The sequence below is a fragment of the Helicoverpa zea genome, chromosome 12, assembly GCF_022581195.2.
Source record: "Helicoverpa zea isolate HzStark_Cry1AcR chromosome 12, ilHelZeax1.1, whole genome shotgun sequence".
Lineage (NCBI taxonomy): Eukaryota > Metazoa > Arthropoda > Insecta > Lepidoptera > Noctuidae > Helicoverpa > Helicoverpa zea.
This window is the reverse complement of record NC_061463.1, coordinates 347269-419357: the sequence shown is the minus strand read 5'-3', so window position 1 is coordinate 419357 and position 72089 is coordinate 347269. Positions and strand designations below refer to the sequence as shown.

Below are 72089 nucleotides of genomic sequence, written 5' to 3'. Positions count from 1 at the left end.
GTCTGCAAAGTGTATCGGTATGGAAAAACTTGTGCAGCCGGGAATGCTATTTCCTATGGCCGTCCGACACCACGGTAAATACAGACACGTACTGAAATTCGTATATTTTGTGATGGTATTGTAAAATTGTGAACGGTTGCATTGACAAACTTGTAGATAGTAAAATGGTGTTTATTTTATTGTTTGTATAAACAAAGGTTTCAGAATGGATCGAAACTCAACTGTAGTGGGATGTTCAAAATAAATATAAAGAGAATTGAAAAATATGTATCACAAAGAAACCTTTGATACATACTTCCTTTTATGCCCTAGGAAGTGACCCGGAGCGGTAGATCAGAAATCAGTGTGACAAACATGACAAACTTGAGCAAACCTCACACCAATGTACGCCTATACAGTAAGCACATTAAGAAAATAATGTAACCGTAAGCATATTCAGCTTGTAGTGGCAATCTGTGATTCCATAGATGTACGTAGAAGCACAACAAGTGCACAGGAGCAACCTAGCAAGTAAATACCTTTCCTTTCACAGCTTAGTCTATCTCGCGCGCAATTGCCTGAACCAGAGTACGATACACATAAAATCCTCGTGTAACTCCGGCACGGATACAATGTCTACTTGAGCACAAGCACGTGATTTCCCTGAGAGCTGTCTGTAAGGCGGTATCGACAAACGGTACATACTATCGTTTGCTCGGTAAATAAGGCGCGATGGACTCGCGTGTATCCACTTCTTTAGTTCTTCAGTGTAGCCGATAAGGGAGACATCAAAGAGATCGGGAGAATAAGGAAATATCGAAAGCCGTTCAGTGAGAGCTAATTTTTATGTCGCACATATTGTTATAAGTATGCCGAGATCATCATTTTGTAATAAGCCTACCTGACGCTATAGCATTCTTAGACAGTTACCGTCTTACCACAAAAACTTTTTAACGTCAGTTTAAGACTTGTCTAAAAAAATGTCAAATTATGACGTTGACATAAGGTTCATTTTGGAGCCACATTTTTTTTAGACAAGTGGAAAACAGTGGTTAAAGTTTTTGTAGTAAGGCCATTATTGTTTAGCAACTTAGTTTACAAACTAGCTAACATTCAGGACATTATTTTACGGAAAGAATTGTTAAAGCTAGAGTACTCATGCTCTGTAAAACTACTTGACAAGTTTTCACTACAAAGAAGCCGGTACAAAGTGTGTCGCAGTCCAGCGCGGTAATTATAAAGAAACTCTCAGAGCACACAATAGCGTTACCGCGCGATCAGGTACACTGATTCGATTAGTCGCTCACTCCGCTCTCTCCGCTCCCGCCGCTCACAACGCTCACACCGCTCACTCTCACACTACGCTTTTTTGCGCTCAACGGAACCTTATTAATGGGGATTTTATTTATCCTTTGTTGTGGAAAGAAGAGGTTTTTGTAGCAAGTGCCCCGATACATGTACACGATATTAAATTAGCCGCTAGTGAAGTGCTTCGGCTAATTTGTTACTGTCCGCAGAGAGAACGGTAACGTACGACCAGTCACATTTTATGCAGCCCTGGTACTTCTTTATTCTGTTAACGAAGCAGTACCGAGTTCCAATGTGTATTTTAATGACACAATAATTGTCCGCAAGTACGTGCGACACAATTAAAACGATATTAACTTCATTACAATAAAATCACGGCGCATTTGAACAATTTAAAACGAATCAAGCCGACCGCCGAATTAAAATTCCTTCCCACCTGAGCTCTGCAAATAAAGCCTTCGTCCGCATAATAAGCCGCATTATATCCTGATCAAAATTTCAGCCAACTCCGACCGGAAGTCGGCGTCCGGATACGAAAGCGGCCGGCAGATGGCGCCGTTTCCTCTTATTGCTGACCGCGGGACAAAGCCTGTCGCTTTATACTCTACGCCACTACAACCTGCACTGCTGCTGAGTCATAATAAACCTTATGTCAATGACAATAGGGGCCCTCTTGACTGAAAAGAAAGCGTGGTACGCATTTTGAAATATGCAACTAGTTTACCAAGCCACTTTATCAGTACACCCAAATTATATTAAAATGAGCTTTATGCCGTTGATTTAAATATGAATGCGACTGCATGACGTGCCTGGTGGACGGTAAAATATGCAGTAGTTGTGCCTCGGGGGGGAGTAATTCGTACTTGTGGTTGATTTAATAGCGTTCTGACGTTCTGACGGCAGATAACTGAACCGTCTGAAGTTTGTCGCTTTCTCAGGGTTACGTAAATATTGATGAAGATTACCTCCTACATAATGAGTCCGTTTTGTATTACTTAATAAAAATTATATTAACTTAAAAATGTTTTTAAAATACTTCAAAGAAATAATTGTTCCAGTAGCTACTCTTATTTCATAATGCTCCCTAAAAGCATACAAAAGAACATATTTATTACACAATTTATTTTGCAATATTTTAAATGGCAAACTTAAAAGTGAATTCAGTTGATCGAGTGCTCCTTTGTAACACCCACGCACTATACCGAGGTGACTTTATTCAGAAGACTTATAAATTATGAACACCGTCTCAGATAACTTCCATTGTTCCCATTATATCACATGACCTATAAAGTTCAACATTAAAATAAGCCGCAGCCAGCGACTATTAATAACGATGTTTGGCTAATCCACCAAAATAAGTCATATTTCTTAGATACGCAGAAGGTCGAGTACAATAATGGGGAAAAATTTCGCCAATAAATAACCAAGTTGTATAAATAATGTCCAACGTTTTGTATCTGTTGGCCTGTAATTGTGACCCTAACTTCGCCGACCATTACTTTCCGTACAAAACACGTCGAATAAATTATACCAGCTATTCAAAAGAGTACTTAGTGCGTAGCGAATGGAATAAACTCGTAGACGCCGTGGCTACGCGCTACGGGCTACGCGCTACGAGCGTAGGCCGATGTCTTGGTGCTAATGGAAGTATTGTGTTAATTATTTGTGTAGATATAATTAATGGGAGAACTTGATTATTTGTTGGGCACTTAGTTTCGATAATTTTGCAGAAATTACGATCAAGCTTTCTTGGAATTAACTCAGGGCTATTCAATAATGTTACCTAAATGGTAACGTAGATTCCAAATTTACTGAGAGCTTTAATCGGCCGTAGAAATTAGGAAATATTTAAATATTTTTTGAATATTTCATCCACCTTTTCCCACGTTATAAAACATTTTGTTAATACAAAAACACTTGATCAGATTCGAATCGACGACCCATAACTTCAAAGTCACCACTCTTCACTAGGATGCTAATCGCTTTCTTCACAAAGACATCAATGAATGATTTACACGAAGTAGGTATGAGTATACATATACCTCTGAAGGGATCACAAAGACCGCCGCGGAGACTAGATGTCTAGATAAGTCACGCCTGCCCTGTGCCTGACACCGTTACACATACTACCTCTATATCGCTTATTTATCCAAAAGCTATTCTACTCACGTCCCGAGGATACTACTTTCGGCACTTGGATAAAAAGTAGCCCATGTGTTTTCTCAGAGTCCATATAATATGTAAACTGTCTGTGTTCAAAAGTTCATTTAAAGCGACTCATTATTTTTGGCATGAAAGCCAGCCAAGTAGACAAAAATACCCGACTGCACACTAAAAAAAGAGTAAAACAAGCCCCACAATAATATTTAATTTATAAATATTGATGGAAAGCATCGCAGGCGGGGACCAACAGAGGCTTATTTATAGTCATTTCGGTTGTGCACCATTTAGCAGAATTTTCGTTGGTGGCGGTCAAGGTGGTCCCCGCCTGCGATGCTTTCCATCAATATTTATAAATTAAATATTATTGTGGGGCTTGTTTTACTCTTTTTTTAGTGTGCAGTCGGGTATTTTGTTTTTTTAATAATAATTCTTTTATTTATAACTTTTTAGCTGTTTTTATTTAACGAAAATGTTGTAGATGTAGAAGACTATGTATATGTAAGTACCATTTTAAATTATTTCGACGACATTTGGCTTTAGATTACGAGTGATGTTACTCCGCAACATAAATTTACCGCCAATCTGGACTGTTGGTAGTGAAGAAGAAAAAGAATTAGGTGAGTCATTACTGCTGAAGACCGTCAACGACGTGTGCCCTTATGCGTGTGCCCGCATTCGGGCTGTATACTCGAGCATATCCCCCTCCGCACCGCGCCGCGCGCCGCATGCCAGGCCACGCCCTATCTTTTTGCTTGCTAACGCATGAGTTGCTTTGCGTTGACGCAGAATTAACATGTTCCCGTGGGAATTTTGAGAAAAAACGTATCCTATATTAATTATTACTCCCGTGATTGAAATGAATCTAATGATACCGCATACATATTTTTTTAAAGGGAAATTTAGAAAAAATATCCCGTGGGACTTTTAGGATAAAATGTATCCTATGACACTCCCGTAATCAAGACAAATCTAACGATACCTCATACATCAAAATCCATCAAGCCGTTTAGGCTACAGGAGGTCACAAAGGAACAGACATACATACATACTTACATACACTCGAAAAACATTACCCTCCTTCTTTGGCAGTCGGGTAAAAAGGGGCGATTCGTATATTCATTACAATATTAGTAAGGATATTGCAATTTTCACATTTGATGTGATTTTAATATAGTTCCTCCTTCCTCCTTGCGTCGTAATTCCTCAATGCTGAGGGTCGTGACCTCCCTGTGTCATCACCTTCGAACGTATGATAATATAGTAGCTTGCTTGTAAGTTGGGTAAATGCAATGCAGGTGGTTAACTGGTAATTTTTAGCGACTAAACAGTCTTTAACTAGTCTCTAAAGTCCCCTAAAAGTCCCCTCAAACTCACAAAACAATAACGTAGTTACCGAACAGACATACAAGATGACATTCATACACATATGTATTTATGTATATTAACATTAAAATTCATATCGCACTAATTGGATCACGTCCCGAGTTAGAGTGATTAACATACTTGTGAGACTGCGCATGCGTGATGCGGGGATATTCCACAATTATACTAAGCGGTACTTTAATGTTGGCGAAAGATATTTATGGAAAATAACAGATGCTTGTAGAAAACATTGAATATCGATGTTTTTGTATTTTATTATGCAAAAAAGCTGAATTAATGTTTAATAATCTATTACTTGAGAAATTCAAATGAAGTAATAATATGAATGCGAAAGTTTGTATTTTATGTTACGCTATAATTCGGGATGGATTTAGATGAAACTTGGTAGTAGTCTATATAGGTTATATATTAGAAAAAACATCTGGGTAATGGGCAGTCTTCATCATGTGCAGGAAGAAGATCCCTAAAGTCGCGGGTGAAACCGCGGGTAGAGGTTCAGACTAGTTTTAAATTCTTACAACCAAAAATATCAAGTTGGAAACCTTCAAATGCAGGTGAATTTCAGTGTGAAGCGAGCAGTGTAGTCCCAAGGCGACGTAGCCGCTACGCCGCCGTAGTATTGCTACGAGTATTGCACTTGCCATCCGTAGGCAGTGTAGGTGGCATAGCAGTAAGTAAACAAATATATCTTCGATAGTAATATCTTCAAAAATATTGTTGACGTAAGGTGTCGTTTTTTTTTTTTTAATTATTGGTAAGGTTAACTTAACGCTCAAACCTCAATCTTTCTCTGTGTGAAACGAAACCTATGACCAGCACTGAGACGATGAAAAGGCTGTAGATACTGATGAATGTCAACTTAAATATTAACTTTCTGCTACCAACTTTTTTTTTGTTTTGACAGCTTCTCTTATTATCTTACAGTTTTTTTTTTGTGGAAACACGTACATATTTGCAAGAGAACAACAGTGTAGGTGTCTTGGATGTGTTGTGTGCAGGTGTGACGCAGGAACGCGTCAATATCGCTGATGGAATACTTGTTACGCATACACTCGCGTACGAACTGTTTACGTAGAGGTAAATAGGAAATATTGGCCAAAATTCACTGGCTATAGGCGAATACACGTATTTTCTCATAGATTAGGTAAACCTTTTTAAGCTGCTATAAACTACATACCTGTTAAAGTATATTTTGTTAGTATGTCAATAATTCTCACAAAAAAAAATCTCGACTGTCAATTTTTTCACTTGTGTTGATTACTTTTTTAGTTCATGATACCAACAATATAAATACACACTTTTGAGTAAAACTCAATGAGATGAAGCCTTCACATCCCTGTTAATTCTAACCAACGAAAAAATAAATTCTTCTTTAAAAAAATGTCTACCACAAAAGGGCGCACTTACGTCGTCACCTGTACAAAATGTAGGCGAGCTCTTACTTTAAGTCGAGGTGTCGGGGCGCATGACACGCGGGGCCCGCTGCCGCCCATTGTACTCCCCTGTACTCGGGCCCCCGACTACTCCCAGATGGATTGTGTGCTCGCACTTAGCGATCACTTGGAGCTCTGCTTACCCCGCCAGGTGTAGGCTTTAAGTAATGTCACCTAATAAAATGGTTTAATGTACCACTTTGTTTACCTGTTTTGGGGTTATGTGGACGAGATTTGGTGAAATATTTTAGGAGTGTAAAAGCAGTAATCTGTCTAAAGAATATTACCCATTTTGGAAGCTAAACTTTTTTCTAAGAAAGTAAGAATGTGTCTAATGTTGTTGAATCGGTAACTGAATTGAATGTAATACGGTATTTTATAGATAAGATAAAAGCTGTGCCTACCTTCACATCAAAACCTATGAATCTACATAATACCCAGACAACACTTGCTCCAGATATTATTAAAGATGTTTTAAGGTGGCTAGTCTGCTCGTCTTACTACATAGAAACACGCGTGACAAACATACACATAGATCACGGCAATACTGAGAGTGTATTATGAATAGACATACTACATATATCTCCCGGGTTCCCTCGCAGCAAGTGATAAAAATGCGTGATGATGTAATGGGCTCACTATATTCTGAACTACATTCACAACTTACTGTTTGCTTAGGATAAGGGGAAACATAAAAAGATTTTATATAGCTATTTTGTCCTCTTGTAATATGCTATCCGCATTTTCAGATTCCATTTGAGAGAATACATGATTATAATAATGTCAACTTACATCTGTCACTACGACTGAAGCTTTCGTTGGCAGTTGATCATAAAAAAATACCATTGAACAGTCACGCAAAAAATCCTTTCTTCAGCTAAAATTGTATGTATTATTGTTATATGAAATATTTATTTATTTATTTTACAGAAAGCTTACAGACTAATAACACAATTAAATAATATATGTAAGCAGTACTAACTGCTAATTACCTACAAGCTTCCACATTTATGTATCTATCTATTACAAGCTGGGGTTCAACAACCCACGATCTGAAACCTTCACGTCTGAAATATAGTTCACATTACACGACGCCATTATCATAACAGAATTACATCGCACTTCTGCGGCACTGGTTACAGCTATTTAACATTTTTATGGCGCGAGAACGAGCTTCCACATAATTTTGTACTTAGATATATTCATTTACTATAGTTGGTTATAATCATATCCATTTATTATATTTAAATGAAGTTTGTAATGCTTTATGACACTTATTTTTAAAGGGTGAGAAATAAAGTTTATTCGTTGATAAACAGCACATAGCATACATAACAAAATATTACAAAATGTAAAAAATCTAAAGGTGCTAATTTGTATCCTCGTAAAGCCATTGAATTGAGTGCCCCGGTTATATCAAAACTGCTTACAAATCGCAGTCTCAAGCACTCGCCTCAAACCGCAGCTTCTTTCACCAAAAACGAAATATTATCTAAGTTTAAATATCAAGAAAATTTTAGCTAAAGTGCTTGAAGTGCTTTTCAGCACTCGACTTGGCTCCCAGCAGTCTTTTCAGCGTCCTTCAGAGACATTTCAGTTACAAAGAAATATAAGTCGTCAGTGAAACCTCAAGGAATAAAGCATAAAAATGCTCAAATTATGCAAATCGCTTGCGCTTGGTGAAAGTTGTGAACACAGGGATGTACTTGGGAAGTTTAGTTGAAATGCAGCTGATTAATTAATCTTTTTTATATAATTATAGGATGTGGAATAAAAAACCACCTTAATCAAAATGCATAATTTAACATGAAATAATAATCCTCTATAAAGAAGTTGTTTATTTAATTACATCACTCGCAGTATTTAACATTAGATAATTCTTTCTACTAATTAAACACCACTCCTCAGCTGTTTTCTGAGCCTAAGTAACTGCCTATGTTTCGTGATAGTTCATCATACAGGACATGGTATATATATATATATTTTTAGATGTCAATCCTCCTTGCGCCCATCCTGCACCGAGCAGGCTGGCAAGAAGAAGAAGAATTTTACTAGTCATCCCACAAAATATTCTCAATACGCATTCGGAAACAGACCTATACCTTAGGGATTGTTAATATTCTTGCCCGCATTCGCCCAATCATCTCTATCTAAACAGCCCGGGGCCCGGTCAGCTCGCACCCCTATCGGTCCCAATCCGACCCTGCGTGTATTATCTACAAGAATTCATAAGAACGTCCACGACGCTCTCCACCGTATTGCGAGCACTTTTTGTTTTGTAATTTTAACTGGATATATTCGCCACTTGAGTACACAACATTTTGGAGTTATTGCCCCTTTTTCTGTAGAAATGAGCTCTTCAGTTCGTCGGCGGTCTGCTGTTATTTTATCTTATTTGGTGAAGGGATTCTTAAATTGTTGGGGTTTGTCTATCTGCGTAGGATTTTTTAGGTCTTAATTTTTTTAGACAACGGTTAAAATAATACAACTAATTTCATAAAACATCCTTTGATAAATTTATTTTTATAATCTATTTCTACAATGTACACACTATACATATATACAAACTTAAACTACTTATCTTTAAACAAAACTAAAAATAAAATACTATATACAAAATATATATAAACATAAAATATAAAAGAGCATCGATCAGGCGTCGAAGTATTCCTCCGCATCACTGTCCTCCGGAAACGTGCCCAGAAGACTGGCTGCATTGCCACGTTGAATGGCAATGCTAATTCTTTGTCCGAAGAATAAGCCAGCCCTCTGGTCATAAAATAAATTGTAATAAACCCTATTACAGTGTTCCAAAAATCTATAGTAAAGGCTACGTTATCCCGACTCATCAAAGCGCCTCGTTGTCGGCGGAACTCAATTTTATTTTTAATTACTTGCCGAACTGAACTGGCTAGAAGACCAATTAAACTGATCGACGGCTCAAAGGCGAAATAAAAAGATTTCTCAAACAACGACACTCTAATTACATAACTGAGGGAGGAACGGCTGCTGTCACTCGGGGTTTGTTTACTTTGTACGGTACAGCTTGAGGTTCATAAATAGATTAATCAGTGATTTCAGGAAGGAGGAAACTATGATGCTTTTTCTTTATGTGCTCATATTACTAGAGTCTCTAGTTGTGGGTTATTTTGTTGGCTCTTTGTACTCGTTTGCCTCTCAAGCTATCCCGGAACAAAACACCTCAAGTTTAAGTTCAAACCCTGCAATACTTCTAACACTCTGATATACGTTTTATAAGACCTATTACAAAAAATTAAAGGCTACCTAAATAAAATACATCTGCATCTAAAAACGATCAAGCCCAAACCATATCAAGAATATCAACAGATAAGGCTGCACACTATCCGTTCATCTGAGGCACTAAAGCGCTTACTGAAATTGATATTCGCAGCTAATCGCAAGTTCATAGCGCAACAATGGCGACGTAATTAATTAAACAAATGGCTAAACAATACGCCGCCGCTTGATCCCACTTCACTACTGCTAATATAGTTTTACTGACTGCTAACAGTAATTAAAAGTTACTGGTTGTACCTAATCGTTGATCGAGATGGCACGATTTCTTAATCGCTTTTATTGTTTAAGCTTGCGGTGTCTTGGATAACTGCTTGTATGCCGCTAATTATAAAACAATAGAAAATCCATTGTGTATCACGTACCTATATCTGCGGTTCGACATACAACGAGTGAAGGCTTTTGTGAACTAAGGTTACGACATAATCTGGGTTTTCTATGTGATCAAGGATAATGTAGCTACATATCTGGGTAAAAATATTAGAAATCGATCAGTGACATTGTCCTTGATGTCAACAACGTGTTCGCAAGCACTCAGGGGAATACATACGTGTGACATGCCGTTCTTGACATTTTTATACTCAGTGTATGCAGGTAGGATAGGTTCAATATGAAATATTTTCTAGAATATTTACAATACAAAGTAGCAACGATCAGTGTTCATACAAAAATAGAAGCGAATAAAAGAATAAAGGAACATTTCATTCCCCAAAATGAAGGATCACACAAAATTCTGAATTAATTCACTCAATAAAGCTTTCGCTCGCTGAAATAACCTTCAGAATCCCTCCAAATCCTTCATTGTACGTAATCCTAAACATTTTTATATATTAGTGGGGGAATGAGAATTTACCGGCGACCGAGGCTGGTCGCGGCGACCGGCGACCCTGCGACCGGCGATATTTCACTCGGACGCGTCAATTTGTCGTCATTACTTGAGCGACAGTTGTGCTGTGCTTGTATAATGCACTTTTGGGGTAAACGCTACGTGCCCGCAATAAAATTTCATTTGCAAAATTATTCTAATTTTGTTACCATTTAAATAAAAGAATTGGGTCCTTCAAAGCTGCAACTGCTGTTTCCTTGCAATTTTTATGCTACTGCATCATTTTATTGCATCAAAAAATATAAAATCCAGATTTTTGTACATTCATGACTGTCTAAAAGCATTAGGAATACAATTTCAAATTTCGAAACCCATTTCAATTAAATAACCCCTCAACCGCTGACGGTGGGTCGAGTCGACCGAAACGCACTTAAAATTTTCCGAACACGTTTCACGCAATATTGTTCCCCTTCTAAATGTACCTCGTCTGTCGAGGGAAGCTGCAGTGCCGTGAGCATCCGGAGCCAATCCTCGGTGGAAATCAACGAGGCTGTCACATCGCATGAGCGATCACTGATGAGGTCACAAATTGAAGGCCTTAATTAAAGTTTAGATGGATTGATGTCGAAAACTAATCGAGTTACAGGTGGGTTGAAAAGTAGTGGTGACTAATGAATTGAAGTTAACCAATATCTGTGTCCAAATCATAAAACGACAGCGATGATGGACTTTATATCGATGGACTGATTAGTCAAAACTGATTCCTGAATTAGTTTGAAAAAAAAAAAACCTTGTAAAATTGTAAACATGCAAAACTTTCCAATTTTGTGCGGATACATTTTTTTGCAGATAACCTAATTTGTCACAGCACACTAACTATTTTCCAATATGAAAACACGAATCTGCCCCGCGGGAATTTTAACTAACGCTACTGAATCCTATTAAAAATATGAAATGATTCACTATTTTTTCCCCAATTTACTAAAATAACAAATCTACGAACTAAATTCCATTACTATCAAACGACAATTTCTCAAAGTCATCAATAAGTTCACGCCCTCTGTAACACACGCGTGCAAAGAAACGTGACGTGTTAAAACATTTGACTGGGCTCAAAAATTGCAAGTCAGTTATAATTTTAATAATTTCCGGACGCACCGCCGTCACTTTGTGTCAACAAGGGACCAGGGTATTGAGACCCCTCGCAGTTTGTACATGCGTCACTACTGAATGTATTCTTGGCTAAGGATTAGAAAGTAATGATTCTAAGAAAAATATTTTGCAAAGACTCGGTCAAACAGTTAGGGTACGGTAGTTTCTCAAAACTAAGGCATGAAATAGATAAATCTTCAAATGTATATTATGTATAGGTCTAAAAGGTCAATAAAGGGAGCTTTTATTAACTAACATACAGCTTTTTAGTCACTTTTGTACATGACGTGAGTAAATAAGTTACAAACACGAAGAATTTAGTGTTTCTTCCTCGTCATTCTGTGAAAGACCAAAACAACCACTTAATTTTAAAAGACCCATAAAGTAAGCTAAGTTAAAGAAGGTACACAATCTTTTCGCACTATCCCCATAAACCAAACGCCTTATAGTAACCAAATTAAACTGGCGTACAGGGGAGGTCAACCTTCGGTGGCTCGAGACTGACAGGGGTGTCCGTCGACGTTGTGCACGCTACGCACGTGCCCCGCGATTTTAGGCCCCTAACGAATAGGGTGACACCCCTGCCGTCACACATACAGCGATGCCTCAGATATAATACAGCGATAAAGTAAACTAAAATTTATGTTAATTGCTACGGCGAAGGAATTGTAAACTGTAATATGGGTTATTTGGATGAGGGGTGATAATACTAAATTTGTATGAAAAAAGTAATTTAGTAACTGAATAGGAGTGGTAGTTCATAAATTCTTGCTACGAGTTTTATGTCTAAATAAAAGGTTTTAATTAAATATAAAATACCTCGTATTAATCGCTTGTCAGTCAGTGTAGCGCGTACCGAATGTGCAACAAAAATGCAATTAGTAATATGTGTGACGCGCGAGATAGGAGAGCGCGTGATGTTGCAATGAATTACTACAATCGTTATCTGCCCCTGCTGACCTTACTCACACTCATAATGACCTCCGAAATAATTGGGTACAAAATACAGATTAGAATGTAAGGCTTACAGTTAGGGTTAGCATGGCTCACAGGGCACACAAGGCTCACATGTAAGCAAAAAACATAGCTAGGAGAAAGAGATGCAAAATTAAATTCAGCACGATAATCAATGGCATTTTTTATCTTGTTTTTGCTGAAAGGGAGAACAAACAACAAACCTGGACCTGGAATCGAACCCAACACTCGTACTTCAGTTGCAGGTGCTTTAGTCATTTTCCCACTGTGACTTCAACAACTATGTAATCAAGTTATCACTATTCAAATCAAATCAAATCTCTTTTTTTTCAGGCTGCATAGGCCATATACCTTAAAGACTAACATAGATATATACCTTAAAGACTAACATACATAATATATTATACAAAATTGTTAGTATATAAAAAACTTAAATCTATGTTAGTAACACTTTCCTACGCACTATGTCTATTACATTAAAACCTATTATTGTACAGATTTGTCTTTCATACGAACCAACTATGTAAACAAATACAAATGAAAGACACTATAAAACAATAGGCTTTAATTTCATTTATCATTCTCAGACTAAAATCCACGTAACGAAACTAAGGGGAAGCGCACGCTTGCGACTGCGACAAAAAGACGCAAAGAACAATCGCAGTGGGCAGGGAGCGATTCAACTTATTTTGTAACTAGTGTTGACAAAATGTGAAATTGAAGTGGAAAATGAGCTGGCAGCAGGCCAAGTGACGCGACTGTGTGCGATACCGACTGCGATTGAAGAATACAGGTAGATACGGGACTTTGTCGTTGCTTCTTATATTAGACGTACAATGAAAAATGCCATTAATATATATTTTTCAGTAGGAAAAACTCAAAGTCATTTTCCCAATTACTTTGGTTATTATTGTTCTCCTATAGCACAGGGGAACTCATCATAACGTGAAAGCACTATGGGAGTTTTGATTTGTGTATTGTGCATTATTGGCAATAACAATCATTCCTCATTACCTATTTTTCAACGAAACTGTACCTAAATGATGGAAGTAAGTTTTCATGAATAGTGTAATCAAGGGCGGATCCACCGTTGTGGGCACGATGGGCATGCCCACAACCTTAATAGACTTGTGTTGATGATAACACAAGGGAACAAAATAATACTTTTTTTTTGTTGCATTTAATTTTATGACTGTTGTTTACTAATTCGAAGTCACCATATTTTTTTTTCTAACAAAAAAAAAAACGCACTTTGCGGTGGTTTAAGTCCACTGTCGAAAACGTTAGATTAGTTTAAGTTAAAGTTGAAAGTAGAAAAGGATAGCACCCCCATAACGCCCTCTTTCAGCACTTTCCGGTTAAGAAGAAGCGATGAAGAACAAACTTCCCAGCAACACAGCTGTCTATTACAATAAAATTATTATTATTTACAATAGGCACTATTTTACATTTTTTAGTTGTTTTGGTATACCGTTTACTCAAAAAAAAACGCTTTTTTTTTACTTGTTTGGGTGATTTCGTATCCCAAAACTCCAAAATTTTGCGCTCGCTACGCTCACAGCTTCTTAATTTCACAGTACTTTTTTTATAATTTCTTTAGGTATGTTTGTGGCACAGAACTCAAAAATTTCGCGCTCGCTCCGCTCGCGCTACTTCATACGGTTTTGTCCTGCGTCTTCGCTTTTGGTTTTATAACTTGGTAGCTACAAAACAATCCAAAAAGCTTGATAAACTCGCGCAAAAAAAAAATACTCACAATCTTTCCACTTGGGGCTTTAGTAATGATTGCACCCGGTACATAAGCTAGAGACTGAACAGATAGTGAGCATAATATGCGTTTAGATATATACCTAAAAAAAAAAACGTCAAATATCTTCAAAAAAACAAAAATCTTCGCGTTTTTAGCATTATTAGATTCGTTCGTAATTTTATTTTGTCGACTTTTCTTGTGGTGCTCAATAGGTAGCCGCTCCGGGTACCACCCGATGCTACGCTGCCACTGGTTAAAGTTGGGAAGTGCACCAAATGCGTCAAACCGTCACAAAATATAAGTTACTAGCCGTTTTCCCGCGGTTTCACCCGCGTCCCGTGGTAACTACTGCCTGTACCGGGATAAAATATAGCCTATGTTACTCGTGGATAATGTAGCTTTCGAATGGTGAAAGAATTTTTAAAAACGGTCCAGAAGTTTTTTTGCCTATTCATTACAACCAAACAAACAAACAAAGTTTTCCTCTTTATAATATTAGTATAGATTGATTGAAATAGGTTTGAATCGAAACTGACTATTTTTTTTTATCGGGTCCGACTTCCTCCTAAGTTTATTTAAATTCCTAATGCCAAAGTCCGATGCTCAGAAAATATCGGAAATAATTTAATTCAATAGTTCATAAACGACTTGCATGATTGTTAATGAGCATGTTCATGCTCCGACTCGTACTTAGCCGATTTTCGTGTAGCTGTGACCACAACCTTTTTTGACGGCTGGATCCGCGCTTGAGTGTAATGTTATTGCCATATCTCTTACTTCGTACATCGAGCGGCATGCGAGACCGCTCGGCGTCGCTTTAATAAGATAATTTCCCGGAGCCTACTGACGCTGATTTCGTATTACATTTAAAGAACATTGGCAGAAGCAGTATCCATGATATCGCAAGTAGGTATAGGTATATACTTGGAAACTTTTCTTAGCAATTTAATCTAAGATTTCTTCAAGTAATTGTTACGAGCTAATTACAAGAGATGCACATGGTTGATGTTATACATATATCGTGCAAGTTTTATTGATGCCTTCAAATAACGGGGCAAGAGAAATACATTATTATCTAGTTTTTTGTAACTTTGGGTACCTATTCTTTAAAAGAAGAGTAATGTTTTTCCCCACTATTCGCATTTTCATGTCCTTCATACTCAAGTATTATCTCCCGGCAATAAAATACGAATAGATACAAAGAAACTCCAGTGTAACGAGTCGAGATAACTATCAGCTGTAAAACCATTACGCCTCTTGTTTACCCGACCGCGACTGACTCGGTTAAACTACCCGTTTTATGAGCGAAATGCTCGGAAACTCATCAAACTTTTAGTTCATTTCACTGTGAAAATATACACTGGTTCAAACTGATATTTACTTGATCGTCTAGTTAGTTTTATTTTGACAGGGTTCCAACTAATAATAGGATATCGCGTTCATAGGAATTTTATATTTTTCGTAATGAAATATTCATTCTCGTTTTTAGTTTGGCAAATATGAAGTTTTATGTAAATTGCTGTAATGGCTACATTTTATTAGTTATTTCAACTAGCCAATTAGCGAATTACTTTACGTACCTACCCGAATAATCATACACAAAGAGGATCTATATAAATACTAGAACCTCTTAGATAAAATTCACAAAAAAAAACAAAGACAGTCGACCAGCGCCTTCCAAGAATTCCCTTAACAAAATAACCCACTTAACCTCATAGACCCAAACAAGAGCCAAAAAATATTCGCCAGAAAAATGTTTATAAAGTGGTTAGACAATAAACAAAGATGGCCGTCTTTATACAAATGGCTAAGGCTCAAGTTCACCCACAACATTAACGTCAGTCCTCTTGAAACTACTGTTTAGTCCGAAATTATTTAATGGGAGGCTTTATTTACAAGCAAATATGTGCACACTTTATAAACAAGCTTTAACTAATTATCTACTAAACAACAAAATACTATATACAAAAATAAAAACATATATTAAAGAACATTGATTAGGCGTCGAAGTATTCCTCCGCATCACTGCCCTCCGTGCCTAGAAGACTGGCCGCATTGCCACGGTGTATGGCAATGCTTATTCTTTGTCCAAAGAATGGCCAGAGCCAGTTCTCTGGTCATGCCAGTTTGAAAATTGAACATAAAAATTCGTAGTAAACAGTTGCTTAAAGAAAACAGACGCTTATGTTGTCTGTGAACTTGGGCCTAAGAAAGTATAAAGACATCAGCCCCGGGTCAGTGGTAACAGCTTATTGTACCGCAATCATTATGACGGGTATTTGTTTAATTAACGAACTGGCGGACAAAAGGTTCGTCTTACTTAGTTTTTTTAAACGAGCCTCGAGGCCGTTTTTTCGGCGACACTGTTTTTCTTTTTGTGTATTCTGTTGGTTGATGGACTGTGAAACTTGTAGAATTGTTGCGACAATGTAGCTTGGTTTGGAAATACTCTTTAGGTACTAGTTCTGAGTATGCCACATATTCATACAGGAGACAAAACGGCTGATTGGTTATCAGCAGATTGGCCTTCTATACTTTCAATAGGCACTAAACCTACTTTCTTTTTCACTGTAAGAACTTACAGTATTGTTTTGGGAATTATTGTTATCTCAAGTTACTTATGATTATCTATATTTACTGATTGTTGCAAATATGTCTGTTCATAACTAATTAATCATATAACTTACAACATGTCTGTAATTAATGTTTATAGAGACAAAGTGCGTCATTACGATCAGACTACAGACTGACAAACAGATCGCTGACATTTGTTACAGTACGCAATTCCCGTGCCAGTGATACTTTTTTTTTTTCCGACGTCAAAAATCATCAAATGACCCCTCCCGCTGTGGGTTAGCAGCGGTGAGGGAGTGTCAGACTCTTACTGACTAAAAACCGTCGTGTTCCGTCATAGGCCTTTTATGATGCTCTTTCGAACAACCCGCAGCCCCGGCAGGCGTGCCAGTGATACTTAGCAATACTTTTGTATGTTGATTGTAGGTATTTTAACAACGCAGGAATTTGTGAGTTTTTCAATACCTTTTAGTCAGCATTATTGCATTCCTAAGTAATGATAACTTCCACTGATGCCTCATGGTAAAATCTCAAAAACGAATTGCAACGTAGAAAATTCGTATTTAACACAGCGTCATGAAATAAAACAAATGCCTACCTCCCAATGTGAATTTATCGTTAATTAATGGAATTTCCAACTAAAGTTTTCCCTTTGAACCAAGACAACATTATTTTTAAGTCTTTTTGTGACCGTCTCGCCTACCTTCCCCAAAGCTCTTTAGAACCTTTACTGCATTTGAGAACTACGCAAACATTAAGCGGCGTGCACATCAAAACTCGTACGGTACCCACAAATTTCTTAATTAAAACACTTTTTTTCACTAAAGGCTAGTTTAGATCGGCGGCGAGGCGCGCGAGGCGAGGAGCTGGAATTCCGAAAGAAGCCTTTAATTAATGTCGTTGTAAGATCCTTAATTGCGATCCGACGTCGCTTTGATACGCAACCGTGTCACGCCTCGCGCCCCGACCTGCTCGGGAGACAGATTACACGATAATAACTTTAACGATACTCATATTAATTGCTTTTTATACCTTTTACAACAATAAGCTTTAATTTTGTTCGCGATTCGAAAACATTAATTGTATACTAAGTAGATGTAAAGTTACGTCGTCATAAGTTTTTCGGACAAAGTCACCAAATCAATTCTTACTAATTAATGCGATTTGATAAAAAGAACATGTACTTTTGTTTCAACTCGTCAGTTTAACGACACCACGATCTATGTTTGATTCATTGACAATTATACGGAATTCCATCAGACCCACGAAACATTAAAGACCCAAAAGTAACCTAATCTTAATTATTGATCAAATGGATGATAATTAAATTACGACAAAAACACCTAATTAAAATGCAAGCGACAATTTAGCTCAAACAGCTCCCAGCCTCGTTCACGATGTATAAACTTTACCCTTGAAAAACTTGTAAAGGGTTTTTTGTGGCAAGTTTCACTTCACACCTCGACGACGAGGCAGGCACGTGAGGCGAGGCGCAAATAAGCTCGTGTGTAATTAGGCTTACAAGAAAATTAACGCGACGCCTCGTGTGACGCCGCTCTCTTATAAAACTTAAGCGCGCCTTTTGAATCTGTGCGACATTTTTTAAATTTTAATGGTAAATTATTTTATTTGGCTTGCGTTTGGGGGGAGGGTGAAATAGGTGTTGGCTGTAAGCTGGTTAAAGAAAGTCAGCCAGCCAATGTAATCTAAGAAAGTCAAACTCAGCTAAGAAATTAGTCCACCTCTCCTTTAACTCTGTTCATTCTTACTACGTATTAAAATTTGTGCTACGAGAACAGGCTACACATATACAATACATACAGCCTTGCACCTCTCATAAAAGTGCAGTAAAGACAAAAGACGGGCGCACCCGAGGGCCGGCCGAGTGTTGCCGAGAGCGACCGGAATACAAATGTACACTTGTACCTTCCACTCTATGAATATTAAATTTATAATCTCCCACCACAAATTTATCAAACCCGGGAAATTTTCCACTATATCCCAAGTACCAAGCTTCATCCATTGCTCATTCTGTTAGCAAAGTATACAAAACTCTACGCAGTAATCTATCAATGTACCGTAAACCAATATTGGTGGAAATATTTACTGCAGTTGATGAATATTCATTTAATATTATTACAGTGGTGGCAAAGTTGATTAATTATTATTAAAGCTTCACTGAGTATGAAAATACAATTAAAAATCGAAATGTTTGGTGTAACAGCTGGTAATCAGCAATGGCACAGTTATAGTTGACTGTTTACTTTAGCAGCACGTCTCTAGCAATGTTGGTATGCAGATATCTCTCAAATACAAGGCCCCTTAGCTTAAACAAATACCCCGTAACATAAGAACTATATAGGTATGTATATGCAAGCATAGTCCTTTAATCCATTGCATATGTGCATCCCAAAGGGATAGTCTACAATTTCAACATCACTTTCCTTCACATTTTCTTCGTCAATAATCCTAATAGCCGTGTCAGTACTTATCACTACTATCTTCATACGAATTTTAGTATGCACAAAACTAGAATATTCTCAAGTCAATAAACATCAGCTTGCGTCCATTCCTTGCGGTACAGTGAGCGACAGCGGTGCCTGTGTAACGTGACACCGTAATGCGAGAGTGTCCTCCACACGGCTCGCTGGTCAGCTGATAGTTTCATAACATAACGGTGCTGTGTATGCAAGGTATTGCCGATCAACTTGGGACTGCATTCCTGTGCAATTTCCTCTGTAGAGGGGGTATTAGAGTAGGAATATCAGTCTACAAAAGACCGTGAAATTATTAAGTATTGGGAAGAAAAATGTTTTTCTAAAACAAACGAAAGAATCGTGAGTATTTTGTTGTTTTGCAAACTATGAAGTAGACAAGAAGAAAATAAGATTTAATTTTATCAAGCAATTGTGTCCAGCAGACAGAATAAATGCGTTAACTAGCCTTTCTTATTCACCCCTTTAAAATAGCTGCAATTTTAATACGAATCAGCTTATATTATACCACAAAAATCCATAATTTATAAAAACCACCAGCGTTAGGTACATATTTTATATTCACAGCTTACAAAAAGCACAGTATTCTGTTATTCACGAGGTTTCCGCGCCATTACCGGCCGTACATTCAGACATAACGCGTCGTTTACCCGCACACACAATAACGTAATTAGATATATTGTTTAGTTCAATTACCGCAGCCACGGTGGAACTAACTAGGTAGCCTGTTCCGAGCAGATATAGGCACTATGTATGTATATGTATATCTATGTATTTCATTCTAATGACTTCTATTAATATTGCGATATGAAAAACCCTTTCACTTTCAAAAAGCCCATTTCTCAAGGAAGGTTATATGCAACTTTCTGACCGGCTTCGCGGAGTAGTTCCCACTATACAAGGCTAAAAAAACTGGCGGATGATATATTGAAACAATCATACTTTTGAGCTTCTCTTTTCCTTACAAATTACTCCTAGCAACATTTATACATTTCGGATCGACGAATTTAAATCTCCTTGAGGTAACATGATAGTTATCACATACAAACATTTGCATTACCTCTTTACCTTTCTCAAAATCTCAGTCAACACTCACAACAAACCAAAACATTCAAGTAAACAGTTATAAACAATTCGATTACGAGAACTAAATCGATTCCATTAGTCAGGTATCGAATTATTGCGATCGGTTTATCCGCTGCCGTTCAACCGGATCATCCGTTTAACTAGATTATTTACACGGTAATTTACAAAGAGAAACTGTTATAAACCTATGATTTGGTAACGCAAATATATTAACTGGTTAACGGTTGGTTAACCGATTGTTACGAACGAACTCATCGGTTTGTTTACGAATGCTGATTCGATTATGATGTAGTAATCTCGTTGAGTGGTGCGGATGCTGCGACATCCCGCCTGACAAATACTATTTAGTTTGTGATGGAGCATTTTCCTGACGTAGGATAAGTAAGATCAATCATGGTGTTATGTATGAAGCGAGACGAATTAAATTTTGTATGAATATACACTTTGGTTCCCACGGTTTTTGGTCAAGAAGAATCATACACATAAACTGTTCTCTCTCCCTCATCTTTAGTATGAGAATTCATCTTAAGCTTGTTTTGGACCATAAAAAAACAAAGTAATGGACGATTAACATGTAGGTACAGTTCAATTTATTGAGTGTTCTTTGCCTTATAAATGCAAAAAAACATTAAGGTTGCCCATGTATCGTATCCAGTATCTTATATAAGTAGGTATTGGCGTTGGAACCACTTCTTGAAACAGAAACTTTGTAAAAATGACACAGTACACAGTTGGCGCTAACACTCGCTCGTACAACCGGATCCGTTTGCAGTAGCACTTCAACCCACGCAGGTTGAGAGCTTGCCAGAGTAACTTGTTTGGAAAGGACACTGTGTTTAGGAGATTACAGAGTGAAAGAATAATGTCTATTGGTAATCTAACAATTATGTAGAGGTATAAATACTTATATGGCTAGGTAAGAACAGAAGTAATCCAAGTAGCATTTTTTAAAAGTTGAGATATTCATAGAAATGCGTTTTTATGAATATCATAATTATGTTGAGCACATGATTTAAAATATGTTTGTTATTTGATAGATATAAACATAACTCAAACTTTCATAACTGTTTTTCTTTAGTAAATGCAATTTTGATAAAAATATTGATTTAATTGTAGAAAATAGCAATATTTGTTGAAATACAGAAACGTAACATAAAAGAGTTTGTTTGAAAAAGTACTGAATAGCACTTGGATTACTTTTGCACAACCTCACTTCATACTCAAAAGTTCCAAAAATCGACTTAGCTCCATTTTGTCAAAAATGTTACTTGGATCACTTCTGTTCTTAACTAGCCATATATTGATGAGAATTGAATAGATCTATGGGTACTAATACCGTAACGAAGTCGGTTGTCTTGATCGGACGTCTTCCTAGAGACCACGAGAATTTTCAGTAGGTTTTCGATAATACACGTTGGTGTATCTTTATCACTATCATCGTGATATTGAGGATATGAAGCGCGCACCTTATATTTTCTATACCCCATCATTTCGCCCTGCAGTACAATTTGTTCCCAAAGCTCATAAGTTTGCGCCGAAAAATCTCGTGTTTCTGCGGTAACGACTAACATCAGCATTTTATAGTACAGATTAAACCGAGCTCTTGTTTATGATGGCATTTTATTTAGTTTTTATTTATGTGAAGCTCGCGTGCCGCCAAATGTAGCGAGCTAACGCTCAATGTACCGGAGAGAGATATACAGGGCACTAAATACTAAAATAGAGATTAAACTAATGTTCCAGTGAGAGCGGTGTAGATAGATATGATTATTTTGACCTAATAAAACATACCAAGCTTTTTAACAGGAAGGGGAGTGGCGTGAATTTTCTAGTTACGTATTAAAAATTGATTTAAAATTATTTCCATCATGATGAATTTAAAAACGCCTGAAACTGTAACAAACAACCTTTCAAATATTTACAGTATATAAAATGTTGAAGCGCAGCGCAAGTACCAGGGTATCACGTACGGCTAGCGAGTCTCAGGTACTAATGCGGGCACGTGCGCTTGTGTCTGCTCTAGTGTTTTATTGTGATACCAGTGCGGTTGGAACTGCGCTGGCATATCAAATCATAATGTATACTGTATGTTTTCTGATGTGTAGTTATGCGGGCTTAAAAACTAAACTAAATGGGACTATTTCCCAAGTTTTTATGCACGATAATCTATCTGTCTCCGTAGCTATAAAAAAGCCAATTTTAACTGTTCTTCTGCAATCCAAGGACGCTAAAACTTCAAATAACTTTAGGGATTACATTCCAAGATTTTAGAAAACAAGGTTGCGTATTATTATCCCCGAGTACTTGACATAAGCCAGATAATTCCACAGCGCACCCTAGTATACCTAAGTAAAAGTAACAACACTTTTCTCTCCCGACCCTAAATTATGGGAACTCATTAAGCAGAACACGAAAACGCGCCAATTTCCCAGTACGTACGTAACGCGACACCTTGACACCAGTAAAACTGTCAACTTACCGTCTGTCCGTCACATGACACCGCGCCGAGGTGTGAACCAATAATGTGACGTCAGAGGCGGCTGGTTCCCAGTTTACACTTCAACCAATTGCAACAGAATATTATCGACAGTGATTTTCATGTGAAAATTGAGTTTTGTGTACGTAAAGGGTTTTTTGAAGCGCAATATCAATTAAATTGTGAAATTGATTCGTGTTACTGGAAAATCATTATTAAGTTTTTCATAATATTTCCGTGTTCATAGGATAAAAGTTGCAGGTCACATTATCGATCATAAATTAAATATCCTGGTATTTAAACTTTTTGGGACCGCGAAATTCATGTGACGTTTCATAAGAGCCCACAAAGGCCTATTTGAAATAAAAAAATTGACTTTGCAATATCAAGGACTATACTTATAAGGTGATATTGGGAACAGCCCGTGTGTCCGCTCGCGAGGTGTGAAGCATATAATGTGACACATTAGAGTTGTCACTCCCCCCGGGGATCGGGTGACACTCGACGAGACACTTACTTCCATGCGCATATTGTTATGTTTTTACCAAGGTAAATAGGACATTTTGGTTTATGAATTTTGATGATACTGTAGTAATGCATATTTGAATATTTTTCTAAATCTTTTTCAAAACCAAACGTGCTTGATTATTGCAAACTTGGTAATGATTCAATACTCATTTAGGAAAGTTTTTACAAGCATTTGTCGCTTTTCACATTTGAATGGGTTAATCTCTCGTTGTCTTATACATGTCTTTCTAAGTAAGTAATGCACCTACCATGTTATCTCTGCATCAACTTAAGGTTGACTGGAGAGAATGCCCATGGCATTAAGTCCGCCTTGTAATTGTATGATTGCATAAAGTTAAATAAATAAATAAATAAATAAATGGGTTGAGGCAAAAGATTCTGTGCCAGACAGAGATTTAAATCTTCAAATAGCTTCAGTATTTTATACTCTAAAACAAAACAAATAACTTACACACAAATGATTCCCTCTTCCACCTAAGTCGAGTAAACCCAAGCCCCAAGCAAGCATCTCGTCAAGTGAAATAACATGTAAATTGTGCTGGTATTGAGTTTCGATGTCAGCACATACGCAGTTATTTACAAATAACTTGTTGATATAGGGAAAAACGATTTTGCGGTATATTCGGTATATTGATAGACGTTTTTCTTTCATATTTGTCACGTAGGCGATACGTGTGTTGTCATTATCTGCGAATAATCCCCGGGGCAGGTAAATATGTGTTTATTTGAACGCGATCCGATGGCGGTGTTTAATGTTAGAAAAAAAATGGATTGCCATGTTATTTTTTTGTGGTTGTTTTTGTGGTATATTGGTGGACACGTTTTATAGATTCTGCATGAATCACTTCGTGTCTAAACAATTTTAACTAACATGTATCGAACCATTTTTTTGTCTTGCGTACAGTTTGTAAAACAGTTCATAGCCCAAGGGTCATGAACAATCTGCTGTGAATACATTTTCATAGCACTTTCCTTAAAAACACAGATAAGAGTGCAATCCAAATAATATGCAAATATAAGGATGACACGCACCGTCTGCCAGACTTAGTGACTCAGGGCTCCGTCCCCTTTCAAGAATATTTACATAAAATAACACGCCCGGATTGTTCGCGAAAAAACGCATCCCAAAAGCTGTGGTGTTTAATATGAAAAATTATAATAAAAGGGTGAGCCGGGGAACTTTGGTATACCGACGTCACTACTCGCTAGTGATGTCACCTTGTGGAAATTGTACGGGATTTTTTATTCACGGGATTCAGTACAAGCTTCCAAGTAACAATTTCTCTTTTAAAGTGATTATTTAACCAGTTGACAAAAGCAAAGATAATTTTTGATTCATTTGAAGTTCCATTATAAAAAAGGGGCACATTAATAAGGTTATGGTGTAACAAAATTCGACTACACTCGGTAATATTAAATCATCCAATCTAAAGAAGAAAAATATCTAAGAAAAACAGCATTTTTTACAACAACCTCACAATTCAAGTCTATTCAAAATTCATCGTTACAAATTCGTGTAGCACTAAACCTCCGGTATCCCGCATCCCGGAACACTAGACAGCACTAGAAGGGGAGAGCGGATCGATGCCCGCGGGATTCCCTACACAGGTGGCGAGGTGTCCGACTGTGCTCGTTCGCACCTCCTCGCCAACATTGTGGGTATCATGCACTTGGTTTAGGTTTTATATTGCTACGTAGATGTTTATATTTGGAGGTTTTGATGGGTATGTGAAAAACAATTAGGTACCTTTTACTTTGGTAATTTTCTGAGTAAATGATTTGTAATTTCAATAGCAATACGTCATAGTATTACGGGTTTTAAGGATAATCTATACATATAATAAATCTGTAAAAAAACTGTGTCTGTACATTGAATATATTAAAAAAATAGTAATTGGGTGGGGTTTAGAAACAGTAATGGAGCACAAATCCAAAAAAAAAATTCTGTCTGTATGTCTGTTTGTTTGTACACGCTAATCTTCCGAACTACTGAACGGATTTCAATGATTTTTTCTTTGTTGTATCAGTATTAGGCCTGGTCAACATATAGGCTATAATTTATCTTCGAAACTTGAAGACCTGATGCAGAACTCCAACAGACCAATAAAACTATAAGAGATACAAATATGGTGCCGTGGCAAAAATTGTTTCATTTGATGAGCATTTTCAGCTGAGATAATAAATTTTAAGATCTGGAACACCTGATGTGGAACCCCAAGAGCCCAGCTTCTCTGTACCATATACAGGTATGCCGTTTTAGCAAAAGTTGTTCAATTTGATATGCACTTTCTATTGACTTATACAAATTGAAGATCTAAAACACCTGATGTGGAACTCCAGGGGCCCAGCTAGACTATAGCATATAGAGGTATGACGTTTTAGCAAAAGTTGTTCAATCTGATAAGCACTCTCTATTGACGTATAAACATCAAAGATCTGGAACACCTGATGTGGAACTTCAAGAGCAATACTACACTAGAAATGTATAGAAATGAATGTTATGAAATAGGTATCAAAAAAAGAAATTAGTCCGTTTTTTAGATAACCCTAAAATAATGGACACGTATTTTTCTTTTCTCTCTCTCACAAACAAATAATAACGAAGATACAACACGCTTGAATTGCGTGTTAAGTCACTGCTTAGTACAAATTTTACATACCTAGACGTGGCGTCACGAGCCCCCACTCTCCGACTTTGTTGCGTTATATCTCATTATTATTTTGTATGTCTCTTCCAGACCTCGGGACTACAGAGTTCCGAATTTTGGGAGGCAAACGTGGGGCCGAAGCCAACACGCTGAAGCCCTTTTGAGACAACTTTAATGAAATGGTGACACAAAACCGACGATTATCCCTTTATACACTATAGAAATGAACCCAAGGACAATCCCCGGTGGACATCGTTAAAAAAAAGACAATCCCCGGTTCTGTGCTAAACTATTGCTAACTATGGAGGAAAACTACTTGGGCTATTGTGATGGGATGTTAGTGAATGACAATGTATTAGGTACCTACATATAAAAATGGCAGGTGGAGAGTCGCCACCTCACTTACTGGGCCCCCGGGAACCAGTCACTGAATAGCAACAAGAGGGCAACAGGGACATGAGCGGCTGAAGGGTGAGGATACCTCGGCGGACTTTAAACGCAGATTACGTGCTCCCTGTGCTTACCATGAGGCACCTACCCTCCGAGCAGGGCTACTAATCCTGCTCCTGCGACTCCACTCTGGACGGCCAAGCCAAGCCAGACGCGTGAGACCTACCCCCGTCATGGTTCACTCCGACCGGCCGGAGATGGGGGACAGTATACTCTCCCTGGAGAACTCAGTATATATAGCCCCGCGGGGTCGCTACTCCCCGTCATCAGCCTCAGATGTCCTGCGGTGCCTATATCTCATTATTATTGTCGTTATTATCTCAAGAGCCTTTGTCCCAATTATGTTAGGGTCGACTTCCAGTCACGATGCAACTGAGTACCAGCGTTTTACAAGGAGCGACTGCCTATCTGACCTCCACAACCCGGTTAACCGCTCAACCCAACACCCCTTGGTAAGACTTACTGGCTTCTGACTACCCATAACGACTGCCAAGAATGTTCAATGACAGCCGGAACCTACAGTTTAAAATCCCCTCCAAATAACGGTCATTGGTATCCAAAATATACGTAGAAAGTACATACGAACTTAGAAAAGCATTGGCAGGCACTTGCAAGACCTGGAATCAAAGACGCACGTTCATACTTGAGAGATTGGTTCTCTACCCACTAAACCACCACGACTTCCACTAAGTCACCACGACATTGTCATCTATTTAATCTTTTTTTACGTAATAATACGTGTAATATTTTTGCCACACACAACTTAAATGCGGACTAATTAGAATCACTACTTTTATCCCTATGGTCACGTCTATTGCGGTTCAGTTCTCAGCGTTTTGTTTAGTCTGCTGTGCTTTTGCCGTTAAAGTACAAAAATTAAATATATGGAACGTTTCTAATGGTTATGCGTATTCCGTTGTTTTCAAGTCAACGGGCCCTTAAAATTCAATATCAGACTATTCAGATCTTCGATTTTGCTGACCCCGTAGTCGCTGGCATAAGGGACAGGATCCGCGTACGAAGTCGCGGGCAGAAGCTAGTATTTAATAAGCACTTCTACAGCCCGAAAACATTTATTGAGCGAAAAATGTACTATGTAAGTATTATCAAAAATTACAAATGCAGTTCGTAGCTACACACTCGTACAAACTGATCTGGACCTATTTTATGGGTTGAAAATTACATTTCAATGATACCTCACACATAAATCCCCAAGAACAAATAATCACAAAGAACAAAAGCAATTAATATTAGTAATGTAAGCGTAAAAGCGCTTGATGTTTTCCAGCCCCGATTCCTTTGTGCAGCGTCACCCAGCGCTAAATCGGAGTGATTGTAAATCACAGCTAAACGCTCGCCTAGACCTATAAAACAATAAAAGGGTTATACCCCAACACTGTGAGTTATACTCATTGTACAGTACAAGCTATAGCTACAATAATTAATTTAGCATATAGATGACTACCCTTGTTAACGTCGTAGAACATTTTCCCCTTAAAAGCAAACATTTTCAGTGACTATAATTTTGATCTTCGACAACATTATACCTTCAATTTAACAGTATATTGTACCATATTAAATTCTCGCTAACTAACTGCAGCACTGTGAGAAGTGCATTAGATTATAGCGCATACCCAACATAATGAAGAATATTTGATTCCTCATTATAATGCGTCACGGCTCTGATATAGTATTGTAGAATTAGTGCTTGAGCACCTGCGATGAAATTTCTCCTCCACCTAAAGATTGACTGGCAAAGGCGTTAAAGTACAAAGGTGGACCTTTGTACATTATTTTTTCTTTCCTATAAAAAAATAAAATAAAAAACACTCTGAAAACTCTTATGCTCAATCAAAAACTCGTAAGGCATCTAGCATTACGAGCTTTTCTTCAAACCAAAAAGAACAGTGTTCCATTCCAACGCCATGGAACAATATTTCCTCAATAAAAGCTTGGCGTTGAGTCTCCCATAGTTACAGGCGGCAGGTTTACATAATCCGGTAACATGACATGCGCGTCCCGCGGGAGCGCTCGCGTCGCCTCGCTTGTGGCTTTACGTAGGACATAGGTATAGAACATTATGTATATCGTAGAAGGTATAGCTGGTTATTAAAATTACTTGTCTTTGTTAGGAATAATGGTTTACTATACAGTTGTATATTTTGTACAAGTTAAAGTTTGTCTCCCTAATCCCCTTCGATCATCAATAAAGCTTAAATAGCAAATATGTAGTTACCTTTAGTACCTTTTATGCTTCCATAAATTAACTAGAACTATGGAATCTTAAAAATGGGTTATTTGTCGTTCGAACTTTTAAGTTACTACTCTTACATCAAAACTTAGACGAAGGTTAAGTAGCGCATAGACTATAGCTGCGCATTTAATAGAGCACGCACCTTATAACAGTTATCAGCGATCGAACAATACCGGATTATTGCTTTACTGCCCGCAAAATGTCGAGCGCGCGTAACTCCACCACTTACAACTTTATATGCCTTGCTTAACACCGGTATACGTTTGTTTGTTTTACTTAGAAGACACTTATATAGTCTAATGAAAAAAGATCCTGATAGAAAATCAGAATGATTTTACATAACATCAAACGAAGTCATCAATATCACAATAAGCCTAGAGTTTCATTGTTTACGACAGGATATAGTAGGCATTATACCTTTGTAGAAACATCCACTAATCAGACTTTTCATCAAGTAAAAATGCTCGCAAAACTACACAGGCAATGCCAATACCAGCTAGCTAGCATTCCGTAGGCAATCGTAGCAATCAGCCGTAGCCGCGTAGCAGCGTAGCCTCCGCGCACATGGTGGTCGCCGTCGCCATGGCAACCAGGGTCAACGACCCACGCAACCACTGCACAACCTGCAGTCTTTCTCAACTCACACTAATTTACCCCTTAAGTTTGCGCTTGGAATTAATTTAAAAGTAACTAGGTATACTCATTGGTTACTTGTCAAAATAATCTAGGTATGTAGGTTTCCAAAATAAATAGAAAAAATCTATGTACATACCTTTGGTTTTAACCTTCAGTCACGATGAAACCACTTAACACTCAATCTATTGAGCAAATTAAACTATCAAAATTATGTTTAACACTAGTATTATTCTAATTTACGTATAGCAATCTTAATTTTACTTCGTATACAAATCTCAGGCCACCGACGTAACACAACCTCTTTGTTTACCTATAACTCTACGTTACATAACTACGACACTGGCTGTACACACAGTTTCCAAAGTCAAACGTCACATTTCGAATAAAAAATCAAATTTTAAAACACTGAAAATGGAACAAAAACGTTCGCGTGCCGGTACATGTCAACGAATGCGGCCGGCCGGCGTGTTTCGAACGCACAAAGCGACAAAATTATTTTGCACTTGTCAAACCCAAACAGTGAGCCACGGTCGAAGGAAAACAACACCCGGGACGGTAAACTTAACTTGGTAGCCCTATACTTTCGGATTCCATTTTCAAAATTTGCCGCGGAAAACTGGCTTTTCCACTGTCGAAGTAAATGCCAATTTCCTTTTCACGACACAAATCCGATCCAATTTGGACCTTAGTGCCCTTGTGTTTGAGTCACAATTGAATCTTCATTTCGTTTGCAGACAATGCGCCACGCAATGACGTTTGCAGCAAAAGAGAGGACAACACATCTTTAAGTAGGAGTGAGGGAGAGGCGAGATCCCGAGGGTAGGTAACATTGGGGTGCATGTGAGCCCAAAAGGAACGTCAGGCTTACCATAAAGAATCGATCTTGAAGATGTTCGCTATTACTTGTGTTTTATTGAAAAGTGCCTGTGGGAGCATGTTTCACTGCCAATATTTGTATCGTAAAATATGAACAGCACCCTAACACAGCTTTTATGTATTGATAATTCTGTCGAGTGAGTGTCTATGTTTATTCCATGAAGTACTTCTTACACATGTTGCAATGTTTTGCAAAATCTTTTTTTTAGATCTCGCACTTTCTTATCCTTTGCCCCAGTACCATTTTACACCGTACTACAAGCTATAAAAAAATAAGAAACCCATAGAACCACTTAATAAATATTCATGGGCACGTAATTAAACTGAAACCTACACTTGCCATCTAAGAACATCCAAACAGTTCCGCGTACTTTTAGTTAGCAATCGCAAGGATTTCTTTTGAGAGGGTCGCGGGTGTGCGCGGGGCGCGGGGGAAGGGGCACCATCGGCAAAGGGAATCCGTGATGAGCGCGCGTCGGATCGCACACTCGCACCAAGAACTTACAACTATCTCGTTTTTATGAACGCCTGGTACTTTTCAAGAAGTTCGCTTGCAAATTACGTCTTGGATTAGCTGCGATCTTCTTGCTTTTATGAGCTCTTGGTAGCGATTTTATAAAAGAGTAGTTTGTAGATTTTGTGGATTTGCCTAGTTATAAATAGTTATCTATAAATAGTAACATACTTAAGGTTAATCTCAATTTTCACAAAAAACCTCTATTTGTAACAATGACGAATTTTGTTCGTAATGAAAATATTTCTTTACTTGTACTTCTTTCGGTGATAAGAAAGTATGACATAAGTATTACTGTTCTCTATTACCTAATGCAAGCCATTCACAATATTCAGGGATTATTCTCGTATAATTCTAGGACAACAATATTTCTCATCAGATGTTACCTTCTTTCATTTTCAGACTGTTATAAAAATATAAGGGATAATGAAAAGCTTTCATCAAGACAAATATTAGTATAGATATAGTTCGGCCATTCAGAGAATGCGTTCCTGACACGTCGCGATTGAACTGACGACGTAACTACATTCATTGATTATTGATATAATAATGTTGTTTTAATGCTCCTCAATTGTTAAAACGGTAAACAACCAGCAAAAATATTTTTATCGTAACTGCAACGCCATTGCAAAGTTACGTCGTCAGTTCAATCGCGACGTGTCAGGAACGCATTCTCTGAATGGCCGAACTATAGTTCAACTCAGATTTGCGCGCGGCCCTATGTGTGCGTCGGCTTGTAAATATACAACTTTCATTCGTGTGACAGTGACGTCGTCCGAGCATGACGTGTTCGCATCGCTTTTTGTTATGGGTACAGTCGTTTACGAAAATGTCTAGTTCTTCACGGAGAAAATGTTTTAAGGAGTCAGGTAGCGTTTCAAAAAAATGTAACAACATTCAAAGCTTTTTATTATTACATTTTACAGTTTATCATTATTTTCTCATACGGCTTTTCAAATTGACATTGACAGTATCTAAGAAATAAATGAAGTGAAATATCTAAGATGAATTAAATACTCCTTACATATTTTCTAGCTCGGGGTACGCGGACAATAAATAAATGTGTGGACTAAGAATGTAAAAGACCTATAATTTAGTATAATAATGGAAACAAAATGTGTGGGGAATTTTAAAAAATTATATTGCTTCGCATAATGTCGACCAAAATAAGACGGAAATAATGAAACTCATAAATGAACGTTTAAGTCAAATTGATGAAGGGATGTTGGGTAATACTTGTCGACATGTACAAAAGAAAAAAGAAGAATACTATAGACATTTTGACATGGAGTCAGAATTTATAATTAACATTGGTGAAAGTAGCGAATCCGAAAATTCATCATTTGATTTTTCAAGTAGCGATACAGAATCATTATAAATAAATAAACTAAATTACGTAATAACTGTACTTTAAACAGCCGTATACAACCCCTAAATAACTGTATTTGTACCCGACTGTACCTCTTGTCACGCACACAAAGTCACTGTATATGTACAAGGGTTACCCACACATAGGGCCGCGCGCACGACTGAGTTGAACTTACTATAATCTGGAGAAATATTACATATTTGTTACGGTTATACTTACCTATTTGCTTGATCGATTCGACAGACGACTAAAATAGGGCTGATTTTAATTTGTCTTTGACACCAATAAACCCTAACAAGAGTCTGCCTACAGAAAAGGGTTTATGTAATCTTGTAAGAAAGGAAATAATTTAAGCAAGTATTTACTTCGTACTTCGTATAACCCACATTAAAAAGTAGATTATTTTGCAACATTGCAGTATTGGCAGTAAGTACTTATTGCCTATGTTCAAAAAATGAAGATGCAGCACCAAAAAGTGAGTAACCATACGTTTTGAAAACGAGCAACAGCTTCAATTTGTCGTTCATAAGTTAAAGGAAGCTACGAAACAATATTTATTGTACAAATACGAATAAATGACGTCAATGCACACGAGTCGAGAATACACATTTCCGAATCAATGAGCACTGAGCAAGTCACATCTTGAGATCACGCCGACTCGGCACAAAGGAAGCTGATGTTTTAAACCTCTTTTGATAAGAACCTTATGATTGTAAATACTTACGATGGTTGCGGCTGATTAACTTAACAAAGGATGATGATACTTTTTGGGGATATCATACATGACCGCGTTATATTTTTGCTTGTCAAATCTAAAACAGCTTTTCATTTTTTCCCGTCTGCTGTTGTTTATTACTTACTCGTTCGTCATGAAGAGAAAACTAATTGGTATTTGTTGTAAGCGCGTAAAACACGTCTTGCGAGTGTTAATTGGAAACTCGCGAGTCATAAGTTGCAGACAGTTGCAGACGGGTGTTTTTTTAAAATACCTTGATTAAAACTGTAAACATTTCTGCGAATGCATAGATCTTGTGTGGAAAAAAAAAGAAAATGTAGCAAAAAATCCCGTAATATTTCGTTAGAACGACATTACTCGATTTTAGCGGGATTCGTCAATACGTGTGGCTCGTATCAAAGCGAGCACTTTGTATCATAAGCAGGTTTGTTACGAGAGCTAATTTGGAGCGGTAGTGACGTCACACGACGTGATATGACGTCATGTCTATCAAAGCTCGGCTAATTATCGCCGTATGGAGCACTCTGAGTATGAAGTGGGGAAGAATGGAGTCTTTTATACTTTGGTACCAGGGCGACATGTGTGTCTAGGAAGTCTACATGATGTTGCTGTTGTGAAAACTGAAGTGATGCGTGACGTTTGTACTTTGAGGTAGATTGGACTGCCTCGTTGGTCTAGCTGTCGCAAATGCGGCTGCTGAGCACGAGGTCTCGGGTTCGATTCTCGAGTCGGGCCGAAATCGCTTTGTGGGTTTTAGAAGACTTTCACAAAGCAACCCGGAGCCTGGAAGCTGGTGATTGATACACCCGTGCATCGGAGAGCACGTAAATGTCGGTCCTGCGCCTGATCTCTCTCCGGTCGTGTCGGATTACCGTCCCATCGGGCTATGAGAGTTAAGGAATAGTGAGTGCACCTGTGTCTGCGCAAATGCTCGTGCACTATAATATGTCCTGCGCAGCTGGCTGATCTCCTTAAATGAGAACAGCCGCCGTGGCCGAAATCGGCCGTGGACGCCATAGATTGGACTTAATTTCTTTTCCTACTTTTAAAATGTTACATGAATTGGCATTTGGCCAAAATGCAATGATTTTTGTTGAGACGATATCAGATGTTGATGCCAAACTCTCAACTTAAGCGAATTTCTGAAAATTCTATACTACACAAATTGTGACTAAAAAACTCATTATAATCTAAATTATAATGTATATTATCTTCATGAATTAATATTTAATCACATTAATTTACTATATAACATTGTCCTTAGACCTAACCGTCAACTTTTTCTTGCTAAACAAAACGAGTCTTGTCATTTGTTACATCTCGCGAGTTTTTCCTGAAGACTACAGGCAATAGTTATAAGTGGGCAGTCGAAGCGGCGCGATCAAAGGCGGCGCGGTGCGGATCAAAGGCGCGGTAATGGCTTTTTAGTGGGGTGCACCGGAGGGGGTGACTTCAAGTAGTTAGGGCGAATTGGTCGACGATATGACGCGAGATAGAAGGTACACTTGCTGTTTAGTGAAGTTTTGTAAGTATATCATTAAGATTAGTGGTGCTTTTACTTACATGTAAATAGCTCACGTTTAGGTAGATATAGTGTTTTGGTTATTTCACGCAAAATATCAAATGAACGTCAATCACGCTGATATTTCATAATCCTTTAATATCAGGAGCACAAGTACTTATAGGAATTCCAACTAGGAATTACATCCTATAAGGAAATTATCATTCTCCATTTGGGAAGAAACTTACAAAGAAAGACTTCAACCCACATTTTTAAAACTGAATCACAGTAACGTGCTAGGATTCACAATGCAAACAGAAATGCAGAAATCAACAAAAAGGTATAAATAAATAAATATAAAACTCCAATGTAACTTCGGATGTGTGTCGTGCTCCGTGGCCGGTGCGTCGTCGTCGCGCGTCCCGTAATGAGTGTCAGCGGTGTCTCGCTCAGTGACCGACACCGCGGACACTACAGCATAGTCATTATTCAGTTATTTAGTACAACGTTATTTGTTTATTAATGTTAAATAAACCGGTCTTTATGCATTCTGTTTTTTCAGTAATAGATGCCCAAACTAACTTCACATGAGGGTGTCATGATTGTGAACCAAAGTTAGTATGTCAGAAACACCAGTTAAATTGAAGTGCCCACATAGACTATAATCTCCAACTAGTCAGCATTTAAACCTACTTCTTCTTCTTCTTTCGTGTCGATGATATGTCATATATTGAGACTACACTATCATCATCATCATCATCAGCCTATCGCAGTCCACTGCTGGACATAGGCCTCTCCAAGTGCACGCCACTGAGATCTATTTTAAATAGACTACACTATGTCAGCCCAATACTACTAGTCCTATACAATCAATGCTTTCTTAGAGCCTTACACTAGCTTCTAACATTGCAGGGCTGGCTGGCAACAGCTTGGTCGCACAAAGCGCACCACTACATCGGTGAGAGCTCACTCATGCAACATATTTAAAACAAAGAGTAAATAGCAAAATCTCAAGAAAGAGTAGATACTACCAAACTTGATCACCTTAATAAATGATTAACTCGTCAAATTGAAGCCTAACTGGCAACAGCTCAGCCGCACAAAGCGCATCGGTGAGAGCACAATCATGGACTATGAATTTAAAGATAGAGGAGATTCTATCAAACTTGATCACCTTAACGAATGATTAGCTCCTAACATTGAAGCCTGGCTGGCAACAGCTCGGCCGCACAAAGCGCACCGGTGCGGTGCACGGAGAGAGCTCACTCATGAATACACACGACGGTCACAGACGCCGTGTTTACGTCTACAGATTAGCGGCCGCGTCTTGCTGCAAGTGAGGAGTCTTATTCTGGAAGACGAAGAAAACAAAAGTACCTGTAGTAATTTGAATGTCGAAAACAGCATTAGCTATAAGAATTGGTCAATAAGCGATGCCACTATTTCAAGATGGCCAACTTGCTTAGCTATAAGCAAGGCAGCATTCATACCGCTTGACACCTAAGACTAAGCAATGAATAGGCAAGAATTGTGCCATAACTTAACACAACTGGAATCTTTGCTTAACATGGTTTCAGTATTTTACACGGATTTTGTAACACCTATAATTCCGTATCACAACAACATTATTTCCCTCGACGCAAGTAACCAATTTATCCTAATGCAACCAAGGTTTAAAACCTCCTCATCCCGAGTCCTGTTCGTAATAGGACCTCAGCCGCGGGCGCGACCCACATCCTTTCACCGCATTTGCGCTATCTCTGTTTGCCATCGCAATCGCCTTGAGACGCTCTGAGGAAGATCATATCGCACTGCTCCATGTATCATGAGGGAATATTCAACCAATCTTGTTGGGCACTGCCAAGGTCAGGTTTTATTGTGGCTGGGTGCTTTGAATTGTACTGGAAAGCATTTGCATGTGAATGGTTCAAAAACAAGCGAAAATTGTCCTATAAGTAACATCATTGAATGTTGGTAAACATCAAGCAAGTCCTGGCAAATGTTGGTTGAAGTTGATAAATACACATCTGAAAGGAATGCTGTCTATCTGTATTGCTCAGAAGATTGTCTATCGATTATCAGTGTTTACTGACAGACTTAGGACAATCATGTCTATATTCTAGACCAAGTAACTGTATCAAAATGCTAAACAAGAATTACCAGTAAAAATAAACCTTAAGGGTGTAATTAGAAAAAAGTAAAATACCAAACATATATGTAAATAAAGCGAAAACGAATAGATACATAGATACTTGGGTACCTAGTTAGTACCTACTTCATTCCTGCATAGGTTCGCTTAGAAATATTCGTAGTAAGCAGCTCAGAGTCTCGCTCAAAGTGAGAATATATTACCTGGGTCGTAAGCAACGCCGTCTGCAAGACAAGACGCCGTAATCCTCCCGGTGCAGAGGGAACGAATGAATCAACTAAATACTTCATTCGTTCGTTCAATGCGCTTTTAAACTGAGGTTGCTTTGAGTGCAATGGTAAGCAGATTTTTTGTATCGCATTTTCCTAGAGATAGGCACCTATCTGTTAATGTGATTTGCTCTAGAAGTATCTAAATCGATGTTTTCGTTCGTAATTTTTGACTTGGATTACATGTTATAGGTCTTCTTCTATGTCTTCTAGTTTTTCATGTTTAACAGTTGCTCACATTTTCACTTCGCGTTTTTTTTATACAACCTGTCATACTAGCCACCATATAGCCATATATCTATCATCCACTCCATTTTACCTACGACAAAATGCCCTGTATTTTCTGCCGTAAAACCAGCATTTCAGATCCCACTAGAGAGGTACAGTCGGCCACACAACTCGCCGCGTCACCAAGCATCGTGCCAACTGGAGTGCCAATTAGTTTCCTACCTCCGATAACCTCTGACCTTCGATTATGACACGAGTAAATAAAAACTCCTTTGATAGTAAAACCGTAAAACTGAACGTAGGTTGTAAGTGAAAGTTTTTTTTTTTTGGACTCAACATTTTAGATGCGTGATTGGGAATTTGGGATTTATGCTGAAAACGGATTTATGGTAAAATCAGTATGTGATATTGATTGAAGAATATTACGAGGAGGGCAGAAATAGGTACAATAGTAAACACTCATATCTTTGGCCTGCAGAGACAAAAAAATACGTGACATTTAATATCTTTGGTGATGACAAAAAGAAACAAAGCAAATAGCCTCTAATAAGGCAAAATCAAACATTATTTCTGCTCGTCACCGTCCTACCCCAAGCGTCGGCAATGGCTGCCAATAGATACCGAGCCCATTATTAGTTTCCACATATTAAACGCAGATACCAATATTTAGTTTGACTCCCTCACCCTCCGAACACCCGATAACTCGCCTACAAGACAATCATACACAATTACTGACGAAAACTAACACAAAATTACCATTTGCACTCTATTCTAGTTAAAATCACCCTTATATCTATGTCCTTAAGGTGGTCTATATATTTCTGATGTGTGTTAAGACCCTGATATTGACAGAAGACACAATTTCCGTGGCTGCAAACACGGTACTCCACACAATTTGTTCGTAATTGCAACGTGCTACACGAAATACTGTGACGAAGTCTTATGAAGCTAATTCATTTAGTTCCAGACTTAATGCAACGAGCTATGTTTAGTCTACAATTCTAGATAGAGCTACACAACATCTTGTAATAAGAGACATGCCTATTACATAATATGTCTGCAATTACAAGCAGACTTGATTTTTTTTAATACTATCTGATATTCGTAAAATGTCGAAGTTTTTACATAATATACATCCCATATTATTATAAAAAGCTAATTAAGAAATAAATATTATGCACATACTGAATGAATGCTAAATTAAAGCGGTACCTATGCCCATAATTTTATGTGTGACAAGTAGCGCCATCTACCGGCAACTTTAGTAAATGTGCTACATATCTAATTTAGATCGATTGGTGACGCGGATCAATAAATTAAATTCTGTTTATTTACAAATATATTTTTTTTATATGTCCAATGTTTGTGCTTTAATATGATACAAAAAATATCCATTATTTGGAAAAAATGTGAGAACTATTGAACAAAGAAAAATTGTGGAAGTAGAGACAATATCTAAAGAAGTACGAACCAAAATGTAAACCGTAATGACTTTTAGACTAGCAAATGAAATACTTTGTTATTTCTAAGATCGAAAAGACTGCAAAAAGTGTGCGTCGGCCGGGAATCGAACCCGGATCAACTGCTTGGAAGGCAACTATGCTGACCATTACACCACCGACGCCACATGCTGATTGGAGGAAATAACTGAACACATCAGCTGATCAATGCCAATTGCTACTTCTATTGCAAAATGCATTTGCATTTGCAATGCAAAGGTAATATGCGTACCCAATTCTGAAGTCTAAAGGAATCGCAGGCAGAAACTATAAAGTTAGTATATAAAGTTGTATTTTTGATATTATTAATACAAACATCGTGATACCTATGCCCAATTACTTACTAGGTGTTTATATATAACTCTAATATATTTGGTTTTACCACAGGTTTTACTTACTTCAGGTGAAGTTGTAATAACTTTAAAGTAAAAACTTTTGAAAAAAAATGCTGGTGAATGATTACATGGAACGACGAATTTATCAGTAAATACATGACGACTACAATTACGACCCAAATTCCGCAATAAATGTGTTAAACCGATTCGAACAATAACATTCTGTGATCTATAAATATTTTGAGGCAGCTCCCGCGATAACCAGATGATTAAATTCATTCATTTCTGATAAGTACGCAAATAGAACGATACGACATATCAATGAGTTCTGTTGTTTTAAATACTTGATTACTTTAAAATAGTGCATTATCAGTGAAACGCAGACATTCCAGGCTAGACAATTATCTAGTCACGTGGAGCTGCACAACTCATTCATACTAATTAATTGGGGTTATCGCCGACCTAGCGTACACGAGTGGCGAACTACAAACGCTATTGCCTTTGTGACATCCGTACTTGTCAACTAAAATAGTTGATTATACTTTAAGGCTAGACTATGTAGCCACCGTTGCGTAAGTGGCCCGGCACTTATCGTGGCAGAGACGTCAAACGTCGGCGCATCACTATCAAAGCTAATTAAACTTGCAATGACACTACAACGCATCTTAACTTAACCCGACGGCGGTCGCGGTTAGACAATGCGGCCGCGAGGGTGCGAGGCGCACGGGACGGGGCGGGGGGCGTCGAGTGCTGCCGCTGTAATCAGGGCTAATAGAAGCGCGTATGCTTTGATCTGCACCTCAAAGAGACGAGGGCCAAACTCGCGAGACGAGCGCCGCGATCACAAAAATTTAGACGCGGCGCGCTCAGCCGGAACTGATTCCGGTGACGTGATGCAGCCTGCCGAGAATGCATATGTGACGATGACGGACATACTAATTGTGAACATCTAGATATAGCTGCAGCACACATGACTTCAAAAGCTCCGTATAGATGGGTGTCTATTAGACACGAATTATGAAAATCAAAAACGAAACAACAGCATAATTTGTTCAAAGTAACGAAAACTTGTGACAGGTGTTCAAGATGCTGCTGTCTCTATTACCGATATAAGTACAAAAATCAGACAACGTCAGAATTAACGGCTTCATAGATGAGAGAACTTTCTTATTAATCACAGAAAGCTTGAAAACATAAATACCACTGAGGTGTACAAAGCGACAGGAAGATATTCTTCTTCTTTGTAATGTAGGTAACTATCCCAAAATCAAACTGAAAAAAACTTGTCCTGTCTACGGGCTTGTAGCGCTATCGCATCACAAGGTAAGGCACGGAACCTCTGAAGAGTTTAAGCGTCGCACTGCAATATTGTTTTCTTTCGCTTTGGCGCACGACGGCGCGGGCGGTGCTGGTGGCAGCTAATTGATTCTTTTGTGCCCTAACTGCGGGCAGATCGCATCGGCCGTGCGTGCCCGCGCCATTCATATTCACCGCTACAACTCAGCTTTAATTGCTTTTCTTATTTGTGCACAATGAGCACCCTCGTCATACTCGTCTCGTTGTCTTGGAGACAAGTGTACGCCGCTACTGCTAATTGTGGATGTTTGATTGGAATTGGGATTTTTGCTTTCTCTGTTAGAGGGCTGGACTCATTCGTTTATGCAAAAGTAATTTTAGAAACGGAATGAATTAAGAACACAATTTGACAGCTGAAGTAGGAAGGTATGCAAGAAACCTATCTTGTGGTATCAGCCGTGCAAAAAGTTCGCTCACCCTAAATAGGTATAACATACGAACATGTCTACCAGCTTGTAATACAAGGCATAAATCACAAAAATTACAAAATAATAATATCACTTCACTATCAACGGTGAGTTTACGATATTGAATCATGAACGATCACTTTAATCCGAAGATATAAAACGACAAACAGTGTATTTACTTAACCCGTCGCTATCGCAGTTTACACGTGTTAACAAATACGGGATGTGCCGGTCAGAATGACCATAATCCACTTATTGACGATATTATCTCGAGTAAACATGAATATTTCGGCAGTGGTCCTCGACAGTGATTGATACAATCGCATATATTTGTTCAGGGCCCGTCCTAACTGATAACGAAGCTTGATTTTTTATTTTTATTCCAATTGAGCTAGTTTTGAGTTAGGGGGCGATTTCCGTTACGGCGTGGTGACTTTTTATTTTGTGATATGATTTAATCTGACATGAATATCTTTCCAAAATTCATTATAGCATATACATACTTTTGCCAACTACTACCCAAACACGGAGTATTGGGCCACAACGATTGAGAAACACCAATTGCTCCACATTGTCCAAAATCTGTTTACTTAAATCCTACTTAACAGAAAACAGTTACACCAAACATTAACCTTGACACCCATAAATAAAGGGCAAATATACTGAAATCAATAGAAACATTAACGCGTCAGCAGCGCAGTTGGAACGCGGTGCGCCCGCGCCACTCGCCGCTACCAAAACAAACTGATAGAATTATTATCGACATAGCGCCCTCTTATTTTACAATTATTTAGTAAATCCCACTAATGTATGGTGACGTTCACAGAAACCAGACTGCTGAGCGCAATATATTTGTCGACGAGCCAGTTAACGGCCCATGAAATATCGATACATCTGTTAAAATAAACGCTTCGGGAAAATTATGATAGTCCGGGTACGGCAGACCCGTTATTGCGCAATTCTAGGTTAATTATGCTCCCATTTCTAGCCATAAATCCCATTCGATGCACTGAATCTTCGATTTGAGGTGATTGGGGCATCCCATCGCCATGATAAATGCATCCTTACTTCATAAACTAACTCTAAAAACAATTTAAACAATAAACCTCATCGACCACATACGATGAAAGTACACAATCGCCAATCATTAAAATTTATATCCCAAACGAGATTTTTGTGGATAATTCGATAGAATTTAAAATCCGACGCACATAGAGTGCAAATACGAATTTTTGCTTTATTAGAGTGTGTTTGTTCGTAGCCGATTGCTGGGGCTAGGCTAAATGTGATGTAAACTAACAATTCCATAGTCACCGTATGTAGGCAGCTGAATAATGCAGTCGGCCAGATGACGGCAGCGGCCGACTGTGCATACATTCCTAACGCATGCTGTGATGCGTTCAATAGTTAGACTAAACTAAATAGTCTGCCTAAATTATGTTTGTGGTTACATATTTTAGTGACATTTTTATGATGGAAAAATGATTGTTTCAGGTAATAACTCCAGTATCTAGTGGTTAGTTGTGTTGTAATAAACGACCATATGTATGGGGCATCATGTGGAGATATTCGTAGCATTTCTTATGTGTTTGCAGCCGGGGCTAGGTCAGTTTTGTAATTATCAATACCGCTTTCTTTGATCACACTTGTGTATGTCTCCTAACGTATTGGATATTGTTTTGTGAATGTGTGATGTTGCATTCGCCGACCTTGTTTTCATGGCCTTTTTAAGTGTCATCAGTACTTATCTTGACGATGTATTTGTGCGGCTTGACGCTCTACACTAATAACTGCATTCCTTAAAATCTATGAATGTGAAAGTCTATGACATTGCAAGCTCTAATTTTATAAAATACACCACATCAAACTAAATAATATTTTCTCCATTATTCAAAATACAATTCAAACCGCGCCAACCGTTGCCGAAGTTTGACGGACATGGCCGACAAGTGGCGACGCCTGGCGGGCACGGATCGTGGCGCGGTTGACGGCTTGCAATTTCCGAACTGTCACGTCTGCGATCTGCGAGCGACTTCCTCGCGTTAAATATCGTACTGTTGCGTTTTGGCAGCGAATAATGTGTATTTGTGAGCCATTATCGAACGTTCTCGAATGTCTGCTGATGGTGACAGCTGCATGCGTTCTCTATTTAGACGAGGCGATTAATTCCAGACAGTTTAGTCATTCATGAGTTTACCTAGTATGATTTAGCTGAGGAGAGAAATAAATCCTACTAAATTAATCCTACAACGGTAGACAAACTGAACTCACGTAAGTATTTTAACTTAGAATGAGCGATCACTATTATGTAAATTGCTTCTACCTAGGTACTACATGAAAAAAGTTTACAGATGAAGCGCCTACCATATAATTCATAATCCCACAAAAAATGTTCTTTATTGGAATAACAGGAATAGCCAAACGAGCCAAAGACTGCGAAAGAGCGCAAAAAGAAACGCCCCCGGGTGGGCTCGAACCACCAACCTTTCGGTTAACAGCCGAACGCGCTAGCCAATTGCGCCACGGAGGCTGTTGTGTAAGCGCACGAAATAGTTATTTAATATAGGAGAGCACGTATAGCGAATGACAAAGATAGAAATATCAATAGAAGCGTCTACCTGAGTTTAATGAAAACCTGTTTGGTACCTGTGAGGCTGATTTCATCCCACGACACAATGGACACGGTGTTTTATCCTCAATGCGAAGCTTCTACAAAGCATACGCAGCTGAATAACATTGTGTGTCGAGTTCCGAGATATTTCAAGTTAAAGCAAAGTTATGCGATTGAGGTTATGTTGACAAGCTAAGGTCCGAGTTTACCATTTGCAAATCAAATGTTTTCTATAAATAAGTAAATGAAGCGTTAAGTTGTGATGTGTTTACTCTGTTGTGGTGCTCGCGTCACATAGTTTTACGGTTTTGTAACAGTTTCTGTGTGCAAGTGCGATTTTCCTCGTTGTTATTGTTGTGGAGAGTGTTTGTTACGAACTTATCTCGAAGTGTTACTCAACAATCAATTTAATTCGCATATTGCTGTTTCCCGGCAATAAGTTTGTGAATATAGGCGCAATACCTCGTCAAAATTTATCCAATAAAAAAGAAGCAGCCAGTGCCAATGGCGAATAGGGTGACCGGCACTTGTTGCACTGCGTCGGTTGAGCGGGCCGGCCTGCCGGGGCTGCTGCGCGACTTGCAGCGACTCTCCGAAGACCAAGACTCAGCTGACATCGTTTTTATCCTTGGAACCAACGAAGAAAAAGTCTACGCTCACAAAATAATTTTGATAGCAAGGTGAGTTCATGCAAAAAGATTTTCCCGTACCGGGAATCGAACCCGAGCCTCCTGGGTGAAAGCCAGGTATCCTAGCCACTAGACCATACGGGAGATGATGAAGAGGTTGAAATATACTTTTATGTTCTATAAATAAATACGTTATTAACATAATCTATATTAATAATTTCGTCAAAGGGTACGGTAGACTCGATCGAAACCTTATATGAATAACAAAACATAAAAAAATATTAATTTTGAGTCGACAACATATATCCGCAAAATTCGGATTATGGAGAATTTCGTTAAATTTCAATTGCACTGACAAGCAAACCACAGTCGCCATCTTGGGTAGTTAATAAACGTTGCTTAGATACGCATCGCCAACGTTTAGTGAATCTTATCAAAAAATACTTTTCGTCAGTCGTTGACGTTTCGCGAAAATATTGTTTTTGACACTTTTTTATGATATACTTTTTGTTATGTGTTTTTTCTTTAAACCTAATGGTATGTTCACACACGCGCGTTCAAATCGACATTTAACGGGCACAGTCACGTTCACGAGCGTGTAAACGGTACGCCCGAGCCCGTGAACGCGCCCGTGCCCGTGAACGCCGCGAATCGGTCGAGTGTCGGTTTTTTGGCAAAGTTCAAAGGATGAATGTGCGGGCGCCCGGCGACTGTTTACACGCGCGCGGGCAGTCAGTCTCTCCTGCGCTTTCGTGACGATTAAACGTTCTAAGAAAGTCGCTACGATCGAAGATAACAACATGGCGGAATGGTTAACGTCGTTCATCATTTTGATTATTTTTCCAATAAAAATAAGTTAAGCCAAAGGCTATGACAGCAACAACACCGAGATCCTCGCTGCTCGCCATTCTTGCACTGACTGACACGACGGCGCGCGTGTGAACAGCTTGAATGTCCGCCTGCCCGCGACGGGCTGCACGCCGCGCAGCCCGCCAGGCAGCCCGCCGGGTTGCGCGGCGCGCGTGTGAACGTAGCATAAGATTGGCCGATTGCGATAAAAACCATAGAAAGAAGAATAATAACCATAACCTCAAAGTCGAAGTTTTAGTTCAAATGTCATTTAGTTGTTCAAATGTCATTGTCATTTACTTTGTTTGGATTACACACATCATGCCGAAAATCGTAAGTATTTCATAAAATGTTTCGTTGGTCGTGTCTCTGTCTTCGTTTAGTCTTTTGTTTGATGATACCTATATCATTTTGTTAACAGCCGAATCTCCGTGCATTTGGTAAACATTGTCACAATTGTGGAAAGTGGATGGAGCGAAGGGCTCTTCGTAAAGATGGTGTGTAGTATTTTAGTAGGTATGTAGGCAGGTTGTGTTTTTAAGTGAATTTTGTTTTGTTTTCTTCTTAAAGTGTGGATTGTGAGCCTTCTGCATTTAAAAATAAAATAAGTACTTATTTACTTCCAGTGACATGCAATTTTTGTAATGGCAAAATATTTGCAAGAGATGGCAAACAAAAGCAAATGTGCAGTCGATGTGTGGAATGCGACAACATTATACTCGGTAAGCGGCTCAATATTTTTTCTCTATAATTCGACAAATAATAATAAATGACCACACGCATAGCCTGTGTTGAGGTGTCATGAACACATACAGAAACAGACACGATTTTTTCACCGTTTTTCTCGATAATGAAATAAACCCCTTCATGCGCAAGTTCCACTTGAACTTGGCTGGCTCTTATTATACAATAGACATTATTAATTGTATAATATATTTTTGCAGATAATTTCAATTATTGCGAGTGCTGTGGCTGTAAAATGAAAAATAATACTTATTACCAGATAGAGATGTGAGGATATACCTACATACATTCACAACAGTTATTATTATTTGAATATTTATCTAATATATTTTCTCCTTTAAGGTCGATAACGAAGAGTTGAATGTTAGAACTTATAAAAATATTATTTACAACTCATTTCGAGAAGCTGCTCAAGCAAGAGGGCTCCTTTTTGACGATCAAGAATGGGAAAGATGTTTGAATGAAGCAATTGATTTTAAACTTCCTCGGCAATTATTTCGAGTTCGAAGATTCGATGATGTAAAAATTCAAATTATCAATACCACTGAACAAGGCTTGAAAGGTGATAAATATTTATCGAAAAATGTTATATATAGAGAAATTTTGTGATAATCAACCTCTGATGTATAATAGAGAATATTTTTTTATAAGTACCTTTGCCAAATTCTCGGATAAGTACTCATTGTAAAATTACAATTTACATACTTCCTAATATTATTCTTGATTTAGCCAATTTGGATAAAGAACCACAATTTCATATTTTATTTTTAAAATTAGTAAGTACTTATCTACCTGTCAAAGTAAAGAAAAAGACTGAGTGCTTAAAACAAAGAGGTTTACACAGAGTAAACCTTAAAAATTATATGTTTTGTTAATTTGTGTTAGTTTATTTTGAATGTTAATTTGAAATAAAAATAATTTGTGTAAAAACTTTTGCAGTTTTTATTTATTATATTTATTAAACATAACGAACGAAGCTATACGAATCTATGCCTTGATTATTCCTTTAATATTCCTTGAGACCCGATGACTACAGAAATTTCTACCTACATTTTGCAACTAGACGTGTATTATGAGTCAAATTTCACCCGAGCGAAGCCGGGTTTTCCACTAGTACCTATATATTCGAATAAGTATCAAATCTATAGTAATAACATTTACTGCTTTTATTTGATACTTCACACCTCTCGGTGCTAACTATAATGTAAATCGTTCTGATCATTTGTAAAGAAAGGCATTTTAGGAAAATAATATAAATAATTTTAAATAATAAGCACACAAGAAACCAACAATTTACATAAAATGTCGGTAAGTAAATTATATTTTTTATTAAAATGAAATCCTGTTCCGCGCACATTTTCCCTTTTTTTGCGGAAAATATGACTGAAAAACAATTTAAAACTTTTTGGACAAACTGTTAATTTACGAAATCGTCAAAGTTTGTTCCAAATTGTTACTAATTTTATCTATCTTTATGCGCGGAGCAAATTGCGGACCTTTCACCGCCGCCTGCCGAGCTTGCACCATTCAAATGTTTCAAATGCAAATGAATTTTGAACGCCGAGATGTGAAGACGTAATTTGCTTGATGAGGCGCCCAGGGCCCATAATGCGCTAAAAGGAAATAAAGACTATAGAAGTACAGAAATTATATAATATTCATCACAAACTGTTTTACATTTTCTGTGCAATTGGGAAACATGACATGCAGCGCCATCTCTGTTACGTAGCTTGAAACAAATTTTAAATGAAGCTTAACTAGATGGCGTTTAATTCAAATTTCGAATCATTTGCATCCTAACAAAATCCTTTGAAAGATTTCGTATCATTCAAATTCCAAAGTAAAATCTGAAGAAAGTAATAAAAAAGATGGCCACCGTCCGTCCGAATGAATTATGTATAATGCCAAAAGTTATGCACACCAAAGATGGGGGATATCGAAAAGAAATCAGTCGACGGCAAGCAATTTGCATGTAAATAGGCAGGGTCCTGTTCTCGACATATGGTCCAGTTGAATGGGGCCGGAAAAACGGCAAGTTTCACCAACAACTCCATTAAGTTATGCGTAAAGTTAGCAAGACTCGCCGAGTCTGTTTGTTAACAATAAATTGAAAAAAAAAAATAACTCACATTTGCGGCAGCACAGGAACTTCCCTAAGGCCACTGATCTATGACTTTACTCACTATTTATTATTATGTAGGTACGAGTACTTTTCACAAAGAGCGGATAGCTAGATAATATGTTGTGTTCGCATTTATCTACGAGGAAAAAATCTTGTTAACATGAAAGTTGGAAAAGCAACATAAAAATACTGTTGAATGGCTGTGGGTACATGTACTTATGTATAGATTTTCCGCACGGGAAATCCTCTTTTACTCCTCATCATACTCTCTCGTTCAGTAGTTAGTACAAAACACCCATAAAGCGTCTGTGTACCATTGCTGAAATGATATACCACCTATGGTGATACGGTATTTCTACATGTAAACAAAAAGTATGTCATCTCATCGATCTTGAACCATTAACACTTCGGTATTTTATATAGCGATAATGTTGTAAGAGCTAACCCCGAATACCGTACCTTAACGCTTACAAACACTACCTACGAAACTGTTTACTGCAACAGCTCTAGAGTATAAAGTGTAACAATTAAGCTTGAGTTAGCAGCAATACAAACAAGCGGTGATTATACACCGCCGGGCCCAGCTGCTCAGCCGACTCTTTATGATTGATTCAAAAAGTTGCCAACTCCCGGCCGCGCGAAACGATCAATCATCGCTAAGCTTGTTTCTTATTAATTTTATTAATGCTACAGAGCCGGGATGTGCTATACTGAACACTTGACATTTTTATACCAATAAATTGGCTTTTAAAGAAATTGTTATTGATTTGAATAATGATGGCAGTTTTCCTGTTGCCGCTGTGAAACATCTTCTCAAGATGTAAATGAGTCTCTGTTGGATGTTAGTTAAGATATACCTTCTCTAGTAAGCAGTCTAGAATCTCTTAAGGAACAGGATCTCCTCATCTCGTGTAACGGTTGTTATATACTAATAGGAACACTGGGTGTTCACATTGTTTTAAAGTTCCTGAACTTGGTCGGAGGCGCTCGCTTCATTTTGTTTATCGTCACCGTTTTTGTTTACTTACTAAACTTCCCCTTTTTAATCAAGCCCAGATACTAGCTTGTTAATCTTGGCTAAAAACTTCTCAGGGATGAAATATTTTATATTTGTTACTGGATAGTTGTTTTTGGATAATTAACACACCAATCCCATAAATACAAACTTTTTTGGCAATAATTTGGAAAGCGAGCACCCCATTTTGAATTTCACGATAAAATGTACGAAGGAAACTTTCTTCTAAGCCTCTCTCTTAACTGTTTTATTTACTTTTTATGATGAAGTTAAGGAGGTAGCAAAATATTGTAAAATAAAACACAAACCAAATTATGCATTGACACTTAACTTGGAAATAAGTGTTCATTTTACTTATTTTTATTTTAAGACTGTTTAAAACAAATGATGTAAAGTTATAAGTACGTCGGTAAATAATAATGAAGTACACCTGTCTCCCATAAATCTTACTAAAAGCCAAATTTTGTTCTTGATTAGTGCTCAGAACGACTACCGAACAAAAGTGTAGCAAACGAAGCTTTTATTTCTTACAAGGTGCTTAACACGAGCAATTTGTCTTACTTCATCTGGCAACACTTATTCACACTTCACATTGCCATGTGCAGAATCGACTCAGTCTTTTATCCTTGTCACTCTCCCACTTATCAGGATTGACGTGAGCAGCACAGCCTATGTAGAAATCTTGACGAATTTTGGTAATTGGTATTAGTGACTGGTTCGACGCCTGTATAGACTATAGAGCGTTAGGGTCACCAGACTTTTCGATATTTTTTTGGGAACGAGTCTTACGCAGCTGCAAATTCTGCTGATTAAAATTCCTATTCCTAAGCAATGAACGACATGAGGCAATGTAATAGTATGAAAAAGTCTCAATTTTAATGCATTCAAAAATATCAATTAAAACAGTGAAACATCTTAATTAACCTTACCACTAAATAGCTGTTCACTGTCATTGATCAAAGTTCACAACCAGATTAATTTCAGTGTCTATCGATATTCTACATAACAGAGTGTCCCACCGGCATCATATCCTAGCCACCCTTAACAGGGATAATTTGGGACTTAATTACAGCGGCACCGGGTGTGCGGGGGTGTGAGGGGCGGCGAGCGGGCGGGGGGGGGGTTGATTGATGATTCAATGAGGACGGCGCTTCGCCCGCGTCGAATTTATCGCGTAAGCACCCGCTTGTTCTCGATTATGCACAAGTTACAGTTTGCCGTAATGTATGTGTTGCGATACTCGGCGTACACCAATTTTGATGTAAATGCTAAATTATGGTACATACTTGAACATACTGAAAGTGTTTTCGAGTATCTACCTACTTATACGAGTATCAGAGCTTGCAAGGGTTGAGTAGTTCCTAGTTTAAAAGTGGCATGTTGCTTTTCCACGAAAACGGGGACTCTTTATTCTGTGGTCAAGTGTTACTATCTTTTGGAATACTTATAAAAAGAAAGCTCAAGAATGTTATTAATTGGTTAATTACGTCGACACATCTCAACAAATAATTTGCATAACTTACAACTGCTAGCAGTAACTAGTAATTGTTACTGTAATTCTCATTAAACTGACAATGATACTTTCAAGACACCTGTGCTTACATTATTTCAGATAATTCAATAACTTCGTCGAAGTAATTTTAAATTCATTCTTATTAACGAATAATATAGGAACCTGCCACCTGTGTGTACCAATTATGAATTTCCACAACAACAATGTACGTACGTGTGTTGAAATTCTATGAAACACTCGACGAAGTTAAACCGCTGAAACACTAGACATATTTGTTGGAATAAATGAGAAAAGTTGGCCGGTGGAGCGCGGGAAAAAACAATGCGTGTTGTTGAAACAAACGCCATCTATCGGCGAGGTAAACAAACCGACACGAATCGTAATTACAACTCGCGCTTCCACGCGAACTGCTCGTTTGCGGTAACCACTCATTATCGGGATATTTCCCAACCGATTCATTTTACAATTTTCTACTTTTTATGGCGATATACGTAGTATCATCGGCTTTTTGTAACCTAGTAGCTTTAATTAGGAAAAACACTGGTACGCGCACACATTAATCGTAATGCTCCAAGAACAAGGAATTTCCCCTAATTATGTCTGGGCGTCACACTGATGGGTTTAGAACCTGTGGTAGTACCTACTAGTACTGGTTATTTAATATAACTGATTGTTCAGGAACAAACATTTCAATATTAACGTTTCCAGATCCATGTTTTCACCTGAAAAAATTCAGAGCCGTCACTTAGATACACCTGTTCTTATGTCCACAGTTCCCCCACATTCGTAGTCACCTCAGCAGCAAACAAAACGCGAGATTCAAATCAGTTCAACAATACTAAAGGGAACAATACGCCGCGTAGCGACAAAACGCACAATACGACATCAATTATTTAACACGTTACGAATACTTTGTACCTGGCAGAAATAAACAAAGTCTTAAAAGAAAATTTTGACATATTTGTGTTCTGACAAATATAGCACTATTTTTAGGTAAAGTCACATCTATACTTCTATACTAATATTATAAAGAGGAAAACTTTGTTTGTTTGTTTGTAATGAATAGGCTCAAAAACAACTGGACCGTTTTTTAAAATTCTTTCACCATTCGACAGCTAAATTATCCACGAGTAACATAGGCTATATTTTATCCCGGTACGGGCAGCAGATACCACGGGACGCGGGTGAAACCGCGGGAAAACGGCTAGTTTACCATATTATGGCGAAATCTCTACATATTTTGTTCTTTTTTAAGTGCTATAGTATCCGTACTAGGCTATTCTTACAACCTAATGCTTCTTTGTAAAGCGTAGGTAAATAAGAGTAGCACCCTGTCCGTTTATCCTTGTTTGTTACAATGTGAATAAGAGGTGTCTCAACTATGATGTAAATAAAATTTGAACAATTTCGTCACCTTCAGAGCATCCTTAACCCAACGAAATGTTTTAAGTTCACCTATCAGTCCCGATGATGACATTCAACTATAAAAGTTTCCTTCGTAAAACTGTTGAGTGCGCCTCAGGAGTCGCGACCGAGTATTTGTGAGGGATCACACTTTACTTTGTCGCGAGTAATGTCGGCGACAGTAAACATCGCTCGTAAACGCAGAGACTACGCGCTGTCGCGATCTCGATGACATTATAAACTGTGATTTATGTCGCGCGTCGCGCGTCTCTTCTCGGTGTGAGCATGTCCTTAGATAACGTGACACAGAGACCTCTTTAACGAATTTAAACTTGGTCAACTAGACGTTGTGAAGAACACCCAAAGGAGAGCTTAAGCAGCTTACAAAGAAAGTTTCAGCTAATTATTCTGAACGAGATCAGCGGTTGAATTCTTTTGAGCTAAGTAATATACCTAGTAAGAGTGACTTGTGGTAGAAAATTTAAATATAATTTACGATTTAATAGGGAGCTTACAATACGTAAGTCTACACCGCACAATTTGTTATAGTCAATAACAAAAACCAGGAACTTATACACAATACCAACAGCGGCACGTGTTGCGATGACAGCTGAGCGCAGCGAGCGCCGCCATTGTGAGCGCCACCGCAAATTGGAGCGAGCGGTTACAGCAGCCTGCCAGTGACGTCACACCGCGCTCATTACTGCCTTATTATTTGTAGAAAAATGTCGCAATAATCTGTGCCCGCCCTTAAGTGCGGATCTTGTTGCGACGCGCGTCAATTCTTTTGTGCGAAAACTGTTTACAAAGAGCGCGCCACTTCGACTGCGCCACGTAACAAGCTCGGCTGCTTTTATCTGACAGCCGTCAAAAGCCTGAAAGGACATTGATTGTTGAACATTTTCAATTGCAATCTACGTGTACAGCGCTCACTTGTACGTAAGTGATGAAATGATACTCGTATGAATAGAACGCTCTGAAAACATATGACGATTAACTTTTCTATAAGCTCCAGCTTGATAACCTATTGAAAAAGATTGCAAAAGGAACGTTTCATTCGCCATTAAAATTGGCAAAACTTGAAATGAGAAATGTTAACTGAAAATTTTCACATCACCATGGAATTCATAGATTTTTCTCGCTTTTCATTTTATCTGCTGAAAAAAAAACACATCCAGCGATCGTGCAGTGTAATTTACAAGATTGAATTACACCAATCAGGCTTAACGAGTCGATTTATGCTCGTTGGCAATACGCTGGGTATAACACAAAAATAACACGTACGTAGCTATGGCGTTCATTAGCTTTGAGCTCTGTAATTCGAACGTAACGGTCGCGTGCTGTGAATGCGGCAAAATTAGAATGTTGCTAGACTCGCGTGCAAATTATAGTCTAGAATGCAGTTGGCAACACTCCCCAATGTACCGTCAGTCACAACAGTCCAACTTACGTTGTCAGTTATTCGAATTCTTAACACACATGATGAAATACTGGTATTTCAGCAATCAACTAATAACCAGAATTTAAGGAGTAACCCTCAATGTTTTACTGCTAATCATGAAAACGGTGTAGTATCGAAACATTTTATTCAGCAATAAACGCCAACTTTATTCGCGGACCGTACTCGCTGATTTAACTAACAAGATAAAGTTGTGAATGGTTGAATGTAGTGCAATTTTTGTTTTTACTTTTCTAATTCCTGTAAAAAAGATAGCGTTCAGGAGATTTATAATTTTGCACCGTCTACGTGATACGAAACACAAAATATACCTAGATCTACATCTATCATATACCACTAAAATTGCAGAAGAATTTGTAAAAGCATTTTCTCACTAGTCTGTAAACACTGGCTATTAATTAATGAACTACATATTTAAAAGGTATTTAGTTATCTGGATTGACACATAAGAAAAGTTGCAAATTACCTCGGGAAGCCCAAATATTTATTTAAATAAGGACACAATAACACTAGTCATCCAACGTAGAGTGATATAATCTGCGTAAAATAAGGCGCGTCAGACAAACGCTGCAAGAAGCTGAGTTAGATTAATGTGAGCCGCATCAGCCGCGCCGACAGCCGAGCTGCAGCCAGCCTACTATTAATCGCTATCTGTAGGCACACCGCACTGTTGGTGGACAAATAGACACTCCTGTACCTCAACTCCACTGGCATGATATAGTAGGTACAGCAAACAATACTTTTATGTAATATTGTACAAGTCCTTGAATAGTTACTTACTGAAGGCAGTTCGAAATATGTTGCTAAATATAAATTATATTTTCGATTGAATATATTGGTAATCAACACCTATGTATTTAGTATTTACCTATTGAATATCCGACCGGCCAAAGAAACTTTTTTACGGCATTTACAAGCGAAACAAACCTTGTCCACAACATCACACAAGGCCTGGTCACCGTAAGATCAGTGACGCAAATTGCGCGTCAAGTTGTCGCGATGTCGCGTCGCGTTGTTGCGCGGGCGGCGTGAACTACTGACGTCATCAATCATGGCGACCACGCTGATACGGATTGTTTAGAAACGCCTCGTTTTTACCACAACAAATCGCAAAGTTAATTTTATTAAGTGCGAACAATTCCCCCGTCGGTTGTGTAATTTGCTAAAGTGTGATGTTAGCCGGTTTATTACGGGCTGCAATTTTTACTGCGGTTTTTAGGTCGAGTACTTACCTATTAATTTTGCTTGATTAATTAGGATCCTGTATCTATCTGGTCCGCTGAACATCGATAAATTGAATGGTAATTATTGAAAAATGAAATGAATTTTGTTTAGAAGTCATTACCTACTAAGTACCTACCTCATGCTTACCATTGAGCTTCTTAGCAATAAGAAGAGAAAAATCGCCGATAAAATGAGTCTGAAAACTCTTTATATCTTTAAAAACATATCTGCCATTCCTAAATCCTTTAAACTCTCTGTTCTTATATCTCATGACATACCAGCACAATAGGTATATCGTGCGTAAAGTTAAATCTGTGCTCAAACGCAGGCGCCATGTTTGCCAAGCTAACTCACGAGAGAACACTATTAAAAGTTGCTCGATGTTGGTAAAGGCCCGTCACACGTGCCACTGAAACCGCGCGGTTCGGTTACAGCTCATCGAGAAGTTCTTGTGAGTGTGGGATATTGTTTTACTTATTGTTTGTTAGTCTTGTAAGTGTTGTGATTGGAAAGGATTTGCGCTGTCAATAACTTCTATATCAATTTAACTTTGTTTAACTATGTGCTGGAAATAAATATTTGTCTACAGTAATGAAATCGTCCAATAATGTAGTTCGTGCTATAGTAACATAGGGACATATCTTAATGTCAAACAGGTTAATTTGCCAAACTATGTTAATACACAATGTACGTACCTACTAGGAACTATAGCACATACCTACCATGTAATATGTCATTCACATAACCCAGCATTTTCCTAATAAACATAACTGGTGTGATTGGATGAGACTGTCTGGTCTGACAGTCCGACGCGTCAATTAGCCGCGGCTAGTGATGTGCGACACGCGAGCTGCACTAATCGAGTTAATCACAGCACTGGCCGTCACTCGGGGAGACGTCATGTGCTGGATGACAGAGATTTGTCTGTGGGGAAGTACCCAAGAGAACGTATTAAAAAAAGACATTAGACTGAGCGATATTTTTAAACGGATTTTAGAAGGGCTCAAACAGGCGTTTGGCATAATCGCTAATCTACCTTACATAGTAATCCATCAATATTCCCGGGTAATCAGCGTTTCCAGCGCCTACAGAGCTGGTTTACGTTCCATTTCTTCCCAAGAATATGGTCGTAATCCTTTAGAGCCGGGCTCTGCCACGTGTTAAATGGAGATCAGCAAAAAGTGCAAGTGAGCCGCCACGCTCCATTAGTCAACATCTGACGGAGACGCGCTACTGTGTAGCGAGGTGTAGACGCGACACCTCTCTGATAGGTGGTAGCTATAGTGTAGAAAGAGCTATGTAATCGAACTATATCAAACCAGTAGTAAAAAGGTATCATACCTTTATACAAGTACATATTATCGCGTTTACCAGCAAGCTACTTGGAAAAACAGAATGAATAAAGATAGACAGGTAAGTAAAGATCATTTAACCTTATTGCGCATTTCTTAGGTACCATCTCAATAATTGTTTTACTTAATTTTCCTTCATTAAATTCAAGAACACTACGTAGGTCCGAAATCTCAAAATGTCGTGTCTGTATTAAACTCTGTGATGAAACAGCCGGTCCGGCGACCAAGATTAATGATATCCAGCTAGATTGTGGAGCATCACACCGCGAGCACGGCACTGAATTAATTATAAGGACACAGGCTCAAACTGTGATTAATTGCAAACAAATCGCGCCAGCCGAACAACCGCTAATGGTATGAGAAACTGTATCGCACGCCAACTCTAAGCTAAGCTTTATTTAACAAAATGCTTATAAAAGTTGCGTGATTTATGGAACCCCTGACGGAGAGTTCTTTAAAAATTGTAAAATTGATTTTTTTAAATTGGCCAATCGACTAACTTATCCACAGTGCCCTGCCTACTTTAGATGTGTGACTTTTTGGACAAGGACGGAGCGTTTGACCAGATAATTTTAACACTAATATAAAAAAAAAAAAAACAAATAGCGACTTCTTCGTTTGAAATTCAGATATAGAAACTAGAACAGCAGTTCAAAACAATCCACGATAACAACCAGAATTCCGATCTTCTTTTGTTTAAAATCTCTAAAATCGAATTGTACAAACAAAACAGTACCGATTCAATACAATGCAAGATATATGGAGGATCTTGCCGAATTCCATCCGGGAGAGAGGCGAGAGCTAGCACCGCAAATAAATCAGCTAATGAACGCTACAGCGGCTCCGCAATTAATTGAGATCGGCTGCACAACTTAGTGCCGGCAACACCAAGTCCGACTGGCCTGGTACCTACAAGCGTATCTTGTATCTACTTATAGGATTACACCAATTAATTATTAGGAAGTAGGTAGTAACACCTAGACGGTGGTTGGCAATTTGTAGCCAGTAACAACATACCTTAGTTCTCTTCTTAGTCTACTGAAAATTGTATCTCTAATGAGGTTCTGCTTCTCTCATTTGCCAATGTTTATCTTGATGATCCATTCTTACCTGAAAAAAATAGGGACTCTGCAACTCAGAAAAATAAACTGAAAGTCTGAAACAAGAAAATATTTCTGACTCAAAAAGACATTAGGAATGTTTAGATAACAATAATTGACCATGTTGCGTAAAATATAGGTAAGTATTATGCGTTCTAACGGATACTTCAAAATTTTCGATACAGATTCTACACAGTATATCTTAGAAAATCAGCTCAGGTATAATGTAGAGGCCCCAAGCGATGTTGTTAAACTCGTTAACTAGGACAAAACATGTTAAAATATTCACACGTCGCGACCTCACGGCGCGGCTCGATCACTAATGGCTGCCACTCCTGGGACCTGCTGTAATGGAGCTGGACCATCAACTATTCATACCAGATGAGGGATTGATTCTACGACGTTGGAGAAAGATAAATCAAGCATAGATGTAAGGATTGAAGTGGTAGGTCGAGATAATCCGACCGAACCTAAACTTTGTACAAAACAAAGTTGTTTGCTTGAAAGGGCTCATCTCAGTAGCCCATACATCTTATATATACTTACTTACCTGTTTAGAAATCTTTGCTACAGTTACACGGCTTACTCGTTTTTCACTACTTAGTTGCATATAGAATACAGATTTATAAGTACCTACTACACTAATGTTATAACAGTTAAAATTGACTTCCAAGTGAATACGACCTTTAATCAGGTATTCTAACAAATTCTCAATTGAAACTACTATAATTACGAATGAGATACCTATTCTAACTCTCAACCGATCCAATTACGGATACATTACGCAAACAAGGTGATAAATCACTGCCACGGAACGTACGGAGTTGAAAATTGAATTTAGTCAGTGGCAAATCCAATCAGTAGAGGTGCAGCCGAGGCGGGCCTGTCTCATCAACGCTAAATAACGGACGTGTCATCGCGACACCGATACACGCCGCTAATCTCCGCCTAATCCATCAGCTACCAGGATATTTACTAAACTAAAACCTCATTACACAAATACTTCTAAATATACTACCGTAATTAATTCTGGATGTTTATACATTTTACAAATCCACTAATGGCCGCCAGAGGGCGCTACTCGCCTCTAAAACTTTCTCATTACAAGTTGACAACTTTAAGTTTTTCCAAGAAAGCCGAGCTGCGCTCAGCGCTTAAAATTTCTTCAAGCAAAATACTTCCTGATCGGTTTTTAATTATCAGCTGCAGGATGCGCCTCGCCTTTGTGTAATATTAAACTAGTTACGCTAAGTTTTTAATAAAACCGACATTTGCGTTAAATGTAGTTTTTTTCAGACGTTGAAGCAAACAACGTTTGCGTAATTCGCCTTTCTGTCTTCAAACCCATTTAAACTCAATTGATATTAAGTTTTTAAATTAATTTTTCCTTTGTTTTAGATGCAAAAGTTTTCAAAACACAAAACGAGGCGAGATTTGCCGCATACCTGGATGTTCGGTAACGCCATCTATTGGCGCACAGCCGACACCAATACGAATGCCGCACGTGCAAGTTGAGACATTTCGACTTTTTATACAATACGTTTACACCGGGAAGGTAAGTTATAAAATCTTGATGATTCGATTACTTCTAAAATAAATAACGGATATAATGTTGTAATCACGAGACACGCTTCTAGTACCATCAAACCATAATATCAGTTGCATACACCCAAAATCACTAGATGGCGCTGTGTTAAATAAATGGTAAAACCTTTTTAATTTGAATAAATATAACAATTATGTTCGAATATTATTGCAGTTATTACTGCAAGACTCTGGAGTTTTTGAAATGATGACATTGGCAGCCGATCTTGGAGTAGAGGATCTGAGATCAGCATGTGAAGATCATGTCACTTCCACACTGAGTGTGGAAAGTGCTTGCACATTGTTAGCCGCGGCCATGGAAATACAGGATCGACCCGGTAATCATTGCACTATTAATTTAAGTGTACTGTTTATTTTTTACATCAATTTCGGCCTATCTTTCAGTTGCGATGGTGGTGTAATGGTCAGCATAGTTGCCTTCCAAGCAGTTGATCCGGGTTCGATTCCCGGCCATCGCACACTTTTTGTCACTGTTAAAATAGTGCTGGTAATGTTTTTTTGTTGTTTTTAATATAATAACCTAACCTACCTAACTTTTTATTGAACAAATCTTTTGTGTATACGTACTCAGATTTTTTTACTGTACACTCAATAACGATCAGTGCAGTAACAGTAATAAATAAATTATTCAATAAGCCGACCAAAACTCTTACATTGACTCGAAAAAATCAAAACTCTTACATTGACGATTGTAAATAATTTGTAAATAAATACTATCGCTAAAAGTTCATGTTAAACCGAGTAGAATAGAAAATTATATACGTACACCCTACAATGCCATGAACGCAAAAATAAAGACTAAAACACCCCGTCGTTTTTCCATCGGGGGTTAAAAAACGTTTTTAGTAGAATATCTTTGAACTTTTATTGAACTGATTTGATATGAACTTTTTTACAAAATAAAAATAAACGAATGAACCGTAAATAATAAATAGTAAAAGTTACTAAACAGTCTATGGTCACTAATTCGGCCATCACTATTATGCGGCCACAACACTTGGCGTCATTTTCGACCATAGACAATAATTTGACAGATTGCAAACCGCAAAGAAAGCCGGGCTTTGGATATCGTTTGTTTTTTGCATTTATTCTAAGTATTGCCTAAAGTTACCTCAAAATGGCATACAAAGGTCCACCGAAAGTTCAAAAGGTGATGGTCCAACCTATCAACCTTATCTTCCGATACCTACAAAACAGAAGTAGAGTGCAAATTTGGCTGTACGAGAACGTGAATCTACGAATCGAGGGACACATCGTGGGATTTGATGAATACATGAACATTGTATTGGATGAAGCCGAAGAGGTTCATATGAAGACCAAGAATAGGAAGCAAATTGGAAGAATTATGATGAAAGGAGACAACATTACGTTAATTCAAAACGTGAATCCGAACGCGTCAGTGTGATAGGTTATAAAGTTTAGCTCTAAGTTCATTCCTCAAGGTATAAGAAGACTCTCAATTATTATTTTTAAAAGCGTTGCAACGCTTGTGAGTTCAATGCACCAGTGTCTACCTTATTAAAGTTAAGAGACATTGCCAACAAGTTTTTTATTTTCTTCCTGTTATATCAAAATATAAATGTTGTGTTACTGTAACAGCTGAGAGATAAAATTACCGCCACCTCTCACTTACATGTGAAGTAGATTACACATAGATTCCATTATAACTTTTGCAATCTAAACTTCAGCATAGTTTATTGTAGAACATCTAATTCAATAATGTATATATCGCTGTGGCACATTTTTGAAATAGATATTACATAGTTATATGATTATGATTCTTAGATTCGTCTATGTTCCCTTTGTTTGATTTATTAAAGTAGCAATTTCACACAAATCGGAATAGTCTTCTTGCATATAGTGTAGCTCATAAAATTGAAAGAATTATTCAAGTTATTTCAGAGTTTATAAGAATAGATAAGTATGCAAGGAGCACTATTTTACTGTAACCCTAGGAAAAGGTTTTTATTCCGCATTATGCAACAAGTATTTAATAAATTGTGGTAATTGCGCATACATAATATTGACATACATGTTTCCACTACCATTAAAAACACATTTTAAGTACTTACAGCTAAGCTTTGAGCCAACAGCTACATGAGTTGATCTATAACATAGATAAGCAGAGCACTTTGCAAGAGCATTGATGTAACTTTTTCCTATCATATTTTGGAAGGTATGATTTTGTGGGCTGTGACATTTACACATATAGTTATCGGCACGGATAATGAGCTCTCGGCGGAAGAGTGGGGATCGCTTTGCGCACCGTACACTTATGGCAATAAATCACTTCTGCACAGGTGAAGGTTAGGGCTCAATATCCTTGCCGATGATTATACCAATTGAATAGTCTGCAGAAAGTTTTACCAATTCAGTAAACTGATAATATCCTTGTGGTGTATCAATTTGTAGAGTTAACTGAGTTGGATAGGCAATTGTTTTATGCAAAAAACATCTTTGCTGCTTCCATTATGATTGGAAGCCAACCCCAAATATGTTGGGAAAAGTCTTGGTAGATTTAGAGTAAATATTCATAACTGTTCATCATCACAACTTGTTGCTGCAATACACATACATAGTCACTAAAATTGTAGCCCTCTCTAAAGTCAAGTAAGTATATTAACTTGAAAAGCAACATAAAAGCCAAAATAATCTAAGTTATCATGCTACTTACCGTCATCTACAGGTGGGAAGAGTGCATCCTCGTTCATGGAGCGCTGCATCGCGTTCATCGGGGACAACGCAGCCGACTGCGTCAAGACTAACGCCTTCCTCAACCTGCCCAAGGAAGCACTCATCAAGCTCATCTCTTCTGACTTTGTTAGTATACTTCTTTCTTATGGTAGGCGTAAACTATTAAAGTAAAGGTCTAGTCAAAACAGACTTGCAAAGAATTATAATACTCACATCTGTTTAGTGTTGTATTTCTTAGTGATCACGTCCTAAATGTACACGCACTCACCAGACACTTCATGAGGAACATGGTGTTTTTGCTAGTTAAGGCTACAATAAATCTGTAGGTAACAATACTTCACTACACTACAGTTCGTTTGATTACCTATTTAATCGTAAATTCAAATATAGAATTGAATAGAACGCCATCTATTGTACTTTCATGTCACTAAGTAGTTTCGCTACTCGACGATAGATGGCGCTTAATAAATGGTCAAGTTTATGTTCACTTGTTTTATACATATTTGGCTTATTTATATAGCTATGCTTGGAAGAGGAAGAAGTATGGCGCTGTGCCCTGGCGTGGGCGAAGCAGCGCGCCGGTGTGACGCAGCCCACCGCGCACTGGACGGAAGAGGAGCGCGCTAGAGTCTGTCACCATCTGTCGCCGCTTATGCAGCATGTGCGGCTACTGCTCATCGGTAATTACTGGCTCCATAATTAAAAGTATAATATTACTCAATTTAAATTACAGTACAGCTTTGGCATCCTCAAACTAGGCTATGTCCTTAATCTTGAGGATCCTTGCTGTGTTTTATAATAAGCCTAAGATTAACATTTAATATTGTGTCCTGTTGTCCCCAGACAGCGCAGTGTTCGCGGAGGAGGTGGAGCCGACGGGCGCGGTGCCGATGGAGCTGTCGCTGGAGCGCTACCGCCGCGCCGCACTGCACGCCGCGCCGCCGCCCGCGCCCCGCCCCGACACCGACAAGCGGACGCAGCCGCGGTATGTTACGTACTTTGTGGCTCAGTCCAGCTGTATAATACAAATAGTCAAACTGGGTGAATTCGTTTTGTTCAGTCAATGTCTTACCTATACTACATTGCAAACGATTGGAAGTTGCTCGACCATGCCTGGCTTGGCTTTAGACTTTTGTGTTACCCGATGTCTAGGGTCAGACAGGGAGCCACACCTTGCTATGGGTGGATACTCAACTCAGCATAATATCTTATGGTTTAGATTAATGGTAGCTGTATATTTAATCTAAAAAATGCTAGTTTTTCTCCTTTAAGCTATTTGAAAAAGCTTAGGTATCAAGTCTGTATGTTGTTCCAGATTGGCAGTGAACATGTTCACAGGATCCTTAATATTACAGCAAGACAAGAGCGCTTTCCAAGCTGTCATCAACAACTGGTAAGATTTTTAAAGTTTTTCAGAAGTGTCGTAGAATTCGTAACAAACTACCCAATGTTTATTAAGACTTTTTTAAAACTTTCATGTAGGTGCGGAACTCCGAAGCAGTCGTGGCGGTTGATATTCCGCGCGTCAACGCACGGGTTCTCCGCACAGGCGTTCCACTCTCACTGCGATGGTGTCGCACCTGTCTTACTACTTGTACAGGTACACTAGTGTCCGCTGGTTACATTATACATTGGGCTCTTACCACTAGAGTTATACCATCTGTGTGTTGCAATTAGTTATCCGCTGGTGTGAAAACGCTGTTATGGGCTCATACGCAATCAAGTAAATGTCACGTAAGCTATGTGAAGTTTTCTGAACTTGATGTTTTTATAATTGACTTGCTTCTGCCAGCGGTTTTAAATTGGTGGTGAAAGATTTTTTTTAATCTGAGCAGTACCTACTTCCTGATATTAGCGTGTTCAAAGAATTAAACAAACAAATAATCTCTGCAGCTTTATAATATAAGTATAGATTGGGCATTACTTACCTTCTAGAAGTCTTCCTGAAATTTTCACGACTGTATTGATTGCACAGCTATCTCGCGGCGAGGTGATCGGCGGGTACAGCGAGGCGGCGTGGGCGGCGGGCGGCGCGGGCGGCTACACGCCGGCCGAGCGCGCCTTCCTCTTCGCGCTGTCCGACCCGCCCGCCCGGTACACGCTGCTCAAGAAGGCCTTCGCGCTGTGCTACCATCCCGAGTAAGTAATACAAGAACAATACATTTACACAATATTGATCATGTGTTTTGGAAGCCTTAAAACTAAGGATTAAGGAACTCGCAAGCAGGAGAGAGAAGTATGGTATTTGTACTAGCTCTCGCCAGCATTTTCTCCACGTCCTGGGTGCTAGTTTGCCCTCCAAAAGCAGCCTTCCTCGACAAGTGAGCTCGTTTTTTAAAGGCATCAGTGAGATTAGTGTCAGGATAGCCCACTTGCACTGGTGCGTTCAAAAAAACGAGCTCATTAACTTTATAATTATTAACCTCAATTTTAATAAATATTGCTAAGAAATAAGTACAAATTATTTTTGAATTTACTTTTAAATTATCCTTTTCCACCCAGCTGCGGCCCAATATTCGGCGCGGGCGCAGACCTGCTGATCTCAAGCAACTGCAACAGCAACAGCGAGAGCTACAGCAACCTGCACTCGTACGGCGACCAGCTCGCGCCAGCCTCGCTCGCTACCGAGTACAACTTCACTGTCCGGGACTATGAAGTCTTCACTTATAAGCATAATTAAATATTACAATTGCTGAGAAAAATACACAATATTTTGTGAGGGCTCCAAGTATATTTTTACCTTGCAAACCACCTTTTTTGCAAAAAATAAATCTTCATTGAGAAAAGTATAATCAAATGTAACCGAGTGTTGTGTTTTTACAAGGTTGTAATAGATTATTTAAGAATGCTATGTTAACATTCCATTCTGACCAGAATAAGATTTTATTTTATATTCCTATTATGTGTCAATAAAGTGATAAGTTTATCTTGTTTTTTTTTTTTTTTTTCTTTTAAGCATATTTTCTATTTAATGCAGCGCCATCTATCCTCATTCATATATAACTATAGTTGCAGGTTCACAAGCTTAGTTCTCTAAGTTCAAACTTGGTGGCAGCACTTACCTATATTTATGGAACATCCAGGTTGAGTTAACCACAAGAGCACCCGCAGATATTAAATGTAATATAATAATTTATTCCTTTTTTAAAGAATAATTTATCTTTTAAGACTGGCTATCAATTTCTATACTAAATGTGTTGGCCGCTCCGAACCGAGCCACTTCATTAGCTTTTTTATTTATTTTAATAGGTATTGTATAGCTTTATATAATTAGGCAGAAACCACAAACAAGTGAAAGTCAAAAGAAGAAATTAATGAAATTGTCAGTTTAGGCACAACTTTGAATGCCTAGGTTCACCTGCCTGCTATCATGAGAGAGAAACCTAAATTCATAGGTAGATTATTAATGATTGATTGATGATCCCAGTAATTTACTATAAATTAATTTAAAATATTGCTTTTCGGAAAATAGTGATAGCTCCTATTCGCGTCGTTCCGTAAAACCACAAAATACATTATTAACTTTCAAGTATTATCTACTTATCAATTTTAAGTTATAACCGCAAAGATGACAAATTAATTACAATTATAATTCGTTAATAATATATTCTAAGGCTTTGCTTATTTATTCCCATTGCGGTTTTAGTATTGGTGCTTTATGTTTTGGTTGAGACCAGGTGTCCACACTTGATAGAATATATTATTCGGATGAATTACTTAAGTAGGAGAAACTTTTCTAACGAAACTTTTTTAACACTACAAATGGAAATGTATCTACCTACGCTGTTGGCTACTTACCTAGAATTTCGTAAAGTTATCAATTTAGTCCTAAAGGGTAAGTACGGCGCTGAACAGACCAGGGGCCCGATTCTCCTAATTTTACTTAATTTAATACGATTGACGTTCGACTGCGATCCAATCCCGACTCGATTACGATTGAAACGTATATTCCGCTATTTTTTCTTTGAAAAAAATAACGTTTTTATTTATCCTTTTCTGTCATTCAATAATGAATCATTTTGTCTGCAAATGATTAACTATTGCAATATGATTGTAGAGCAAACTACTGTATAGACCAAAATCACCAAAATAGCAGACCAATCGCAAACCAATCGAATGTCGTTGGAATACGATTGGTCTTATACTAGTAGCAGAATGCCCGATATGGTTAAAATTGCTATTGCGATCATATTGCGATTCGACTTTGACATTATTAACTTAGGAGAATAGCACCTGTTTACTATCATGGATGAGAAGAAAATTTATAAATGTGCTACCTATATTTATAAAAGAGAAGCCTCTAGACGGGGACTAAGTACCTAGTACCTAGCCACATGGACAAAAGCTACTACTAACCAAGTATCTATGTACGCACATATAACACCTATGCATCCTACTTACTTACCTAAGTATATTACATTACACCTACTTAGTTGGAATTGAAAGTCCAATTATCTTTTTCAAAAAGCTTAGTCTAGTTTATTAAGTTAAATACGTCCGGCAGCTTTACTAGCTACTCGATTGTAGTTGAACCAGTACAGTTAAGAGTAAGTAACCACAACTCCTTAATTCACCACATAATTACGGCCTACTAATTACAGAAGTTTGACAATACTTGTAAACCAATTATAACATACTTAATGCCTTTTATGGGAGACATCCGGGTTAATGGCCATGGTCCACAATAGTTCATTTTGAAAAAAATCATGTATCCTAAGTAGGAAAAATGGCCCATGTCTGTCCGATACTAGGCCGTGTTGTGGTCAGCTCTGTCAATTTTTTTGTGTCTAGTCGGCTCCAGGCTGTCTGATTCTCAATGCTTTGTGGCGTCTAGTATGATGCGGTCAATGTACGGTATCGGAAGATGTTCAAAAAACCAGCTCCAACCACTTCTTAGTAGATACGTGGTTTTTTTTAATTTTCGAATGCTAATTTAACTAGACCATGTCATGAATCATTGATGCAGTAGGTAAGTAGGTACTCATTTGTACCTAGACTCTTGTACTAGACGCGGGACTCCCAAGTACTGAGGTAAGTATCTTCGTATTTCTAGCCTTCACGCAACACGCATATTGCAAGCAACTACTTAACTGAACGAGAGAAAGCCAAGGCTACTGGAAAGTTATTCGGAAAACCCCAGCCTTTTGCTTTAGTGCACACCTGCAGGGGAAATATGATTTTTTATAGCATTTAATGAATATTTTAAGGACCAAATAACATTTAGTTATGCATTTTCAACAACATTGAGGGTAATTCCATAAGAGCCGGTGCTAAAGTGGAATAGTCTCTTGTCGTGGCTTAAACATAATATTAGATACCTTATAGAGTTACCTATCTATTGCTCTGGTTTTGGTAGTCGCATATAACCATTGGTAACATTTTCCGGATCAGACTCCATATAAAAGTAGGTACCTATAGGTATACCGTAGAAATCCAAAACTAGCCCTTGACCCGTTGAACTGGGACAACGTTCACGTTCTAAGAGAAACCAAAGCTATTCATGATTCTCTGTGGTTTGGCCACAAAAACTATAAACTTTAACGCCGTTTAACATATCAACTAATAATTAGAACGGTAATTCTTAAACGTATGTTTACGAAAATTATGGTTTAAAACCGCGAAATGTATTGCTATATCAATTATGTTCTCTACTTACTGACACGGAACTATTTTTTATGAAGTGGCAACCTGAGTATGTAGCGTTAATTATTTTGAGGTATAATTCGCTTAGCAACTGAAAGTCTTAATTACAAAATCCGTTAGGTTCAAATGCAAGCCTACCGTGGCCGCAGCTAACGGATTTGGTATTGGACCTTTCGGTTTAGAGACGAGTATTCAGTACAATACAATCATTTTGCAATTACTTAGATCTAATACAGGCATACTCCCGTGGCATTTAGAACGAACTAAGAAGCTGGCCCTCGGTACCCTAAATTTAATAGGTAGATAATTATTTTGAATGGAAGCTGATTTACTGTATATTTTCTCCTCATCAGCTGCCCTGCCAAACGTTGTCATATTTACAAGTAAACTTCTTCTTCGTGTGTTTTTGATAGTAAGAGAAGGGGCTCCCCATCTAGTCAAACCCTACCCCATATGGGTGCAGTATGGTAAGCCGACCCTGAAGTGGATGGGAAACACCTGATGTCAACTCGCATGACATTGAGACTCGAGACGCGGTTATCATCAGTTAACACCCTGTATAAGCGCTTGTCGAAATAATTTATGATCACAATCAAACACGGTCTAGATATCCATGTCACAGGTAATATGGTCCAACTGGTAAAATCGAAAACTTCCACATAATTTTCAAGGAAGTGTCACCTAGAGTTGGAAATTCGATTGCCCACCTACTTGTTAACTAAGTACAAAATATGGGAATTCGCTATTCTTTAACCAGTGATGATATCCAATAAAAATTATTAATATAATCTTGAAGTACAATTAATTACCTTACAAGTAACAATCATTAATTCTTCAGATAACAGGCATCAATTGGACCACCCCCCTAAATCGCACATCATAATGGGCGTTTTATACCTAAATGCTCTTGTAAGCACAATCATTCTTGTTACATCGGACTTCAGACGCCTTCAGGTGTATTCTGCTACTGCACCCATTGCGCACGGTCACCACAGTCTCTCCAGCTTTTCCAACTTGAACTGTAACATAGTAAAATAAATAAATAAACAAATGAAGGCTTCACATCTTTACCCCAAGGATACATGACGCGGGTGCTGTATCTACGCCGCTCATCTGTCGAACAAACTAGCTTTAAATAGGTCAGTTCAAAATGTGTTCAACCCGGAACTGACCCTTACTGAGTAAGGTTATGAAGCTGGTGTTGTGGTACAGAAGTCTTAAAGTCCGTTTATTAAAAGCTGGTGAATAAATGCAGTAATGGACGTAGAAGATATCGCGTAGCGACTAGATGTTAGACCAGTTTGAGCTGAGACCAGTCTCACGGGGCTTCTCGATCAGAACAACTATGAAAACTTCACAAAAACTTTGTTTTCATTTATATTGAATTTTAATTGGTACAATGTGTAATCTATACTAATATTATAAAGCTGAAGAGTTTGTTTGTTTGTTTGAACGCGCTAATCTCAGAAACTACTGGTCCGATTTGAAAAATTCTTTCAGTGTTAGATAGCCCATTTATCGAGGAAGGCTATAGGCTACTTTTTATCCGGGTTCGTGCAGAGGTTTCCACGGGATGCGGGTGAAACCGCTGGCAGAAGCTAGTATATTATACAAAATATAGAAGGGTTTTCTTTGATACAATTCTTTGAATCTATCGGTGCTATATCATGAAAGCAATTTAAATGCGCAAGATTTGATATTGTAACTTAATTTTCTTCCCACAATCTACATAATATTAGATAACTCTCCCAGCTGTTATGTAAGTTTATTTATGGAGGAAAAAGGGTGTCGAAGCAGATGGGGCATTGACGTCAAACCGGCGACGGTTCCGGGAGCTTACGAGATAAATCTGGAATATTTTGGCAAACCATTAAAACAACGGGACGACATCTCAAGTAGATTAAGTCTCTTCAAGCAGTCGTTTCAACTTTGGCATTCAAAGTAGACGTAGAAGCTTTTTGTAGGAAAAGCTTAGTCTAAGCTAACACCAGTTAGAGACGTTATTACCTATGTTAGGGCCTATTTATTTACATACGAAGACCAGAAATTCTCTCACTAACATAACCCTAAATTTGTTTATTTCTGCATATAGTATTTTTGTGAACAAGATTATGAACTAAGCTATTCATCATACCGCATATTGCTGATGCACGGAGGTTTTAAGTGACAAAGGTGAGTGAATTCTGTTTTAAACGAAGTGTTGTATTGTAACTCATCAATGTGTTAGTCCATTATAAAAGTGTATCGGTTTGCTTCTTCCAGAAAAAAACTCATTACATACAATACTCGTATTGTTTAAATTACTAAGCACTTATGTATTAGTGTGCAATTGTGAAGATAAGTTGTGTAACAATTCATCAATTCAATACCCAAGCAGGATCGGTTAATTATTCAATACACAGTAAGTTCATGAAAAGTTTGAGATGAGACCGTTAGATCATGATCATGCGCACTCGTGGACTTCTCGACATAATTACCATAACAAATCGATAGCAAAGATGTAACGTAATCAGTCGCAGACCGGTTCATCGCATCCATGCTCGATTACTTTCAGATACTACCTCCAATGTTACGGTATTTCCAAAATTTTGAAACAAGATCGAAAAACTCACTCGCGCATCTGTCACCGAGCAACCTCTAGTGTTGTAAAAGTGATCGATAGAATATCAAAAATAATAATATAAAATATGATCAAAGTTCGTGGATAACGGTGCTGCGGTTTAAATTAATGTAAAGTTATTTATATTCGTATATTAACATATTTATATCGAACCGTGGTCCATTGACAGAGCGCTGTATCTTTTTTGTGATAATTGCGTCCTCATTAGCCGTAAGGAGGTTTGTTTTGGCACACTTTTCGCGATAAAACACGTGTAAGTTGGGGTTTCTTTCGCTGCTTTTATATAAAAAGTGTTGAAGAATGTGGTCGTGATCGCAGTTATTATTATATCATTAGATACAAGTTTATAGTGGTCTGGTTTCTGATATTCATAGCGATTAGATACAATTATGGAAAATTTTGCGGTACATTCTACTTACGTTAAGCAATTTAAGTACCGATCTTTGTATAAAGGAAGGTTTTGTTTCTGATACAACACCGCTGAGTAGGTACTGGAGTAGGTACCCATATATGTATTTCTAATCATGGATAAAAAAAAATATGTTTATTTTCCTCTGTATTACTATTGTTTGACTGCGCGTTTTTCAGTTCGTTCTTTCGCGTTCTCTTTTTCCATTTCGGGTCAAAGTTTGGATACTTTATTTTAAATATTAAATTAATATATTTTTCATAACATTTGATGTCATGCGTATCTCCGTAGAGTAACGCTTATTCTATAATTTATCTTATTTTAATCTTGTGCGCGAAGCTTCAATCTACATTCAACTTGCTGTCCATACCTGGCATAAGACAACCGCTTGGCGCTAGAACCGAACACCAAAACAATCAAAATGTAATTCTAATGATAGCTCGTTTAATTTTAAACCGAATATTATCGTAGTTATCGTATAATTGATTTTACAGTAAAGTCCAGCGTTTCCCGGGGTCAACGCGCGCCCGGTGGAGGAGTTATGCAAAATGGCGCCCCGCCCACGACTCGCAGATTGCTACATTATAGTTTTTGTGCAAGTTAACGATATAGCCCGAATGTGAGTCCACGTGCCACCTCGATACTATCGGGGACAGAAACAATGAACTCTAGCAATATGGAGGATTTATATCGGAATGTTTTCGGTTTTCAACTTTAACGAACATAACGAGTTTTTCTAGTATTCGATGTCAAATGTTTGAAAGAAATGGAATGGTGGTTCCAAACATTATAGATGTCCTGTTCGTTTATGATGAAATATGGCAATTAAGTTACAAATAAAACCGAAAAGTTCGTGAAAGTCCATATAAAAAGTTCTCATTGTTTATTGGACTATTTAAAGTGGTAAAAAAAATTTGTAGTGAAATGTAAATAATAAGCGACAATTAGTGAATAAAGATGGTTGACTGGTAGAGAATGCCTTGAGGCATTAAGTCCGCCAATGTTCCAATTTTGTACATAAAGTATAAATAAATAAAGTAACAAGGATTGCGTGTACAAGGGTAAGTAACTGTCACGTCAGCTATTACCAGTATCACGACAGTGAGTCACATCAGTTGTAGTCGCATCGCAATCTGTTCATCTCGTTAATGAGTGATTCACGGACTGTTAGTCACAATGTCATCTTTCTTCCAATTACCGAGGGTCGACCCGAGGGAAAATCATTGAGGATGATAGACTACTCAGATGAAATACTCAGAAAATTCATACTTTTGGGTTTTCTGCTCTCATCATTTGTTCTTAATTACCTTAACTTTTGTACTTTTGTTTGTTAACTTTTGTTTTGGCTTTTGTACTGAGTTTACACCAATAACATTGTTCGAGGCGATGATTTAAGCCTAGTAGGTACTAAAGTATAATAAATAGGTACTAAAGTTGATACATTTTGAAAACCACGTTTTACGATAAAGTGGTAGAAGTTTATGTACGTTATTTTTCACAACTTTTAATGTATTTGTTTTTCTAATGAAATAAAAGCGATGTTGAGCACAACTTAATTTATTAAATGGAATCAAATCGTAAATCTTTGAATATCTTAATCCAGGTCACTAGCATACTACTAGTATGATAATCTCTAGATCTTGTTATGATTTACTAATCTTAAATTATGTAAATTAAATTATATTAGTGTATTTTATTTGTGAAAACATTTAGATGCAACAATATTGTGTGACTTACATATAAACAGCAACTCTAAACCATAACAAATAATACTATGATCACCAGTGTCTCCAGCAACAAACAAATACTTAAGTAGTAACTAATATAAATAGATAAATTCAAATAAATCGAAAACTTTTAAGTACCTCATCGAATCATTTAATAATTCTGAAAAGATAGAGGCGTCGTTAAAAATGCTACATCCCCTACGTGCACTGCTTGTATGCCTAAATTAAACGTACGCAGATTTTACAAGCGCACAAAAAAAACTATTAAGTATTTCTGTTCTGGGACATGGGCATTTAAAACATAAAACACAATATCTCATGACCAGCGTTGCTTAGTTAGTAAGTAAATCAGGTGAGGGCGCAAATCGTAACTCAAAACAAAAACAGCCCAAGATTTTTCTCGTGAAAACATTTAAGAAACTACTTAATGTCTGCGGTTACAACACTCTAGTAGGTACTTTAACTTATATTAATTGTTATTCGCATTCCACAATGTACTTGAACATAATATCTAAGAACGTCATAGGAAACACGGCACAGCAAATGACTCCACGATGTCTAACCGGCTAGCTATGTTTACAAACAAGCCCTGTAGGGTCGGTAAAACCGGCGGAGGATTTTCCGGCGCCTGCGCGGATTCCCCTGCCGTGCGCCGCACGCGACACTTTTCCTGAGGCATTTCCACCTGAGCACCGTGCG

At 38.0% G+C, this 72089-nt stretch overlaps 3 protein-coding genes and 4 non-coding genes across 8 annotated transcripts; 4 read left to right on the top strand and 3 right to left on the bottom strand.

Annotated features, from left to right (window-relative positions):
• Positions 1-38625: 38625 nt before the first annotated feature.
• Trnag-ucc lies at positions 38626-38697 on the bottom strand. The gene has a single exon. It is a non-coding gene; the product is annotated as a tRNA-Gly (tRNA).
• Positions 38698-43126: 4429 nt separating this feature from the next.
• Trnan-guu lies at positions 43127-43200 on the bottom strand. The gene has a single exon. It is a non-coding gene; the product is annotated as a tRNA-Asn (tRNA).
• A 127-nt stretch (positions 43201-43327) lies between these two features.
• Positions 43328-63917, top strand: LOC124634953 (BTB/POZ domain-containing protein 19). The gene is made up of 10 exons (XM_047170654.1): positions 43328-43961; positions 58091-58247; positions 58452-58614; positions 60984-61117; positions 61512-61671; positions 61835-61976; positions 62307-62384; positions 62474-62591; positions 62967-63130; positions 63494-63917. The coding sequence occupies exons 1-10, from the start codon at positions 43786-43788 to the stop codon at positions 63669-63671; spliced, it is 1470 nt and encodes a 489-aa protein (XP_047026610.1). The 5' UTR covers positions 43328-43785; the 3' UTR covers positions 63672-63917.
• Trnae-uuc lies at positions 43983-44054 on the bottom strand. The gene has a single exon. It is a non-coding gene; the product is annotated as a tRNA-Glu (tRNA).
• On the top strand, positions 44823-46630 carry LOC124634954. Of its 2 annotated transcripts, none has more exons than XM_047170656.1 (5): positions 44823-45092; positions 45181-45275; positions 45386-45481; positions 45704-45770; positions 45846-46630. In XM_047170656.1, exons 1-5 carry the CDS (start codon positions 45043-45045, stop codon positions 45862-45864), a joined length of 327 nt encoding a protein of 108 aa, XP_047026612.1. In that variant the 5' UTR covers positions 44823-45042; the 3' UTR covers positions 45865-46630. The 2 variants fall into 2 exon arrangements, with proteins under 2 accessions (XP_047026612.1, XP_047026611.1); XM_047170655.1 differs by having other exon boundaries at positions 44829-45092; positions 45181-45256.
• Trnag-ucc lies at positions 58684-58755 on the top strand. Its single transcript has one exon. It is a non-coding gene; the product is annotated as a tRNA-Gly (tRNA).
• LOC124634956 (probable small nuclear ribonucleoprotein E) lies at positions 59309-59838 on the top strand. The gene has a single exon (XM_047170657.1). It carries the CDS (start codon positions 59415-59417, stop codon positions 59700-59702), a length of 288 nt encoding a protein of 95 aa, XP_047026613.1. The 5' UTR covers positions 59309-59414; the 3' UTR covers positions 59703-59838.
• Positions 63918-72089: the final 8172 nt, after the last annotated feature.

Coding starts and splice junctions, on each gene's coding strand:
- LOC124634953 (XM_047170654.1), top strand. CDS start 43,786: ATGGCGAATAGGGTGACCGGCACTTGTTGCACTGCGTCGGTTGAGCGG. Junction 43,962..58,090: donor AAAATAATTTTGATAGCAAG/GTGAGTTCATGC, acceptor CCTTTGTTTTAG/ATGCAAAAGTTTTCAAAACA. Junction 58,615..60,983: donor GGAAATACAGGATCGACCCG/GTAATCATTGCA, acceptor CGTCATCTACAG/GTGGGAAGAGTGCATCCTCG.
- LOC124634954 (XM_047170655.1), top strand. CDS start 44,862: ATGTCCGCCTGCCCGCGACGGGCTGCACGCCGCGCAGCCCGCCAGGCA. Junction 45,093..45,180: donor CACACATCATGCCGAAAATC/GTAAGTATTTCA, acceptor TTTTGTTAACAG/CCGAATCTCCGTGCATTTGG. Junction 45,482..45,703: donor ATGCGACAACATTATACTCG/GTAAGCGGCTCA, acceptor ATATTTTTGCAG/ATAATTTCAATTATTGCGAG.
- LOC124634956 (XM_047170657.1), top strand. CDS start 59,415: ATGGCATACAAAGGTCCACCGAAAGTTCAAAAGGTGATGGTCCAACCT.